General features: G+C 42.7%; 1 protein-coding gene across 2 annotated transcripts; it reads right to left on the bottom strand.

The window, feature by feature from the left end:
* Nucleotides 1-5,956: 5,956 nt before the first annotated feature.
* Nucleotides 5,957-43,447, bottom strand: GLRA1 (glycine receptor alpha 1). 2 transcript variants are annotated; one of them, XM_069869063.1, is made up of 9 exons: nt 43,392-43,447; nt 28,045-28,175; nt 24,142-24,209; nt 17,055-17,278; nt 13,194-13,276; nt 12,388-12,525; nt 11,820-12,034; nt 11,002-11,148; nt 5,957-6,325 (listed from the first exon to the last, which is right to left on the bottom strand). In XM_069869063.1, exons 1-9 carry the CDS (start codon nt 43,445-43,447, stop codon nt 6,035-6,037), a joined length of 1,353 nt encoding a protein of 450 aa, XP_069725164.1. In that variant the 3' UTR covers nt 5,957-6,034. The 2 variants fall into 2 exon arrangements, with proteins under 2 accessions (XP_069725164.1, XP_069725163.1); XM_069869062.1 differs by having other exon boundaries at nt 5,957-6,349.
* Between the last annotated feature and the right edge of the window lie 28,161 nt (nt 43,448-71,608).

The raw sequence follows: 71,608 nt of genomic DNA on the forward strand, positions 1-71,608 counted from the left end.
CCAGATTTGCTAGACTTTATGCTCGTGATTACTTAATTCAGTCTCGTAATTCCTGCTGCCAGCTTTGACTCTTGCATCATACCTGTTAGTGTCTGCCTTGAATGCCAGAAGAAGACAGTGATGTGGCATGCAAACAAATCTTTGCAATTGTTTTTCCTTCTCCTTCACCTTCTCTTTAAGCTTTGGTTCTTTGCTAGCAGCATGGTAGTGGGACAACGTGATAGTTTGAGTGAGGATAGAGATGAACCAGGAGAGTTGTAGATCTGACAAATGAGAACCTCAGCCTTCCTGTGCATGGGATGCCTGCTGCAAGGGAGATCACAAGTTGGGATACCCACCTGGCTCAGTCTGTGCTTTGTATTTCCAAGCTAATCCCAGCCCTGGCTGTGCACTTCAATGTTTGCTCAGTGTGGGATTGTCTGAGGGCACCCAAGGGCATCATCCCAGCAGTTCTCAGAGGAGAATGACTCACCATGCGCAAGCACCAGGGTCTCAACATGGGCTGCAGGCAGAGCCTGGAGGAGCTTAGAGTAGATGCCCTGTGCAAAACAAGAACCTGATTTCCAATAAACAGTTGTTAAATAGGTGGATCACTGAAAAACACGGAGCCCTACAGGGATAATAGTCTCTCTGACCCAAACTGTTTTGCTCTTGCACAGAGCATGATCTAAAAAAGACCAGATTAGCCACTCCTGTGTTCCCCAGGAGTCCTCTTCATGCATGCTTTACTACGGGAGCCCTTCCCTGGCAACTCTCTTACCCTGCCTGCTTAGGAGGAATGGTTTTATTCACATATTCTGCCTTTTCCCGAGGCACCTTTCTGTGCCAGGCTGTTTGAATGTTGCAGACCTGAAGAACTTATCTCCATAGAAATGAAAGTGGAGGAAGAAAAGGGAGATGAACATAGAAAAATGCAAGATATTTGAAAAAGGCAACAAACTTATTGTGGATTGATTTGAGCAAGAGAGGTGCAACTGCTGTTAAGAAATAATGGCTAAGGAGATGAGGGGATGGGAAGATCTAAAGGACCTGAAGTAATTTTGAAGATGCTAAAACTAATGAGTGTTAGCTTCTGCTTTGGTGCTTATCCTAGCACTCTGAAGAACTAAGTAAGATCTAAATTTTCAGCTGTAATATTATGCTCTCTCCATGGAAATGATGGAAACCTATTGTGAAGCAGGAGCAGCACAAGATATCCCTTACATCTCCCTTCGAGAAGAAGACAGGAGAGTGTCAGGTGGTTTCTGGCAGGTGAGGTATCTAATTATCTAATATCACATTAACTCTGTAGGATGCTCCAGCAGGGCAGGGACCTGCCTCCTGCAGTTAATGGACAGGAGATGCGTGATGTCCAGCTGGCAGGTGGTGAGTCCAACCCTGCAGCTGTGCTGGAAGGGTTGAGGTTTGAGGCAGAGAGGGTCAGTATTGCAATATCGACTGCTGCCAGTAGCAAGGTTTTGGAGTAAGGAACTGGGGATTGAAAGAGTTTGTCTGTCTTTGGCACAGGGATAAGAACTATGTATAAAAATATGATTGTATAAAACTTGTGAAAAATATGGCACCATTTAAAATACACTTTTTCCTTTCATAGGTTCCTTTCTCTTTAAAAATATATGTAGTTTAAATACTGTTAATCTTTTTTCCACTAGCATTACGAAACCAAGCAAGGTCTTTTAAATTACAGTCGATATTAAGGACAATCAATAGGGTAATTTGAGTCATCTTGGATCTGCTGTAAAGGTAAAGAACTTTCAAAAAGGCAGAAGAAAAAAAAAAAAAAAAACAACACAACAACCTTCCAGAAAAGTCTAGAACAAACAAAAGCAAATTATTTCTGCTCAGAGGAAGTGAGAGTACTATTCAACATTTGAAATTGTTTGATGTTTCTAGGAACAAAGTCCTCCAGCCCTGATCAGTTAAGGCTTTTTGGACAGGAGGAATGAGGGTTTTACCAGACCCATGAAGCGAATGGCCCTGCCTGTGTGTTGCTGGTGCTTGGCCAGGGTCACGGCTGAGCCTTGCACTCTGGAGCAGACCACGTGCCTACTGGTTTGTCCTGGACCCTCTTCAGCACCTCTCAGATTTCCATGGTACTGAGATTGGCCAAAGAGCTGCTTTAATGAGGAATTGAAGTGGGAAAAACTCATTAACCTGATCCAAAAAATAGCAAATTTATCCTACCTTTTCTTTTTGCCTTCTTAAAGTTATATTAAGAAAAATAATTCCTGCTCGTGAAGTGATAAATTTCCAGCAACATCTGGAAATACTATTGTTTGGGGAAAACTATGCTTTTCAGAAAAGTCCAAGTGAACTGGAACCCTATTTTCTCTCTCTACTGCCAGACTGACCACTGTTTATTTTATTCAGATGTTTTGCTTCTGAGCCTTGTTCTTAACAAGAGCTAACAATTACTGTGTTAGCTTCCAGGCATATTGATTGAATTTAAAATGTTATATCAAATCCTGTGCATTCTTACCAGTAAATACGATTTCTCATACTACCAAAGCAACCTGCTTTGAAGGTGAGATAGGTTATCACAGCAAGTTCTGTTGCAATACAGAAACTAAACACAGCCTGGTACAAATGGAGAAAAATGTTTGATTTTGGAAATTGCATAGACTTGCCAGGGACTCTGAGGATGGACTGAGGCCTCATCTACGTGGTGGAACTGGCAGGACATCTGTGGGACAGTTATCTCGGCACCATCAGACCTCTGCCAAGACCCCAGCATGTTTCATACTCGGATGTGAGCGCTTCTTGCTGTCGCCGTGCAGGCAGCCCTGGGGCTGGGAAATGGCCTGAATGGAGACTGGCTGCTTAATGAAGAGAAAGTAATAGTGCTTGTGGTGAGCATCAAACGCGTGTGGTGGTTGGCAGAGTTGAACTGGATGGAAAGGCAGTCTAGTAAGCATGTAATTCTTCTTTCAGGTCCTGAACTCCTGTGGGCTCCACTGGCAGCTGAAGTGCTTCTGCAGGAAATGTGAGCATCTTTCTGATAATTTCTAGACCCTAATTTGCCTTCCTCTGGCCTTAGTGCCAAGAAGTGACACTAGAGCTCCAGTGAAGCAGTAATCATGAGCTTATCTGCATCTCCAAGCCATAAATCTAGGATAAGCATGGGATTCCCTTTTGGTCTCAAGGCTCTTCTCTAAGCTGGAGCAGAATGAAAGCACGTGGGAACATACGCCTTCTCCTTGCTCTGCTCTTGCCCTTGGGATGTAGGATCAACACTCACTTGGGTGGGAGGGAGGTGCATAGGACTTGTTAAGAACCTACAGGCAGCTCCTTAGAGCAACTCCAGTAGGGAGGAAACCCACAGCTCTGCAGCTGGCAGTGCCCTGGTGTACGATCTCACATAGCCTGGGGAGACAAAGAAGTTGTATGGACCACAACCAAATTGCCTGGCTCCCAAGTACAAGGGTTGAGTGTCAATCCACCTCTTTTTTTTTGCCTAAATGACAACAATTTGTGGTTGTTTCCCTGTGTAAGTGAGGAATTGCAGCGCATGGGCTGCCAAGCCTCTGTCCTGCTGCTGGGCAAGGCAGGGAATTCCCTGGGTTTGCTCTTTCGTCTCAGACAAGGACAAGCCGTTTAAAGCAATCGCATAACCCGCAGTTGGCACAACTTGTCTGTCGTGCACGCAGGGAGAGTTCAATAATTCGGTAAGCAAAACCAGAGCCAACAGCAGACTTGGGCTCCAGCCAAGGCTTGGAAAGTTGTCCTACCATCAAATAATGGCTCTGCTCAACAGCTTGAGCTCTCCCTGCTTGGGAAAGCACTGTCTGCCAGGGGAAGGAGAAACCCTCAGCCCACAGGTTTTCTGCTGCTCCAGTAGAGGGAAGGTGCTGATGTACTGGTTTGTACTGGTATTGCGTGACCTTTCCTTGTCTCAGCAGTGCACAGGGACTCAGAAAGCTAGGTGGCCTTTGCGAAAACATTAGGAAATATTGCCATTTGCCCCAGTCCATGCAATGACTATCATGTTTTTCTTTTATTCTCCCTTTTTTCCTATCCTTGGTTTCTTTCCTTTTTTTTTATTTTTATTTTTTAAATTTTTTTTTTAAATAAAGTGTGTTTAGTGCTGGTGAAAGGTGCTGAATTGGCAGCCTCGGAGATGGGTGTCCCTCTACCCAGCCCAGGAGATCTCTCATGCCTTTCTCTGGGCTTTCTCCTCTTAACACCGAGCCTGTGCTAGCAAAGCTTGCAGGTCCCTGGGCTCCCTTTCTCCCCAGTAGCTGCGCCTCACTGCGCTCACCCATGGCTGAGCATAGGCTCTCACCTCCTCTCCCAGGCTTGGATGTTGCTGACCTGGGTTGGAAGGTGCTTTCCTGTGAGCTGCTCCAGTTGCTATGGGGGACGCAGCTTCTGCAAGCCTGACCGCCTCTATTCCCAGAACAAGCATCAGATCCACAGCCCAGGTCAGTCTCATCCAGTCCTGAGCAGGAGACAGGAGTGAGGGAAGAGGAGGGGAGAGTCGAAGTGCCACTTGTCTCTCTGCATTCATTTAGTGCCTAATCCAGACCTTATCCCAAGTGCTTCAGTGCAGACTGATTGTCTCTCCCTTCATGCCTTTTTACCCGCCTCTATAAAGTGCAAATGAACACGACTGAATCGCCCTGGGTGCTGCAGCCCAGTTCATGCCCCAGCAAGGCAAGTGGGGCATCAAGCCCTTTGACTTGCCCATGCCAGCCCTAAGCTGGGCTTTCAAAAAACACCCTGAAGGCATTTGGTACGTCCCTTCCCACCCCAAATACCTACCTGTGCTACCCCTTGTCCAAAGGGAACCCCCTTTGCTCACCTGTTCCCTCCCCCTTTCCCCATCAAACTGTGCCAGCCTCCCCTCCTGGGGCCAAGCAGCCTGCTCCACCTTCCAGTTCATGTTAAAGCTAAATGCAGCACCAAAATAGATAAAAAAATAGAGTTTCAGAGCTTTGCTATTCATATTACTGCTATGAAATGTCTGAAAATAAAAGCCACTCTCTCTGTACACACCTTTTTCCCCCCCTCCCACCCCTTACTGACAATATTGCCATTTGCCCGTTCCTGTCACAACAAGGCATTAAATATGCCTGATTTCTCTATGTTCTAAATACAATTTCTGCTTTAACTCATCCACTGCTTCCATCCCCCCTCATTGCAAAGAAATATGGCAGGAAGAGGTTTGGAAAAAAAAAAAATAAAGAGCTGTTTTAAAAACTCTTCATAATTTCTAGTTTTCTGAACAGTATTTCTGGCTTCTGGGACTTGAATCGTGCCAGGTCATTTAAAAGGACAGAAGGTACCTGTGATTTCTGATGAAGGCCCTGATGTCCTTTTTGCATTTCCGATTGGATTCTCTGTGGTGGGAATGAGAGAGATAATATATTTGCTTTCCCCTATACAAAAGTCACAAAGTGTTTGATTGGCAAACCAGTGACTAAAAAAGTAAATATATAAAATAAATAGCAGACAACAGCCTCTTTCTTAAGTTTCCTGCCTATCCATTTTTCAAAGTGCAAAACCTAGAGAAGCATAGCATGATTTTCTTGGGTTGGGTTCCCCCCCTACCCTTTTGTTAGGGTTCTTTTTCCCCACGTGCTTGACTGGTATGGCCTTTCTATAGCAAAAGTCAGATAAAGCATAATTGCAGTCATTTCTGCACATGGAATTATGAATCATTCCGGTGACTTGAGAATCTAAGCTGTTAATAGGCTAAAAAAAGGATATTTTTTTTTGTTTTTCTTTTCTTGACTCTTTTCTTTTTCGCATTATAATTAAGCATGAATATATATTAATATATTACACTGCTTGGATTGCAGCTGGAGCAACCCAAACCTTCCTATCCTAAGCCCCACCCTGCAGTCCCTGGATCAAGAGCTTTTGTTCTCTTCCCTGTGCCGGTTAACCTCAGTTGACATGATTAAAATTCCCTCCCAGCCCCCCTCCCCCCTATTTTTTTAGTAGATATTGCCACATTCTTAAATTCATGCATTGCTGCATTGCTATTGCACATATATAAAGGATTGCTCACTCCCTCCCAGCTGCTCCCCTTCCCTCACTGGTTGTGCACATCCTCTCTGCGGACGATCTTGTAGATGATCCAGTAGAAAATGTTGAAGATGAGAAATGCCATAGGGAAGCCGATGCGTGAGATCTTGTCGATCTTCTTGGCTCGCTGAATGAAGAGCTTGCGCATCTCCTCGGGGGAGCGGGACGGTGCGGGGACAGGGTTGGTTGTGTTGTTGTTGTTGGCGCCCTTGACGGAGATGCCATCCTTGGCTTGTAGGCAAGCTGGTCCCATCCCGTAGGCAGTGAAATTGAACCTGCCTTCACCAGTGTCATCCTCCTGAAACAGATTGAGCATGGGGCTCTGCTTAAAATGAGATATAGACAGTGCACCCTTGCTATAAGGCTCTCCACTGACAGCTTCCTGCTCTGCAAGGGAAAGACATCTCTGTCATGCCCTAACTTTAGCTCCCTTGGACAAACCCTCTGCTTTTGGGAGATCAGCCTTATAGAGGGGTGCCAGTTGTGTGATGCACAGATGCAAATCAGGGGATCCAGGCACCCCACGGAGAACAGGACTGACTTCCACCCCGCTGGAGTCTTTGACATACTTGGAGGGATTAGGGTACTGCTTTTGTTTTTCCAGTTGCATCCCCTGTTTTGCTTCTGTCTCTCCCTCCCCCCAGCTCCTACCAGCACCTTCTTTCTTTAGCCTGTGCTGTATCAGCTTGCCCAGAAGGAGTGGGCTCCATGTAACTCAAGTAGTCAAAATTACAGTGCGAGGCTTCCTACGGAGTTACATGGATGCGCGGGAGGCGAGAGCTGTCCAGGAAAAGACCTCTGCAGGCAGCGTGCAACCAGTCCTCCTCCTGTGGAAGAACCTAGAACCCCTCCCCATGGGGCATCTTTTAGGTGAGGAATAGAAGCGTCCTCTGCGGGTCAATGGTAAGACATGGCTGCTTGCACCAATTCCAGTTATTGAGTAAGAAAATTAATTTAGTTTCCAGTCTAAAGGCAGATGGTAATGCTGGTTTTGGTGGAGGTCTTGCAGGCTTTTGAGGATGATTTAGCTCTCTTCTGTGGGACATGGAGATGTAATCACAGGAAAACCAAGTTTGGCGGAAGTAATACAACCAGTGAGCTGCAGAGGCAGGGTCAGAAACCCAAGACTCTTGAGCACAGGTCACTGGGACTAACCGTTAGACAAATGGCACTAATTAACGGTCATGGAGGCTGATTCATGCTGTGTCCCCCAACACCGATATACCCCCTATACCCCCTCTCTCGTAACCCGCCTGCCAAACGTGCCTTGCTATTCCTTCCTATCTTTGCAGAGTGTCTTTTCTGGATGGCCCCTGTACTGAGCGGGCAACTGCGTGGGATGGAGTCACTGTGCCAGGGGGCTGGGGTGAAGGAGCAGAAGGGAGAGTACGCCAGCATATCTGAGCAAAGCAAACCAACCCAAATAAAATCAAGCCTTCTTTATTTTGGGATTTTTTTGGAGGAAGGTGACAAGCTGGTAAGATGTAGGACATACCAGCAGGCTTATTTTTTTTCAGAGTTCTGGCTAAGACATCTTTGCAGGCCTTTGGACCATTCTTCCCTACTCTAGTTGTGTCATCCTTGTGTATCTCTTGTCTTGGGCACCTGAGACTGGAAAATCCTTAGATATAGAATCATAGAATAACCAGGTTGGAAGAGACCCACCGGATCATCGAGTCCAACCATTCCTATCAAACACTAAACCGTGCCTTAAACACCTCCAGGGAATGTGACTCAACCACCTCCCTGGGCAGCCTGTTCCAGTTCCCAATGACCCTTTCTATGAAGAATGTCCTAATGTCCAGCCTAAACCTCCCCTGGTGGAGCTTGAGGCCATATCTTTGCTTCCTAATAATGTCCCTACAAGGGCACAGTGTGCTGGTTGGAGAAAATGAGTCGCCAAAAATTAGGGCCTAGCTGCTCTTGGGGCTGGGTAAGTCCAGGTGTTAAAGATCTAATAGGAGATACTTTGTGAGCTGGCAGTTAGACTCACAGAAACTCTACTCTTGGAGAGCCTTTTTTTTCAGATGAAAGGCTGATTTTCTTATGTTAGGCAATGCAGACGTTGTACTTTTAAGGCAGCCAGAACCTGCACTGCAGATGAGCCTCTGAAGGTGAATGAGGACCTGGAGGGGCAGAGGCTGCAGGGACCATTTCTGACCTTCCTGCTGCCTGGTGATGCTGTAGCACCTGCCGGCAGGTGGCACGAGATGACACCGGAGCCCTGGGCTGTGCCTGGGGGCACCAGGTACTGGCATCCCTCTGCTCTGGGGCATCAGGGACAGTTTTGTAAAGGTTCTTTGCATCCCAAAGATGTCCCTCTCTCCTTAACTGGACTCATTTGTGTATCTAATAATACGTGCAAAAGCCTGGCTTTCTGAGACGCTAGGAGGTTATAGACCTTCTCATCACATTTGTATTATGAGAGGTCAGGTAAAACCACCTCTGCTCTTTTCTGCTTTCCCAAATGTACATACACTGATGCTTATCTACTTTAGCCTAAATCACATAATCCCATAATTTACTGAATTTCTTTTGTCTTCTCATTTTCAAGGGGCTACTGGCTATTTTCTGTGGCTGATTTGTTTTATGAGTGCTGTATCCAGGATAAAGAAGCTCATGGTGACTTTTTGAAGTTATAATATCGAAGGAGAAGGGGAAAGGCACCATTAGCCACACTGGGCTGGTCTTGGGCTGGGTCTGATGATGGCATCATATTAACCAGATGGGTCCATACCGTGAAGGGACAGTAAGTCTCCTTAGACATCACAGTTCCTACATGTCCCCATGCCAGGACCTGTCTGCCCCAGTAAGCGCAGACAGAGTAACGGGTTTGGAGAGAACTCTCTAGTTGATCTTTCTAGTCTAATCCTCTCCTTCCAGAAAGAGAGATGGTAAGAGGTGGCTTAGAAATGGAAAGGGCCAACAGAAACCTGGCAAGAGGTACTTCTTGGTCTGATTTTTATTTTTTTAGAGAGGAAGAAAGATCCTTAATCATGAAAATAATCTAGCACCTTGCATCCAACTCTGAGGAAAGTAAGAAACAGATTTGTCTGGATTCACTTGTATTAATGCCAGACCACAGCGCATTGTCGAGCACGTTGAGCTGTGAAGAATGGCTAGTAGCTTTTGATTTGAGCAGACCTAAGAAATGTAGGCATGGGCTGGTCCTCTTCCCAGCTGCCTCCACTGGCATGGACCACTGCAACATCTCACTTGTTTTTAGCCTGGCGTATCATGATTAAACCAGGCAGAGATACCCAGACAAGTCAGGACGTTGGGAGAGAGCAATTATGTTCATTACAGCTGCATGAACTCATTTGCATATTTGCAGTCAGCTCCTACTTTTCTGATGAGCCTGCAAACCTTGTTCATTTTGCTTTTGGAAGTGTTTTTGTTTATGCTTTGTTCCAATTAAATTGCTGTGAGACTGGGCAGGGATTGTAGTAGCAGCCTTGTGTTCAGTGCAGCACCTCTGGCAAATATCTCTTAAACTTGTCTGTGTATTATTGGCTTTTCCCTCCTTATTGTTTTATCAACAGACTGATCTACATACAACAGCATAGATGAAGAGACAAGATGCTTGAATCTGGATGAAGAGATAAAAGCACTATGAGGCACCTGAGTTGGAAGTTTTTAGCTTTTGCTCTATTAAGCAGGCTACGCCTTCTGAGCAAAACCAGCCCCAGATGATATTGAGATAGCAAGGCTGACAAAATCAATGGGTGCTGATGGTCTCATCTGTTACTTAGTTTCCCCTGCATTTGTCCAACAATCTTCCTCCCTGGTCCTGAATGTGTTGAGAACAAGTGAACAATAATCTCCTGTTTTGCAGATAAGACAACTGAAACAGAGAGGCAAATCCTCAAAGAGACAGAGATTCCTGCTCCTTAGCCCCTGCTGCCTCCTGGAACGGTGGCGGTTCTTTAGGCACACACTGTGAGCAGCTGTAGGACAGTTTAGACCCTGAGAAAGACTTTTAATGGCTGGGACAGTGAAGCAATAGAGTAGGGAGTCCCTGAATGGGATGGATCATGAGGGGCTCTTTAAAACAGAGGGCAGGAAAAACACTTATGAGGAATATTTTTGGCAGACCTTGGTGGTCTCTCAGGGGTTCTCTTGAGATTCTCATCAGCAAAATTTTCTATGTGGTTCTTTTTCTTAGCAAATACGCTGGTTTGTTTCTTTTTTTTTTTTTTTTTTTTAATACTAGCTTGAGGGCAGCCTCTCAAGCCTTGTGCTGAAAATTTAACGCCACATGCCTAATTCTACTAATTTATAAGGGGCAATTTTTTCGTACCTTTGGTCTTCTGATCACGTTTCTCTCTAGGGCATCCTGTGAGGTAAAATCTTGGCTGTGATACCTCAGCCTAAAAGCTAGCAGAGTCTAGGCTGCAGGGGATGCATGTCTGTGTGATGCATGCATGCTCAGGTTGGCGTCAGTCATGGTGAACAAGCATGGAGTGAGGCTAAGGCTGCGAAGAATGCTCTTTCCTTCTGAGAGGAATTGGCAGTCCATCTGAGAAGCAGATGCTTTTGAACATGGAGATGACAAAGACAAAAAAGGTGTCACTTACCTCTGGGCTGATGTTAGCTGTCTTGTTGAGGGATGCTGTCCTCTGATAGACATCCCTCACATCTCCCTGCCTGCCTCCTCTCAGCCCTCACCGTGTCTTCTGAAGAGAACTCAGACCACAACAATGCTTTGTGGAAATTCTTCTGTTCAGAACAACACTTTTGTCTTAGACTGCTTGGCTAGACAACAAAAACCAGCTTGCTAGACCCCTGGGGACTAGAAGACTATTAGAAGAGACAAGATTCATTGAGGTAGCCCTGATTTTTAATGTGTGACCTTCCCTAACATCTGATCATACTGAGGGCTTCCCAGGGAGCTAGCGGCTCAGTTCAATTGACCATGTAGTGATGTTCTGCTGGGACAAATTTCAGCTGTGTCCATCATGCTTTATGTATTACCTTATGATGCCTCCTCTTCCTTCTGAACCTGAGCAGCTCTTTGTGCTGCCGGGACACGAAGTTGACAGCAGCGTATTCCAGGAGTGCGGAGAACACAAACAGCAAGCACACGGCCATCCAGATGTCTATGGCTTTCACATAGGACACCTAAGCATCAGAGAGAGAGAGGGAGACTGAGATGAGGTGATTTCTTTATCCAAATGCCTTTTAGTTACCATTTTCCATATTACTCCCAAGGTCTTTGGAATGAGTTGATCAAGCCATGATACAGTTGACATTTGCTCTTGATTACCAAGATCTTGCTCATTAAACATGAATGTATTATCAGGCCAGGGAAAGGGCTCCTGGAATCTTAAGTAGCAATAATTCCATAGTTTTTAATTTATCCAGGTGTTGATTGTGATGGTTTATATGCAAGGAAAATAGTAACCCAATCTGATCATACCAGAAGCCCTTCATAACAGGGAAATTCAGTATAATTATAAAAATATGATGTTCAAGTGAGTAAAAAGCTTGAATGTAGAGTGCATATTCCTGTGTAGTTGCTGTAGAGGTTTGTAAGGTACAGAGTTCCTTGCTGCAGGCAGCTGGATGTGTGCTGAATCTTAGGGGAAGTTTTGCTGCTAGTCATAGAAACTCTGCTAAATTTTTTGCAGGAGGTGTCTGGAATTTGTTCTGCTTGCTCTTAAGCTGGAATAGTGCAATAGGAGCAGAACGTGGCTTATGTTGAGCAGGAGGAGCTGTGTGGTGGCTTATTCATGTGCGGTCCCCACAGAGCGCGTGTTTTCCTCTTCCGTGAAGATAAGTGTGTACCTTACCTTGGGCAATGATGCTCGGGAACCAGAGCTCTGTGTGGTCATAGTGAGCACTGTGGTGATCCCCAGACCAACACGAGCAGGTGCAGCATCCATATTGATCCAGAAGGAGATCCAGGACAGGATGACAATAAGGAGGCTGGGGATGTACATCTGGATCAGGTAATAGCCCATCTGCCGCTCGAGGTGGAAACGAGCTTCTATACAGGTGAACTTGCCTGAAAATGACAGGAGATACATGAAAGGTTACTGGTAAGACAGGGTGAGCCTGCTCCCTTGTGTCAAAGTAAAAGAAGATCCTGTGAGAGAAGGTCCAGACCAAACACACCTGAACTAATGCAAATATTACTGAGGAATAGGGGGTTCCACACACTTGTGACTATTTGCTTTTTATTTGCTATATATGCATATACACACAACATATAGACAGGTATTTATATAAGTAATCCTTAGCTATGCAGGACAAGGCTTGTGGAACAAGAGTGCCATAAGATGTAGCAGGAGACTCTGGCAAATGCAGTCCTCAATTCCTCTCTAACGAACCCTGCAGCTAAGGGTAAACAGCACTGACCTGTGTTGTAGTGCTTTGTGCAGTATCTCAAGTCTTTCTCTTCTTTGAGGATAAACTGAGGCAACGTCAGCCCTTCCGCAACTTGCACGGCTCCTTTTTCTTGCCACTCAAAGATAAGGTCGTTCATTGTGTAGCCAACTGTTCGGAGGAGGGGACAAACACCATATGAAACACATTAAATACTGATCTGGAAAGGCACAGACTTGTAGAAAAGAGCTGTGCTTGGAAGTAGGGGCTTATTCTGGCCTTCCTTGGCAATGCTATGATGAGTGGGAATTGGGTAATGAGAACTGCTTGTGCATGTGGTAAAAAATAGGATAACGAGCTGCACTGGAGCAGTTTTGGTGTGCAATGAGTAGTATGCAATACATCACGTTTTTTCTTGAATTTGGCTTGTTGACCTGTTTGCTATTTTTTCAAACTTGACCTCTTTCTCTGAATGAAGTTGTTCATCATCTTTCCCCCTCTTTGGGACAAGCAACGTGTACAAGAAGCAAATGTTCATCCAGAGAGAAAAAAAAAATCCCATTTGCAGCTGAAAGCACTTTCACCTTTCTCCTCTGAAGTGAAAGGTCAATGTAAACACAAGCAAGCCAGGGCTCCTCTCATGGGATCTTTCAGGGTTTGGCTTCTCTAGGAAATATCACGTGTTGACTGAGTGGAAAATCCTGAGCAAGTAATTCTTGAGCAACCTCCAGTGAAGGCTGAACTGGGAATGTAGCTGTGTGTGGGGGGAGATGACAGGGGAGAGGAAGAGGAAAAACATGTTGTCTCCTTTCCAAAATGGAGACGTGCACAAGACTCACAGCTTTCTAACTGCATGATGCATGTTTGTACATCCATGGGAAAGTTCTTCAGGTCCATGGGGCAGGCCAGAGTCAGCGTGATCCTGAGGAGAGAAGACAGCACAGGGGTATGCAAAACAGTTTGTGGTACTAATGAGAGGAGTGAACCCTCACAGACATCAATGTTGCAAACAGGCTAGTACCTTGCCTGAGACACACTGGTGTGAATGACTAATTACTCACCTCTTCCCTGGCTCTGTTTTCACGTGTGATGTTGGAAAACATCAGAAATGATGAGCATTTGGGTCTGTGATACGTTTCCTGTCAAAGTTGCCTGCTGCAGAGGGTGTTTCATTGCAATGTGGTTATGGACTGGGCAGGACAGAGTTTTCACATCAAACAGGTTTGCTGTTTCTATATTTTTTACTTGCCTCAGGTTCACAACAATCTGGATTAGCAGCAACCCAAACTCATCCTCTGGACCCACAAGATGCATCTCTAGAGACTGAGACTGTTTGGAAATTTTTGAACAGAACATTGCTGTGCTAAAATAACCCCTGAGGTTTGGTCAAGATCACACGTTGCTGTGGAGGGAAAGAGAGACTCTGGTGGGATATTCAGCAGGGACAATGGCCTGTGGCAAGTCAGTATGAACCTTGGTATCTCCCTGAATTCCTGTGGTACCTCTTGACACCCCTAGTTTTGTTTCTCAAGCTCCATTTTCCACTAGGGGCAAGCTGCATCTTCTGTGGTTCATTGCTGTGCTGCCCTATACCATCATCTAGGCTCAAAATGTTTGTATGGTTCAACAAGCTGATATTAAATTATTTGATTCAGATAGCTAGACTTGTATTATTTGGTTTGATAATGCTGAAAACGGGGTTCCCTGAAGTGTTTAGATTTTTCAGCTTTGTGCCTTGATGTAAAAATAGCAGAGTTTCCTGGGGGACAGGAACTGAATTTTTCTATCATCAGACCTACAGGGAACTTAGCAGGAGGGAAAGATGTTTTAACTTAAATCCTTACGTTGGAAGAAATTCTCTGCTTGAGCTTAGAGTTATGTTGTGACAGCAGAAACAATCAACCTGCTTATGTTTCCTTTTTATGAAAACAACTGCATTTTCTGTATTTAAACAAACACCTGGGTAGAAGAGAGTTGCCACTGGCCTTTTTCCCACTTTGCTTTTCTCATTGCGTCTCTAGCAGAGAGCTCCAGCTCTGATCAGTCAGAGAGATAAGCCTTCAATTATGTCTCCAGACAAGCCCCTTGAGAAGAATTCACTGTAAATATCTTCTAGATGTGAATAACTGCCAGAGGTGACTGTAGCTGTGACGAGGTCATGAGATTCCGAGCGCATGCTGGACAAGCGTGTGCTGAGGAGGGGTCAGAGAGTCAAATCCTCAAGGGTGATTTTGGGTGAGACCAGTCCTGAGTGTGCTGAGCTTTGGGTGCATGGGACAAATTCCACCTTTTTGTGAGTGTCTTGGCTAGGGTTTGACTATTGCAAATAGTAGTAGCGAAGAGCCGGGTAGAAAATGGCAGAACACTTTAGACAGAAACCTTTTTTTTAAAAAGGGAAAGACTATTTCTCCTTTTGGAAACTCTTGGCATTTACGTTGTGTTCTTCCATCAGGACTGTGGTGTTTCTTTTGGGTTTTCACGGGAAGAGGTACTTAACAAGAATCCTGCATTTTCACTTGGAGATGAAGGAGATAGTAAAATTCTTCTCTGAAACCAAGAACAGAAGTGTTTTCAAGTTGAAAACAGTGATCAGTTTAGCCTCAGTGCTCCATGTTTCCTGCTGAGTCATTGCTCTGTTTTGCAGAGCGACCCCAGTGCTGGGGTTACCCATTATTCCCCCTCTGTGCTCCTGAAAACTCACCTGGAACAGGACTCTGTGCCACACTCACTGCCAAGTTGCTGGTGGCAGATTTACTACCTGCCTGTTTCTAGAAAAGTAAGAAATGTGAAGTTTCCACATTCATCTAGTGTTTGTAGCAATTGTCTTACTGTTTTGGCCATCGGAAAGTTGGTTTTTGGACTGGAACCACCCTGATGTTTGAGGAAGACTATCTAAGTTGCAGAATTAAGCTGTTTATTTTCCATTTTACAGTTCCATGCTGGTTTTTATTCCCCATGGCTGTCACTGGGAGCTGCTGTGTGAGATGAGGCGTGTGTACCATAGGCAAATTTCCATTACGCATGAGGTGAGGAAGTCTTCAAGACAGAGTTAAACTTTCCCTCTTAAAGCTCATGAAGTTTAGTGTTAACTTCTTTGGTTTAAAATAAAGAGCAGATGGGGTTGGAAGTGAAGTGAATGTGGGGGGCTGGTTTGATTTCCTGTGGGAAATTCAGTGCAATTATTTCAGCTTCACTGATGGATTCTTGCATCGAGTGGCAAAGGGGTAAATGGGAAGAGTCATGCTGAGACAAAGCCATGAAACTCTTCTGGACAGTTTCCCTAAATTTTTTGTCAGGAAATGCTGCAGCATTCAGAACATAGTTTTCATGGGCTTCTACGCCTCTATGTGTAAGACAGCTGGTTTTAGGCTTGTGCTAGTATAATATCTCAAGTAATTTTACATCAGGGATGCTAAGGAATCTACTAGTGAGGGTCAGAAGTCCCCAGACTGAGATATATAGAGACGAGCTAAATTCCTTCCCAGACCAACATTTGATCTTAATATGCTTTGGCTAACACCTTCCTAGTTATTACTTTTCTGCCTGTTGTAAAAGCAGCAGCAAGTGGTGACCATCTGGCTGAAGTACCGTATCCTTCTGCCCCAACATGGATTTCACAACTGATGTAAGGAGACATTTCCCATTCTCCCCTTTTTTCACTTGTTTCTTTCCCTTCTTTAAAGAAAACTGTTTCTGAAAATAAATTTCCCAGGCACCGTTGCGTATCAGCAGATCTTGATGACAGAGCTGCCTGGGGGTGTGCAAATACCCCCAGCAATGCAGCGGCTTCTGTCATCCCAGAGTTAGCCTTGCTCACAGTGTGTAGTCTCCATGCCTTTGGAAAGCACCACCCTTCTCCAAGATCCTGACTTCTGGAAGGAGGTGTGAGGCATAGGAAAACTTGTCTCTGTCTGAATCTTTTCACTGATGTGCGATAGAGCACTGCCAGGCTGCCCAATCCTTTTGAATGGCCACCTCAACCATGAAGAAAAATAACAGCGTTTCTCATGCTTTCTTTTAAAGGGAAGCTACTAATGCAGAATTAGGACTTGAAGCTCAGGTAGCTGGTGGCACTTTACCAGAAAGATTCCACACTTTTGCCAACATCTTCTGCTTGGGGTGGCTGGAGAAAGACCTCTTCACATTACTCTGCTCCCACAGTTCCCACATGAAAACAGAGAGCTGTAGACCTCACAGCTTATAAGCACAGGTTAATGCTGGATATAAATAACCTTTTTTATTTCTTTTAGCTCATGTAGCTGTATTTAACTGAAAAAAGCCCCCCAGCCCTGAAACATTATTAGTTGAGGAAATAAGTATGCGTTTCACTTTTCAGTGATATTTAAGTGAGGGAATCTGCCCCTGAAGGAGGATGCAACGGTGGCACAGGCTGCCCACAGAGGTCATGGGATCTCCATCCATGGGGCATTTCAATTGGACCAGGCAGAGCCACAGACAACCTGAACTATTGTTGTCAATCATCAGAAGGAGGTTGTGTGGGAGACCTCTAGAGGTCCCTTCCCATCACATTGCTATAACACCGTTAATTGGATACTTTGCCACTTAAAACCCCCTCAATTTCTATTATCCAACTGCATGCCCAAAGTCTCCACTTCCTCATTTTAGGCTTGAACAGGGGGTGGGAGTTTAGCTCTGCCCTCCTCTACCTTGGTGGAACTCTCCCCATTGAGGCACCTCACCTGATGCTGTAGAGGACGTTGCCATTTCTGGAGATCCTCAGAAGCTTGTTGTCTGTGGTAATCTCATGGAAATGGGCCCCTTTTTCATTAGCGAAGAACAAATCAGGCTTCCAGATGGAGTCCAGCATAGAGGGGTCCAGGTCCAGAGAGTCATCAGGGTATTCATTATATGCCAGCCGTGGGTCATTCCACTTCTGTCGCAGGAAGATATTCACCCTGTAATCCTGCAGAGTGTTAGCAGGGAGCAAAGAAATGCAATTAGTGATCAGGGCAGGCTGAAGACCCTGAGACCTTGGGAGCATGTACTAAAATAATTCTCAAAAATAAACCATGTCTAGACCTACATTCCCAAGCTCCAGCAAGTCATCTTGGTGTTATTTTTCAAGGAGCTGTTGTTATTTTTAGCTCTGTGGCTTACAGCTATCTCATAACATGAGCAGCTGCCTATCCTTGCATCCCTCCATCACAGTAATCATCAGCTGTGTGTGAAGAGTCAAGACCTCTAGACTGACCGCCGGGGCTGGAGAAGTGATGTTCAGTTGCAGGGGTTGTAAGGGCCGGTGTCAGCAAGACGACTGTTGCAGAGGATTAAGGGGGAAAAGACATTGAAGCCAACTTCTTTTTAGGGCTGAACCATCCCACATTGTGACTATTTATGGTTCCTTCAGACTTGTGAAAAGAAAAGGCACCGTGAGCTAGGCAGTTCATGGAAGGGATATTCCCCGTGTCTCCTGTAAGTGCAACTCAGATGAACTGATGGGAGCAGCTGCCCTTGGTGAGAGTATGTGAACGTGGGAAGGATGTGCCTGAAGTCTGCTCTCCTAATCCAAAGTGAGTGTTCTGGGTTGCCCTCGCTAATGCCAATGTGCCATAAATGCTACAGATTTTATATGATTGCCATCTTCTTTAATTGAAGCTACTCCCCAGCACTATGCAAAATCATATCCACCATGTAACAGTGTGTCTTACAGGTCCCCTGAGCTCCCCAGGCCAAGGCTGGCTGCTGAGGTCGAGCTCAGATGTTCTCCTGGACAATTAAAGGCAGTTTTTGTTCTCCCTGTCTGACCGATACCTTCCCAGGGTGATCTTCTGCTGAATTTCATATAAGAAAGTGAGCCAACAAATTGAAATGAAAAGAGGACATGCCAGCTATCAAGAGAGGGATAAAAGCTCCATGTCCACAAATTAATTGACATTTTCTAAGGACAGAGGCCAACTGCAGCTGAAGAGCAGCATACAATAAACCAATTTCTCTGCACTGGCCCAAACTAATAGTTGCTCTGATGATTGAAAATTTTCTTTGGTGCCTTTCTAATACCAATGCACTTCATAGACTTCTATTAAGACACAGTTAATGGAAGGTGTCTGACCGTGTCTAGGACCTGCTGTAGGCACTAGGACCTTTCGTTCAGTGAGGCTATTTCACATCTCTGAGGAAATCTTCCTGACTCTTTGCCATCAGGTCTATTCTTTCCACATGGAGAACACAAAGCTCTGGGGTTGAAGGGTGCATGTGGAGAGCAGGCTTTCTGATGTTGCTGTCTCAAGTGCTTGCTTGACTATGAATCTACAGCCTCTTGTCCAGGAGGATGACTCTTAAGGAGTCCAGTCACATAGCAGAATTGGGAGAGTACTGTGTCTTGGGTGCCTTGTGCTTTGGATGGGGTAGTTTATAGCCAAGCCCGAGGTTGAAAATCTGTTTCAGGCCACTTAGTGCCATCTGCATCCTCAGAGCACGGAAGCTGCTAATGACATTAATGGTTGTGACAATAGCAAATGGGCTAAGGACTTGATGCTAAAAGAAGCAGACCTATGAACATGAAAGGGTTGCAACACTCCTTCTGCTGATATCCTAAATGTCACCTTCACAAGTCCTAGTGCATCCCTCTGACTTAATTATTCATCTCTGTCCATCCTGGATACCGTGTCTTGAGAAAATGTGAATAGCTGTGGACAGCAAGGAATCAGGGTCTTAGCAAAGCACCAGCCAATCGTGCAAACCTGGAAAATGAAAGTAACCCTGAATCACCACTTCCCATGGCACGCAACAACTCCCCAGACAACTTGTATACTTTCAATTCTCCCTATTCTGTGTGTAAATATCTGCAGCCATTGCAGTCAGGGGAAATTAATGTCACTGACCTAATAGGTAGAAAGCAAAAGGTTGTTTTGCTTATTCAGCTACAAATAAGCTGGATGCTAGCAGGTCAGCTCCAGTTGGGGGCTTATGTCATGTATAACACAAATTAAACTCATGTTTGGAAGAAACTTCACTGGTAGCTGCCCAGAATTGTTCTCAGCCTGATGGAATGTTGGAAGGAGGGGTGAGATGGAGCCAATCTCTCTACAACAGCCTGTGTTGCTGCAGATAAGCTTTGCTGCTGGAGTAAATTCACCACTTCAGCTCCAAAATTTGCCAAAAGAAAAAAGGAAAGGGTGAGAAGTGTAGAGAGATTTTCATTGCCACCACAACAGGCATAAGAGGCCATAGACAGAAAGACTGCAATTGTGGATGTATGAATAACTCTGGTGCGGTCTATTCTTTGTGATCCTCCTTTGAAGACAAGTGTTTGCAATGGATATTTCTTTGTTTGGAATGTAGACACCTGAGCGTTTATGTTGTGATACAAAAAAGGTAAAGCCAAGGAAATACAATACATGCACTGAATACAATTTTATGGCTTTACCATTTTAATCATAGAATCATAGAATAACCAGGTTGGAAGAGACCCACCGGATCATCGAGTCCAACCATTTTAGGATGTTAGTATTTTACCTCTATGTGTGCGTGTGTTTATGAAGACCTTCTTTCTCAGTTGGCTTATCCCACTGGCCTGGCCTGGCAACTAAGGATGGCTATTCCCTCCTGGATGCCTTTTCCCTCATGATAGACAGCTGCATCGCACTGCAGTATTGAAGGTGCTGAGCAGCCTTTTACATTTCTTGTGTTCAGGCTTATTTGAACATAGACGTAAAAACAAGCACTGTGATTGCAAAGTGGATATGACACTCCCCGAAGAGCCAGCAGAAGGAGAGCAAACGGTGGTGTACGTTTGTGGCTGTGACATAGCCTAAGGTAAAGGTTTACAGTATTCTGTACCAGCTAAAGGATGTGTGTTGAAAGATTCATGTCTAGGCATTGCAGTCAAGATGAGAGGTGATAAGCCAAACAATTCATTGGCTACCTGGACATACATAGTGTTCCTCCTGGATGCTGTTGCATGAGGTCTTAATTAGCATCACCAAGAAGTCCATATCTATCCTATGTGATGGACAGAATGGACCAATTTCTGATGTGAACTTTCAAGCGATAAAAAGATTCTACTGAGGCTGCAAATTCAGCAAAAGAAATTTCTTTCTTTACATCCTTCTTATCACTGGAGCTCCTCATTTGCGTGCCAATCACATCCAGGCATTGATTACCTTGTGCAGCCTATTCTGGAGTGAAGAGCAGCAACTCTGTGTTGTGAAGGCATTCAGGAGCTTTGCAATTTTCCACAAAGGCATTTTATTCCCAAGGGGGAAATGATACAGGGCAGGAAGAAAATGACTGAAGTGAACAAAGTAGTTCAATTTGATTATGCTGAAATGAAATTCTGCTTAGTGGCCTCTCAAGGAGCCAAGGAAATGGAAGATCATTTCAGACCTTTCCTTCCCAAGACACCACAGTCTTGGCATCTGACGATGAGTGAGCTGCTGAATGCAGTGGCAGGCTGGAGGTAGTGCAGTGAAGAAGGGATGGAGGCTGTCAGGAAGCTCAATAGCTTTCAGCCCCTGACTCAGGGGTTCTGTCAGACCAGCCTCAGTGCTAGAAAGTTTTGATGAGAGGCTTCACTTTGATAGCTTTAAATTTTGCTGATGGAAAAAAAACAAGGTAGAGACCAAACTCCCTCAGGAGGGGAGACTGTTACCCTGCCTGGACAGCAGAGCACAAGGGGCTTCGTTGACGTTCTCTAGAAAGGGAATGAACAAATATTTTCAAGGCTACTCGCCCTGCAACTGAGCACTATAACAGACTAATTGCAAAAAGAGAAAAAAAAAACCAAACAGCCGGAGCAGCTGTTGGACGAGTTAGTAACAGACCTAATTACCTTGCCAGCTGTAGCCAAGTAGCCAATTTGAAGCCTGTGTTAAAGCCACAGCTGGGCCAAAGGAAGGAAGATGTGGTGGTGGTGGCGATGGTGAGAAGGAGAACTACTGCTTGAGGAAGGTAGGCATGTGATGAGGGGTTGGTGAGTGGTGTCTTGGTACTTAATACATGTGAGTTTTTTTGTGCTGGAACCTAAAACAGAACTTTTTTTTTTTTCCCTCTGAGCTTTCCTACAAAATGAGGGGAAACCACGTTCCTAAGGATAGAGTTACTTGGAGGGGTGGGATATAGCTACAATCCTGAATTTCATCCTTAGGAATTTAGTAGCAAGGTCTTTTGTTTTCTTTAGTTTGTGTTTTTTTTTTGGTTTTGTTTTTTAATTTCCTCCCCTGTTCAGTGCAAAGACAAACTCTAAGCACAGAGATGACCAAAGCACTGAAGGTCTAACACTGATAGAGTAGCAGGCTGTGAGACGTTGTGGAAACCTTTTCGTTTTGTTTTGCGTGACTTCTTACATGCTTATCATCTCTGTGGGAATGATGGCTGGTTTTAAGAGTGACTGACTGTAGAAAATTGAGCTTAAAACCTAGGTTTTGCTACGGGCTTTGTGTGTTGATACTTATGTATTTTGCTGACCTTAGGTTGAGCCCATCATCAAGTGTGACCTACACACTTCATCAGTCATCTTTGCTATCTGCTGCACTGTGGCTTGCAAGTGATTTGCTTAGTCTGTTTTGCAGGTTGGATTGTTATTTCATTGGAAAGATTGTGTACAGATGTCTCTGAACAAGTACTTAACATTTGGACAGTTGCAGCCTCTAGCTCCTCCTGTCCTTAGGAGACGCTGGGAGACCAATTGTGGCTGTGTTGCAGCTGGCTGGAAGGTTGCTCTTGGTTTGCTCTTTTCAGATGGCAAAACTATGGCATGAAATGAGCAGAAAGAAATTTGCATATTCACACTATGTCTAGGGGAGCCTGTTTTATGTCTTTTATAGTCGTTTGCTACATTTGGGTCCTCTTTAAAAGATGGTACTGAGAGGTGCGTTATCTTGAGCACTGCGTCCAGCTCCTGGCAGCTTCAGGTGGTGATGCAAAAAAGAAATGTTCCTCTTCTCCATGTGCATTCACTGTATATATAATGCTCCCAACTGCTTTCTTTATGGTAAAACATAGAATTGCCTCCTCTGCCCCACAGCCTTTTTCCCACCACAGATATTGGATCACTTGTTTGAATTCAAAGTCGTCATGTCTGTCTCAAAATCCCTTCATGACAGGACCTTCTGCCCTTTCCAGAAACTACGGTGGAGTGGTGGTACTGTTTCTAAATTCTAGGTTAGCAAATCCCAAAGACTGCTCTAACTTGCTGGGCTCTCATTTCTGGATATTTTAGTACCTGTGTTGCTTGTGTTCCTCGTCAGTGTTTACAAGCAGAATTGCTGTTCCCGAAGAAGTGCTTTATGCTAGGTTGTGCGCAATGCTGCGTCAGCCTGACATCTGGACTAGCTTGTCAGAGCTGCCTTGTGTATTTCTAGACAAAGCAATGTACCCAGAGGGTGTTCTTGGGTTCCCATGGGAACTTTTTCTATGGAAGACAGACTATGAAATGAATGGCATCTGGAGAGCATAGCAAGTCCCTGCAGCATGTCTTGGAGGTGCGCTGCAGTTCTCTCTCATGCTAGCCTATGCTAATTTTAGGAAGCAGCCTCCTTACAGGGATCCTGTGGCATCTTGGCATGACTGCTCTGATCCTGCTTGCAATGTAGGACAGATGTACTGAAAAACATGTCATTGTGATGTGATCTGTACATTGCACAGGGATCCCTTCTGGGTCCTGCCCCTCTCCTTTGTGCTCTCTGGATTGCGTTTGCTGGATTGTATAGGAACACAATATTTATTGCCTGTAGCACTGAAGGAGATATCCAATAAAATAGTACATTAATGACAGATGTGTATTTCAGTTCTAGCTTTTACTTTTTTTGCTTTATATACAGATGAATCCATATCTAATCTATGAATTCTGCAATCCAGCTGTTAAATATATTTCTGTGTGCTTGGACAGTGTTTCTTTGTGCTTGGATAGTGTCAAAAGAGACTTCTAACCCCAGGTGTACAGATGTTGATTTCCTCCAACAGTGGTATGCATTATAAATAACTTGTTAAAGTCAGTGGGTGTGATCTATATGTAAAGCCTAACATCCTGCTTGAATGTACAAAATGCCTGAAGCTGGAGTCTTATGGTCTTCATTCAGTATCTTTCTAGAAAAAGAATTACCAGAGAGTAATTAAACAGCATATTTCTGGATTAGCTTTAATTAGCACAGAGGTAAGGCACTGTACCTCCAGAGTTTTCCTTTGCTGTTCACTGATTATGTCACAACCAATCTTTAATGGTTTTCAGATGGAGCAATTATCTCCTGTTCTAGTGATCCTCTGCTCCCAGTGCCTTGCCAATTAGATACAGCCTTTAGCCATGCTCACTGATTCTGTCTGAAGACAGCCTTAACTTGCAAATATTGGTTTTGATTTTTTTTTTATTAAGAATCATAGTCTAACAAAAATATGTGTCTAAAAAAATGTCATCCAGTGATTCTCTTAATCTTTGGGAATCTGAAATCTGTTACAGACTGAACGTGAGTTAAGCTGATTTCTCTTCACCTGAAGTGGTGATCCAAGCTTCTGGATTCATATGCATTTAAACACAGTATCTGCAACCATCTCTGAGCTTGCAGCCTTAGACAAGCCTTCAGAAAAGACTATTTTTTTTTTTCTGACTTTGCCTTTACACTGTTTTGCAGATAGAGACAGGACGATCTTCAACAACATTCACTGGGGGTCTTGTGCATTGGCTGTTAATTTACTCAGACCTTAGGTACATTTGGGAAGACGGAGGCAATATTTTTCTCTAGTCACAGTAAAGAGGAGGGTGATGCTGCATTTACTGAGAGTGCAATGAGACTGAGCCAGTAGCTGAGCAGCTGTGCTGTGATTTTTACTTACCATAGTTGTTTCTGCAATCGAACCAAAGCTGTTGATGAAAATGTTGCAGGTGACATTCACTGGTGGGCCTGCATGACAAATACAGATTGGAACAGCAGTTCACCGTGTGCTTAGAAGACAAAGTATTTCCACACTGCAATATTAAAACCTACTGTGGGAACAAGGTGACTGAGAAGTGAGCATGGGAACAAGGTCCAGATGGACCCAGCTTGACATCAGACAATGCTCTCATTTCACCTGTTCCTCTGTGGGAGAGTGTTTATACCTCTATTCTATGCATTGTTTTGATGAAAAGAAGTAGATTGCAGTCAGGCAGGACAGCTTTCTAGATATCACAACATTACTATATGGGTGCCAAGCTCACCTTGAACACGAAAGCAATGTATCCATAAAAAGAGTTGAGAGGCTCTCTTGTGTAGAGATTTATGTTTCTTAAAATGCTTATTTAAGGTGTTTCTGAACTAGGACTACAGGCTCCCTACAGAGTCAGTACAGTAAGGATGAGGCTGGATGAAGGAACAAGTGCTACGTGTGATGATGGTGGCACCTGCTAAGGCTCAGAGCTGGGCAGGAGATTTCAGGGCTCTGCTAATGTAAAATTCTGCCTGTTCTGTTTTGGGAGAGGATAATCCCAGACCTTGGGCTGTGCCTGTCCTGGGCTTTATTTGCTTTCAGATCAAAACTTTGCTTAACCTGCTTGAAAAGTTAAGGGGGCACCAAAGAAGAGAAATGGGAATTAAGGGATGAAAAGATTATGATTACAAAGGGTATGGAGGTGTGTGCACCAATCTATTCTGTGGCACTAGTGCCCAGTGGTATCTGCATGATTGAATGTGGATCACAATGTTGCCTGGTGAAATCTGTAGTGGAAAAGCTGCATTTGCATTGAGGAAGGTGCCAAGAGCTGCAGGTCAGCATGATGTAAAAAACTGGAGAATCTTGGAACCAGAGCCATATCTGGTGCCTGGCAATCCAGTGGTTTGCCAGCATATAATGAGAGGATTTGCATAGAGCCTTAACGGGAGGAAGGGAGAAGCAGAAAGGGGGCTCCCAAAGGACATACTACTAGTGCTGTCCAGTGTGTGGTAGGAAAAGGCAGCCCAGGCAGAGAGCAGAGGATGCTACCCCAGGAATGAAGGTCCCCCTTTAAAACTGGGAGAAATAATTATCCCTGCAACAGATGTTTCAGGGAAGAAAAGCTCTGTGGAAGTGTTGAGTGTGGCTTTTTAGATTATTCCCCCATCCTTTACGGAGACAAGGACGGTGTCTGCATTTCAAACACTCCCTGTGAGCTGAGCCATCAGGCAGAGTGATGCTTGCCCTGTTAAGGCCACATCTGCAGTCTGGCAGTTGCTGCAAGATGAAATACTAGGGGGGAGGAATGGCTTTAACGAGAGGCTTGTGCCTCTAATCAGTGCAAACTTCCTCCTGTGTGGAAATTAATGGAATTTCCTGATTACTAAGTAACATTTGGAGCTGGGTTTGCTCTTCTTTATTTCCCTTTCCTCCTCTTGTACTTTGGCCTCTCTGAAACTTTGTGCCTGTCATCTGCAGGAGTCGGACTGCAGCCATATAACAGTAATACTCTATGGCTCTATAGTTTTCTTGGTATGAGTCCCAGGCAATTCAAACAGGCTTCTGTCTAACCAGCTCCCAGACAGCCATTTGCCAGCTCAGCAGCAGCTCGTGTACTGTGCAATCTGTGCAGCTCTTCCTTCAGACTGGTAAACACTGGCATGGGCTAAAATATCAAGTACAAAATGGTGTCCTTTATTTTTTTCTGTTTTTTTTTTCCCCACCCCTTTCATCAACCTGTTTATCCAAAAGGCTTGTGAAATTTATCCAGCAGCTGAAAGCACATAACTGATCAGGCTTTAAAACTTGTTTTACCCCTTCTGCAGTGCTCCTATTGAGCCTCAGGAGTCGTGGTTTTCCTGTCTGGATACATTTCACAAACCATATAGAAGGTCTGTGTGTGTGTGATTTCCTCTCCCAGAGGCTGTAGAGTAAGAAAACTACAGAGCTGACCTCCCAGCTGAGTGCACGTGCTTATGACTGATGTGCATGGAAGGTTTTGGCCCTCTGCTTCCTGATCCTGTATTGATGTGAAGCTGAGTGTGGGATGAGCTTGGCCCCGTGCATGTGAAGAAGACTCTCTCCTTGGATCATCTTGGCTCATGTTGAGGCACTGCACTCTTCCTACTACATCCAAGGGGAGCTTTGGGCACTCTGCAGGGTTTGGAATTCTTTTAGCTTCTGTGAGGCTCTGGAAACTTCCCTTCCTACCACTGAAATGTGCCACCTCTGTAGTGGGATGCAAGACTATAGTTTACCAGGTTGAGTGTATGACCTTAGAGGTTCCTCGCACGGGATTCAGCTCTGTCCTTGCCTGAGTTGGACTTCAAACCAAACGTAAACCAAAGCCCAGAGGCCTCTCGTTCTCAGTATGTGAATCCCCAGCTCAGTCCAGACTTTACAGCATTTATGGAAAAACTGTGATCTTCTTTTTGTTAATCTTCCCCTCCCCAAAAATCAATCTGATGCGGATCTTTGGTATTATTTTCATTTAGATCTAAGCCATTAAGATGCCCTTATGAGTTACTGCAGTTAATTTAAATTACATGCTTTGAGAGCTACAACCCCAAGCTCTGTAAAACACCTCCTATGCCTCCCATATAAATTGGAGCCTGATTTATGTGTGGGAGGCTAAGCCAGCAAAATTGCCCTGTGGGGAAGGTGTAGTTCATTGAAATAAAACTGAAATTAAATTATCTTAAATAAAAATGCAATACAGCTGCCTTCAGCAGGAAGATAATGTATACATTTCATTAAATATTAAAGTTTAATTTCTTTTGTGTGTGTGCATAACTTAGTGGTAGACAGGTTTACAGGGTGGTTTTTAACTCTTTGTGGTTAGGATAGAAACAAGAACGTTTTCTATTGCCTAGTTTGATAACTAGGACAAACTTCCCCCTGTGTTTGGGTTGAGAAGCCCAGGATAAGTCTTATTGCTTGAAGCTGGATGGCAAGTGCTGTCACTGTGATTAATGGATCCTGGGAGCCCAATATTAGCATTGCCAGTGAATCCTGTGGTGAGGAGGAACTGGTGGTAGGAAACAAAAGTAGTGAATGAAATGAGCATTGAAAGGGGCTGGACAGTGGCTGAGAGGGGGCAGGTCCCACTTTATCTCTGGGTGCAATCAAGGGCAAATAGCTCTGGCAAAGTGAGCTTGATTAAAAAGGTAACAGAACAAGTCCCACAAACTTCACTGTAGCTAGAACAGTTGTTTTGAGGAGCAGAGGAAGATATTCTATTCCTTCTTTCAAGGCCTGCTTCAATGCTTCTTGGCCACCAGTGAGTATAGGGTGAGTTGAGGAAACTGCATGTGAAATGAAGCTGTGTGGGGCAATAGTTTAAGAGCCCGTCTACTATGGGGGACAGTGATGGGTAAGAGCTGCCCCCTGCATCTTGCTGAATTCCTCTGGAGCTAACAAGAGAGGCTCCCCTTGGCTCCAGTGGGTGCAAGGGAGGAGCTTTGACCACTATTAGAAGGTGCTGTGGGCAGTGGGGTAGGGGGAAAGGAAAGTTTAATGTTTTTCTCCTAATTTGTAACGTGTTCAGTTACTGCTTGGTTTGGCAGGATCCCCGATCCCTCAGTGTGTTGATATTTAAGTGCTTCCTGCTTATAAAGTTATTACGAGGTTGTTTCCATTCCTAGTAGAAATCAGATACCTTTCTGGATATCTACAAGGGATTGCGTGACAAACGTCTCATCATACATATATCGTATGAACATAAAGAGTTTTCATGTGCTGTGTACAGTTAGGGATGCATTAATATAATTGCATGCAGTTTTCAGTCCCCAAATGAAACAATGCCTAAAAAGCAAATTTTTTTCATACCTTTAAAATTAGGCCTGATCCTGGCATCGTATCCTGACGTTCGCCCCATCAACTTATCCAAGAAATCGGAAGGAGACATGGGTTTGGGGGCAGATCGTGCTGCTGCTTCAGCTTCTTTGGAGGCTGCCAGGCTGTGTGAGTAGAAAGAGTAGATTTTAGTGTGCATCCTATACTGGGAAATGTTTGGGGTCCAGAAACTGAGCAGTCAGCATCTCGTTCCCTCTGTGAGGCAGGATGGGTGCCCATGTGAATTCCTAATGAAGCTGGTCTCTGCTAATTTGTTTGCCCAGCCCAAACATCTCCGAATACAGAATCCCAGCTGCCACCAAAGCAGAAGAGAGGGATGATGAGTAGAGAAAATCCTTTTGTGAGTTTAGGTATAGCTTCTTGGCATGCCACTAAATTACAAATGTGAACTCTGGCACTGAGCTCCACAGGAAAAATACGCTCAGAGATTAGCCTTGGGCAGCAATTACTGCTTAATTACATGGCAAATAGCAAGGAGTGTATCTGGTACTCTGGCAGTCTAATTTTCCAAAAGGCAGGTAGAATCAGAGCAATCTGGAGTTTGAGGCTTAAATGACTGCCATATGAGTGCCATGTGATTCCATAGCTCCTGCAGAGCCTTTGGCATTGTAGGAGGTAGATGTATTTTTGCTTCCTGCTCGCTGGTCAGTCCGGCACTTGCTATTGGTACCTGCAATGCAGGAGTCCGAGTTCAATACTGCAACGTGGTCTCTGGACTGGGAAGTGTCTGGGCTGTGATCCTGAAGTGTTACTCATGTTGGGTCGTGGATGAAAGGAAATTAAGCCTTTTAGGGATCTGTACGGCCTTTGTGGCAGAAATAATTAAGTTACCAATTGATCTGTAGAAGATGAAAATCTAAGGTGGGCAATGTGCCCTCTGACTGTGTGGGAGTCCACAAGATCCACAGGGTGATGATTTGGGCTTAGGAAGTCTCTGTTGCTGCCATCTATGCACAAACAAGTGACCCCTGGTGCTAGGTACATGTTCTTAACTTTGTAGAAAGGCTTGATTTTGAAGACAAGCATAGGCATTACTCAGTTCCTTCCTTATGATTATATGGCTTTTACTCAAACACAGATCTGTTCCCAGGCTAAAAGTGTGATATAAAATTGTCTAGATTAGCAAAAAAAAAATAAATTCCCAAGCACAATAGGTGATGTGCAATATGTTTAAAGCAAAAACTGTCTCAGCCTGTGGGTTCAGATGCCTGAGACTGGTTGAAGGCAGTATTGCAATGTATAATAAGCTAAAGCAAGCAGATTGGGAGGAGTTGAGGTTCATTACTTCATCCTTTGCAAAACTTTTGGATTTTTTGAAGTACAGGGGCTATGTGAGAAGCCGCTATGCCACAGCAGCTGAGAAATCTAAGCATGTTTATAATGGGTACAAGACGTTTTAGGCCCTCACAAATTACTCTGCAGAGTCCTCTTACAGCATGAGAACCTCACCCTGGGAAGTCTGGCATTTCATCTCGAGGCTCTGTGGTAGTTAAACCTGCTCTCCTTCAGAAGAGTAATGCTAAGTACCCACACAAGGTCTATTGGGAAGAATTTAAGGACAGTTACTATGAATGGCATTAATATGACCCAGCCTATAAAGATCTGTTCATACAATGAAAATTTGAGCTGAGACTCAAAAGATATAAAGGACATCTAGAAAAGGCCATGACAAGAGCATTTTGAATGTTAGAGTTCCATAAGACTTTATAAATGGATGCAATTCGAAAGGGTTTCAATGTCATAATTTCAAAGTTGCGAGTCTGTAGTGACCTGTATTGCATTGACTCTCGGTTCTAGCATTAACAGCGACAGCTTGGCAAGCCTTGGTTTTCAATCCTGCGAACTCACAACTGCAGTCGGGCTGCTTCTGCAAGCTGCAATTTTATTAGGGTTCTGCAATTCCTGGTTTAACTGTTCAAAATTGTTTAGTTTCTGCAATAGAGAAAGGAGATAAATTCCAGATCACTTCCAGTGAGAGTCTCAAACTAGGATTTAATTCATCCTTTATGTATTCACAATCCATTCCCAGGCGGGACCTTATCCGAACTGGTTGATGCACACTCATGCTTAGAGATGACTTGACAAAGTGTGAATCTGGCTTTTACTACAGCCACCTGCCTTTTCTTGTCTTGCCCCCGTCTCTACTCTATGTGAAGACAAACCAGTGTGTTCCAGAGGTAAACAGGGCTGTGGAATGGGTGATGGTTTTTAATGTTACTGATTTTAAGAAGGAAAAAAACAGGGTGCAATTGATTTGCAAACTCGGAGGAAGAAAGCTGGGAGTGGGAGGACAATCAATACTGGGCTCTACTACTGCATTCCAATAGTGTCTGCATGGCAATGAGTCTAGAGAAAAGATTTCAATTAAGCAGCAAATGACTTGGTAACCAAAGACTCCTGCCACTTCAGCAGCAAGATGCCAGATAGTGCAATACACTGATTTCTTCTCATTAACTGTAGACTGGAGGAAGTGGAAAAGTGGGGGGCTGGGAAGGAGGGAAGAGGCAATACAAATCTAATAAGCTTTAAGTGCAAAAAGATAATTAGAAACTGCAGTTCCCCTGGCATTCATTTTAAAAAATGAGGTGGAAAAGCACAGAAATCACTGTTCAGCTTCCCTGTAAATTCAGTGTGAGAGCCCATGCTAAATGTGATCGCTCCACTTCTAATAAGTGAGTCTACTGGTATTTCTTGGGTGCCATTTTCTGATACTTTTGGCTTCAAAGTTGCACATAAATGAGTTTCATGGGCTTTGTTTCTACATGGAAGGATATATCTAGCACAAATGATTTCTGCTAGTATCTGGGAGAGGGCCATCCTCTCACAGCCCTACTGCTTTCTTCAGCTTCATATCCATCCCTGTGGACAGTTTCTGTGAGCACCTTTGGGAATGTGCTGAAAACTATCAAATATGGTTTTGTGCCTCCTGGTGTGTGTTGTAGAAGCTTTGTTAAGCTTCAGACTGTTGTTGTCCAGATGATGACTTGGGAAGTAAGAGTTCTGAATTTCTTCCAGTTTGTATTTGATTACTAAATGTTTTCCTAAAACTAACTAGTAAGAACTTCCCCCTTAGATTTAACAGGAAAAGGCAAGAAAAGAGGAAATGAGGGAATGTCAAAGCCTTTCCAGAAGTGGGCAGACATGCCTACTTTCTGGCTCAAATGTAGTAATAGAAAACTCTATACTTTTGAGGGATGGTTTGCATCTAACCCAACTCTAAAGTGTCCACTCTAGGTGTGACATTTGAGCTTTGCTATGGCAGTTCAGCTCAGTGCCCAAAAAAGTTCTCAACTTCTGTTGTCTTCTAGGTCTATCTTGGACAGTGCTGTGTTTGCCCCCTTGGGAGTTTTTGGGATTTCCTCCATCCCTTAGTTCTTACAGAAGCACCCTTGAAAGTCTCCTGGGACTGTTCGTCTACTGGCCCAGCAGAGACAAGGAAATGGAGATTGCAGAGTGATTTGAAAATTATTAGCAATAGAGAATTGGAAAATTAGGGTGGATTATTGTGTTGCTCAGAGAGAAAAATTATTCTCCAAATAAACAAAGAGAGGCAAAATGTGACAAAGCCATGGAAGATGCAGTTCACATTGACACGAGAGTGTTGTTTGAGCCAAGAGTGTCCTGGTGCATTTTAATAGCAGCTAGACAGCAGCTTATCTTATTTACCCTGCTGTAATCCCTAGTGGATCTGGCTGAGAAAGTGCCATAAGGGAATCATCACAGCAACAACAATGGAAAGGATCTCTTCAACGGGTCGATGAACCAGCATAAGCTTTTGTGATATTAATGCTGGCTTGTAAGAAGATACCACCAAGCCCATAGGAGGTCCGGCCCACCAGCAGGCATGGGAAGGTGAAAGCTGGTGAGGTGAACAACCTAGCTATTCACGATACCCAAGAAATGCATTCGTTATAACAGAGCAGCCAGGCTTTGCAGAACATTTATTACTGGTTTCTCCCAGTCTATGCAGGCACAGTTTCTCTGTTGGCATTTTTTAATTTCAGCTGAAAAAGATGGTATATGCTTATGAATAGTTATTTGGTTTAGAAAGTGGCTTTTCTGCAGTCTGGATGTGTCAGTTTGCTTGGTTCCCAGCTCCCCAGTTGGCTGTTTCCTCTTCAGCCTCCTCATTTGTATGACCCTTGTGCAAGATTTTCATGCTTATTTTTTGGCTGTGCCCATGGTTGTCCATCTAATTAAGTCCAACATCACAAACTACTCTGTTCTGGTTGAATGCTGATACTGAGAAATATCAATTTCTTTTCTTTGCGGAGAAGAGAGATGAGGGAATTTAATTAGTGTGGGGCCTCTGTTCTCCTGTCAAATAGTTTAATTGTTAATTATTAATTCTGAAGGTAAAAAAAAAAATGTCTGGCAGTAGAAACACAAACTATTGCAAAACAAGTGTTTGCAGAGGAATATACCTCTGCACAGTGTGGAAGGCTCAGGTCCCTGTGAAGGTTAACTAGTGCAACATCAGTGGCTCAAACAGTGGGTTTATTACTCTGGTTGGGCTCTCTGCAGGTAGGGGAAATAGAAGATACCTGACTGCTTACCCTGGTTCAGTGCTGCTCGGCAAAGATTCCTGAAGTGGTTTGTTTAGTTTTGAAACACAATGCAAGCCAGGAACCTTGGCAGGGATCTGTTTGGAGTAGTGTTCAGGTGAACTGGCTCACATATTTGTCCTTCAAACGTGTTGTTTTCTCTAAGTAGAGGTACAAGGAAAGAGGAATATCTATCAGTGTAACTGTTTCCCCATTGCCTTCAAAGCCAGTGGGGGGTCTAGGGGATGGAAGAATTCATCAGCTTAGTTTTATTGACTCCAGCGGGCTCTGAGGGGTGTAATCACAAAGAGAACATCAGATGGTTGGGAGCAGAAATATCTTGTGTTGTCCTTGATTAACTAGTGTTAACCATGGTAACTATTCTTCTGCTCTGTTCACCTGGGTTTCCCGAACCATCTCCCTAGTCCTTCAGATTGTGTCTTTTGTGCACGGAGGCCCCTGAGAAAAGACTGAAGCTCAGCAAGGCCAGCCTGTATTCAGCCTCTGCTCATGCTGGGGCTGCCTGTCTCTATCTTATCCTCAGCAGCCAGAGGGAGGAAGGACAATGAGAGATTTTTCCTGGTGAAAAGGAAAAGGGGCAGCCCCGACCTCTGTACCCAGACTGTTATTTCTGACTGCACATCGACATGTTATCTTGAGGGAAATGCTGCCAGGCCCTGGTCTGGGAAGGCTTGGCAGAGACTGCAAGCAGACTTTTTTTAATGATTAGATTTACTATAAAATGAATAGCACAATCAATATTGATATGCAATTCAATTAAGAAGGATGAAACTTGTTGTCTGCAAGTTTTTCTCTGTCATGTTGTCTGAATTCCTAGCCTACAACAGCAGAGGTGGATGAGATAGAAGAAGAATAAGGTGTGTGGGGAGAAGAGCACCCTGATATTATATTTTTTGGCCCGGCATGGTACAGAGTAGAAGGAGCACTGAGTGTTACAGACACTCTGGTTGCACAGAGGTGATTGCAACCTGCGTGGTCATGATCAACTGCTGGTGATTGTAGTCCAAGCAGTATGGATATGGGGTGTGCTACTGGGGTGAATATGCAAAACCAATTCACAGAAGAAATTTGGACTTGGTTGTTTTCTTAGTTCAGCTGAGAGCTTATGCAACAGAAGCATAGAGCAGATCTGGATGTTGGATAGGAAAAGAATCCTGTACAGCAAGACTGGAATTTGAGAACCCATGAAAAGGAGATTTCACTCTAAGAAATTGGCAATAAGCTATTACTTTACCTATTTGTGGTGGGATATAGGGGACAGGAGAGGAAAAGTACGCTTGTGGAATGTTGCCGTCTCTGCTCTGGACATTTGTGCTCTGTTGCTGTGAGCTGTTTAAAACAATTCTAGCTTTTGCACCAGAAGTAACTGCATTGCAGTAGTTACAGGATGTAATCAGTTAAAATTTTAACCCAAAGGTTCACTAAATGCTTTTGAAGGTCCTGCACAACATCTTGCCAGTAGGCCTTGTGGCTGTACAGGAGGAGAGGAGCTGGGAGACACTTTTCCATGGGCCTTGGGGAATTAACCCTCTGTGATCATTCCCATCTAGGAAAAGCTGCAACAACTTTACAGAAGTGGGAGAAAAAAAAAAAATCTCCTCTTCAGACTGCAGCATTCAGATGTCTGTGTTTCACTGCCGTGTTGGTGCAGCCCATGGCTCCTACCCTATACGGCAAAACACCCTGTCTCAAACTATAAAACACTGCAATTACACTGATTAACTCTGTGGAAAGACACCAGCACTTGGAACAATTGCTGATGCTGCCTGGACAGAGCAATAAGAAAATAATAAATGACTAGACAATCGGATGGGGGGAGAAATCTGCAATTTTGTATATAGTTGAGATGGGAAGAACACAGGGAGACCAAAAAATTGCATGAGAATAGTGCTCAGTTGCATGCAAGATCCCTGTGCTTACAGGTAGTGCTGCTTAAACTCATATGTTGTGTGGTCAATCTTGCATATCACGTATTACAAAAATGTGCATGTTAAATTAAGTTTTAAAGCCACAGGTATTCTCTTTAGTGGCATTCTTGGCTAATTTTTCTTCCTGAAAGGTCTACAGCTCTTGCAGCCCAAGTAGTGACATTCTGGAGATGTATGATCCTAAGCCACTGCGACTGGCTGGAAAACAAAACTCAAAAAATGGAGAAGCACAAGTCAATGCTCAGGTTTTAATCACTTGTGAAATAAATCCAGCAAACACCAGCAGTGACTCTTACAGGTGCATATACTGAAGAGTTTTTAAAACAAATGTAATTGCATTTTTTGTGGAAAAAATATGTCTGCAAAGACAAAAGCATGTGTCTAGCTTCACACACACTGAATATTCCCTTTAAAGTCAGAGGGGGCTAGTCAGGTATTTAAAGGTATGCATAAACAACCTTCCTGAATGCAGTAAATAAAGGAGGAAAATGTCTTTACAAGACAAGGCTTCGTAGTCTCGGTAATGATATTCTCTTCACTGATACGCTCTTGATACAGTGTTTGGGTGGAGAACTGCGGTGGGAACCTCAATTGACGTCAGAAGGTTTTAGATCACAGACCAGATAAGTGTCAGAGAATTACAAGAAATGGCGGGTGCTCTTCTATCTATAGCTCTGCATCGCGTTATCAGTCACATTTTCATCAGTTCAAATAGCTTGCTAGGGCAGCCTCTTAAAAATTAGTTTTAGTTTAAGGTTTTACGCTGCTTAAGATGCATAAGAATATTTTGACTGCTTTTTTCTTTTTTGATAATAGTGGTATGAATAGAATTATTTTTTAAAAGAGATATAATGTGCGGTGCAGAGTGGCAGTGGGTTTTATCGTGTAAAACCTTTTGCTACAGATCCTTTGAAAAGGACTCTTGACCTAATGCACATAACCTACCCACCAAGTTGTGGGTCTTATAGTAAAACTGGGGCATACTGTGCGTAGTAAGAGAACTCATTTTGATATTTTCTGATAGAAAAGGTTGTCACTGCAATGCAAATACCCTGCTGGAGATCAATGTTCCTTCTGTGCTGTCTGTGATTCCTGGTGTAATTTGTCAGTTTATTAATTTATTAGAATGAAACAGCCATTCGTTCCAGGAGTTAAGCTCTAGGTAACTTGCCCAGGAAGAGCTCTTCTCCCCCCACCCCAGCTGCTCTCTGACTTTGGTCTTTTCAGCTCCCTGGGATAAAAATCCCATCATTTTGACCCTGTCACTGCTGCAGGGCCTGCATTGGTGCAGCAGAGCATGTTGTGTTTGAGGCTTGTACTTTGTCAGCCGCGCTGCTGGGAGATGATTTCTAAGCCCATAGCTCCGTGACAGCCTGTGATGGATAGGGTTGGAAGCTGGAGGATGCATGTGATTTCCAGGGCATGGGGTGACAGGAAAGGTGGAAGGCACACATTTTGGTTTGTATTTCAGTTCTTTAGAATTCTATTGCAGGAAAAAGATCTGTGTTTACATGGATACGCTAGGAACCGTTGCCCTTCACAGCAGTGCTTCCGGAGGGTAAAAGCAGTGGGAGTGAACAAAGAGACAAGATTGCACACATACCCCACAAAAAGTGATATTTCTGTCCACAGACTGTCTTTGCAGTTCTTGCAAGATAAGAAAAGGCTGCCTCACCTAGGAATCCATAGAATCTCTCTTCCCTACTCCCGGCTATGGCGATACATATGGTGTGTAGATCCTGTTGTAGTGGGGAAGTCAACCCATTGTGTGCAGGGGCTCTTGGCACCAAAGACATTTGGAGCTAAGGATTATTTATTTTAAAGGCTGCTGATAACAGCTAAACTTTGTATGCTTTCAGTTTTTTTACCTCCTCCATAAGACAGGGGAGGAGGGTTATTTGCTTGGGGCCTTGTACCAAATATCTTTTTACTTGCATCATCTGAAATAAAAGAAGAAAGAAAATTCAAAAGAAATCAGGTGAAGGTGAGAAACGGTGAATTTTGTTGGATTTTCTGCACAATTCCTGGCTCAGCTGCATTTTGCTGTTGAACCAGATTCATGCGACAGTGGTCTGATGCACCATTGATCCCACTTCTGTCGCTATTTATTGACTTATGTGTCTGCTCCAGCCCTGCTGGGGCACAAGATCCGTATTCTTGGTGAGTGGTTGTAGGGCCAGGCATTGCTCACAGGGCAGGCGCGTGGGGGGAGCTACTGTCAGCAGCTTTCGTCTGAAGGCTGCGTGTTGGATGATTGATTGCACTGCAAGCCCTGCTGTTCCATGCATGCGACACTCTTTGCCTTGGCAACCTCTTGGCAATTTTTTTACCCCTCTTCACCTACTCCACAATGAGGCACTGATAAGAACAAGAGTTCCCTGGTTGTCTGCTAAGGTATTTAGGGTTTTTTGGTTTAGGTTTTTTTTCTTTCTTCTTAGCGAGCTGGGAGCCACAGTGGAAAAATGAAGAGGGAGAAATCAAAAGGAAAGCAGGTGAAAAGGTGTGTTCTTCTGTTTACCCGTCCATCTCAAAATCCAGTTTTTGTGGGGTTTGGTAAATTAAGATTTTTCCTACTTTTCCCAGCTGGCACTTGGATCCAGCAGAGATGTATTTACAGGATGCCAACTGTGTCTGTGTACCAGCCAGATGTGGTGCAGTCCCCAAATCAGCAGCTTACCATAGTTCATTATAGGGATGAAATAATTGCCTGTATAATGGGGAGTGCTCAGCATGTGTAAATGGTGGGTTCATCTGTCTCTATTTCTGTTTGCTACAGACCCTCTCTGTGCTTCAGCCTTCCTGAGGGAACAAAAGCTGTATTTCTGGGATTTTTTGTTTATATATTTTTTAAGTTTCTGTACATCAGTCTCTTGAAATATCAGCAGTGATTTAGGAGCAGCTTGGAGGGGTCTGATATATAGCGCTGGTGTGATCGGAGCTTGCAGACCTCCAGTACCTCATTGGCCAGAGCACGTCAGCAGTTTCCCAAGAGGTTAAAGGGGCTGCCTCATTTTGCACCAGTCAATATCCTATGAGAGATATCAGTGTAAACCGTGTCTGAAATTACCTCTGTCTGTCTCTGTAAATGCAAATGTAAATAGTTTGGATAATTTGAGTGAAGGGTGAGAGAAACAAAGAAGAGGTGATTTTTTTCATTATTATTGCTTAAGAGGAACTGACCTGCTGAATTAGCAATATTTTATTGTGCTGAATGCAAAGCGAAAGTTGCTCTTTTCTGGGCTGTGCAAGTAGGTCTAAAAGTCAGTGGGCAGACAGCCTGATATTGAGTTGTCTTATGGCTGCAACGGATCCTTCCAGTACCTTGCACAGGAGCAGCAGGAGGAATTCCTGCTTCTCTCACTCCTTCCGTTTTACTTCATGCATCCCAAGGTTGTGTTTTGTTGTTTTTTTTCCTGAATTGAAAATTCAGGAAAATTTTCATCAAAAATGCTTGGAGTGGGTCTATTTGTCAGTCAAAATCTTGAATCAAACCATTGTAAAGGAGGTATGCTAGAATGACGTTTCTTTTAGAACATGAAAGAACACGATAAGACATTTTTCTTGAAAGGTGTGAGGTGCACAAGTGTAACCACACTTCATAAAATCATTGTGCTCTTTTTGATAGACAAAGGTCAACAAAAAGTGTGCAAGGTACGGAGAGCATATCAAAAGGGTAATTTACTGGAAATGGTGAAACTCTCATCTAATGTGCCACAACACTGAGAACTGATAGACGCAAACAAAACAGAAGTACAAAAGCATTATCAGACTATCTCCTGTCCTAATACAAGGCACTTTGGGCTTCTTAGAAAAGCTCCAGGTTACAGAAATTCAGCAAGTGAAAGTGAATAGATTTAGATGATTTGACATATTTAAATAAGTTGTGATTTTAATTAGGATGTTGTGATTTTACAGCGCTTTTTTTTTTAAAAAGCACTTGTATTTCCTCAGTAGTGAAATAGCAATGATATTCATTTTCTGCTGGTTTTCTATCACAGATGAATGATCACAGGTTGGTGCTGGAATAATAAAGTAATTTAATTTTAAACATTGATTAGCTTTATTATTCAGATGCTGGGATCCTTTTCTATCCATGTCAGCTCATAAGGATTTGGTGAGAAAGATTTCGTAAGACAACAAGGAAAGTGTTTGCCCAAGAAATGGAAATTGCAGTGTGCTGATGCTTACAAATGCTTTCCTTTTCGACTTGAATCGCTTGGTTAGTAGCAGAACTACCTTCTTAGTGTTTAGTCTGTGCTATTACATCTGAGATGCTTAGAGGCAGAGGGCCCTTTGCTGACTTGCTTCATACATAAGGGTCCCCAACAGCTCCATCATGGGAGAAGAGGAATAAGAGGGACCAAATTTCCATGCCTACATACTTGTTCTTGAAGGAATTCTGTGTAGACAATTCATATGATGTCATGCTCTCGTATGCAAGAGCAGGACCCTCCTATTCCCTCCACATATAGATCTCGTTCCAGAAGCAGCTCCCTTCAGGTATTTGAACAATAAATGTGTTCTGCTGTTTGCTGCAGTATAGGGTAATGTACAGTGGGAGTCAAGATGGACAGTCAGTCTGTATAGACTGACTATATAAAATCTGCACTGTACTGGTGCCTCAGAGGCAGAGGATATTTTGTGATGTTTTATGCGTGTGTGTGAGAAATAGCAATATTTTAATAATGTTTTTGTTAAGCAACATGATAGAATATGGTTTTCCTGCTACTTGTACCCATCATGAGCACGGGGAGAAGCAACGGGTTTTCCCCAGACCTTTGTGGAACCTTTCTTTTTGTTCTAACCTATCCAGACAGCAGGTCTGGCGTTAAGGCAGCTGTTTAGAGAGGAAGGTTAAGATTAGTCTACGTTAGAAAATGTTTTGTGTATTTTACATTGATTTATTTTAATTCCCTAAAATGCAATTGGATTGTTATGGATGGAGGGAAGTATACTTCAAGTCCCTGCAGAAGGCAGGATCCCAAACATTTTGTGCTTCTACTGGAATGGCACCAAATTAATCATTCTTTGTGGACTGATTTATAAGAGTTTTCTAGGTAGATTTGTCTACCTCACTACATTTTCAAACCTGGAATACATAACCCTATAATGGGGTCTCTAATGGGGCTACTACAGGTTGCAGACCAAAGAAGCTGGAGAGTGTCCTTAGAGGTATCTTGTCCAAGCCTTTGCTAAATCATTTTTATTTTGTGGAGGAGCTGACAGACTCAGTAGAAACACAACAGGTCGTAAGGTACAACTTGCAGCAGATTTTAGTTAGCGTGAGGAAAATACTCTAACTACTGAGAATGTCTCCTATGCTATGTTGCTTAGCTTGGAAGTCTCTGGTTTGTGCTTCATTCTCGGGTGTCTCTGTAATGCTATATAGCGCTGCAGAGCTACAGTAAAAGGTTTGGAGATAGAATGCACATTACTTTCCTTTTCCTTCCCTTGTCTTTTCTTTTGTTGTATTTGCAAGGGTCTGCAGTCAGCAGCTCTCCAAACAATTTACTGTCAATTCTGTTCTATGCAAAAGAGCCTGTCTTTCCACAAAGTTAAGAGGAATCATATTCACAGTGGTGTCTGGAATCCAAGAGCTGTTTCTGACAAGAGGGAATACAAAAACCCCAGTTAGAGCAATCCAATAGGTTCTGAGGCTGGCAGCAAATTTCAGCCTGTGAATCACTTCAAGCAGGAGCCTTGAATCACTCCTGCTAGAGCTGACAGATTGCTATTCAGAAGGGGCCAACTCTGATCTTGATTCACTGAAGGTCAGACTGTTGATTCGTGATGCACAAGAGCCCAACTAGGACAAGAACTAGGCCCACACAATTTCGAAGACTCATGGGACAGTGTCCAGTTGGGCATAGTGCCAGTTCTAGGCTATCTTTTCTCTCCTGATGTGTACCAGGTGCATTCCTTCCTCAGGCTTATGCAGTGGTGTGTCTGGACCGCTACAGACAAAGAAGTTCTATAGCACAACAGAAAGTCCAGACAGGGCATGGGTAGTTTTGTGCTGGATGAAGGAATTCACAACTGAAGCAGAATATGAACATGCAGTGCGTGTAGTTAGACTGTGGGAGAATATTTGTCTTTGTCACTACACATATAAGCAGGGCATCTGACAGTCCCTGTGTAAATGTCCAATACACTTTTACTTTCAAGAAATAGCATTTTTGCCTTAGAGATTGTGTCTAAGGAAAGCTTGATCTAGCAGCCTTTCTATCAGAAGACCCTCTTAATCTCCCATCCCCAACTTGGTTTCCATCCCTGATTCTACCCAGGTTCTCAGTAAATGTCTTAGTCACAGCTAAATGCCTGCAGTCTGCGAAAGAAGGGAACAAAATGGGAAATGCTTTTCCATAAAGGCAGGCATGCCAGAATAAGCCGCTTATTGCAAATTCCTTCTAAAACATCCCAACTGTAACAGAAACAAATATTATATTGGCAATCCTGTAATGTTTGCATTCACACACCAGCTGTTACTTTTTCCCCGACAGGGTCTTATTTTTTAAAAGGCTGTCGAAGGACATTTTTTTTTGTTAGGCAATAAAATAGTTGTACCTACTTTTGCTTTGGGATTTTGGATTTTTTCTTGGTACACGTGCGTTCTTTTTCCAGAATATTTTTGACGTGCTGGCAATAGTGTGGTACACCCTGTAATTTAAAGCGATGCATGCTTCTATTACAGATTATTGGATTATCAGCTTGTGGGTTTTTTAAATATTGTGTACGACTGAGTGCTGGAGTAATTGGCACATTAGATTTATGAATGACTGTTAATGAATAAACTTTGCTTACTGAAACTGAAATAGCAAAGCTATTCCTGGACCAGGAAAGGCTGGTAGATTTTTGGCCTGCAATAAATCGAACACATAGCACAAAGTGGGAGGGGAAAAAGGAAAACCTTGCTTAGAGTCACTTTAGACTGATTTAGATTTAGTCACTGCTGATTTTTTTTTCTTTCTTTTGAAAACAATTGCAGTACCGAAAATAATTTGGGTTCAACCTCTCCCTGTAACTGAATAAAAGCAACTTTTGAATTTTCTTAGATGTTAATTTCAGGAAAAAAGTACTTTCAGAGACACCTTTTGTATGCACTATTGTATAATCATATACAGCACATGTGTGCATATGTATACAATTTATAATAGTATAAGCATTTACAGTAGAACCTGAAGGAACTGGTTTATAAAGGTTTTGACTTCCCAGGACTTTAATTGTTGTGCTGAGAGTCTAGAAGTGCTTACATGTGTTGTGTGATGCATAAGTAAGTGTGCATCATAGAACAGGTTAACATGGTAAGCATGTATCAATTCCCCTCATTCAGGCAGTTCAGAGGAGATATGATCAGATGCTTTAATGCCAGGGCCATAGAAAACACAAGCATAGTAATGCTAGTTTTAAATTTTTGCATTTGTCTTCTAGCTTATTTATTTTTTTTAACCTCTGTTCTTAAACATTGTGCAATAAACTCTTCAGCTGAACATACACATGCGTACTTTTAGTCTACCCCATTATATTGTGCAATGCTGCTTTGCACTTGTGGCTAAATAAGATGAAAAAGGATGGCTCTGAAGTACTGGGTGTTGTGCTTTGCTTTTTAGATGTTGGTGATTTTAGTTATTTCTAGACCTTCTTTCTTGGTTTACCTAGCAGATAAACATTGAATGTTTCATGTTCATGTTACAATCTTGCTGTTGTTGATTTTCTGCAGTTTTAGAGAAAATTTGGGCTATCCCTATTTTTATGCCTAGAAAGACTTCAGTGTTCAAAAGCAAAGAGTCTGCTAGCTAGAAAAGTCTGTCCAGTATCTGGCCAGGTCTGCTACTGTGATTCATAAAATAATAAGTATTACATCAGTGATGTATATGTAAATAACATCTTTCATGTTACACTATAAGATCAGACTTGGGTAAAATACAGAAATGAAGAAGTAAGAGATATGCAACTGAAATGAAGTCTAAGACTGATGAGCAAGCTCAGATCATGAAGGAAGGTTTTTTACAATTGCATGTATCTGGCATCTATCACTTGCTACAGCAGGGTGTGTTATTTGGGCATGTACAGAAGATCTACCTTCCCATATTTTGTTTTTATCCATTTGATAAAAGCAAGGAGAGATGGACCAGAAACAATTCTTCAGGACAAACTGTTCCTTCTTCTACCCTAGCCTTAATGAGAAACTGAACACATCTAAACCAGAGTCAAAATATATCTAGCATATAATAGATACGATAGGAAAAATCTCTCCACATCCCTTTTGGCTATTATTTAGATTCTGCAAGGGAATTATGTTGAAAACAACATGAAAGAAAAATAAAGTTGGGAAGGAAGGTGACAGAGAAAGCTGAAGAGATAGGGTGAGCCCTCCCACAAAAGGAGTCTCACGAGTTCTCAAGATAACATAGCTAAGCAGTGAAAGCATCTTACGGAACTCACCTTAACCTGCAATCTGAGGGTGGGGAGGGGGCGAGGTGGGAATATTTCCCCGGGCAAATTCAAGTGCAGCATTCCCAGCTGCCACTAGTTGTCACTTTGCAACCAGCCGGGGTCGGTGTTTTCAGCACTGCGGTTAGCGAGATTGCGGTGCTAATTAAACGGAGAAACTCCCAAAGCCACGGAAAGTCCCGAGCCCGGGGCTGCGCGAAAGCCGGTCTCGGGAAACCGAGAGAAAGGTGAAAAGGCAGCTCGAAAAAGGTGGAACGCGGCTGTCCTAAGACTGTGGCTGCGCTTCGGGGCTGTGTCCCGCGGTTGGGGCGGGCTCAGCAGCCCAGCCTGGCAGTGCCCGGTGCGCACAAACTCCTCCCGTAAACCCGAGACTTACCTGAAGAAAACGATCGTTTCCCACACGTAGACTCCAAGTGCGTTGACGTTGCACATTTTTCCCAGCTCTTGCTGTTTTGTTGGGTGGGTTTTTTTTGTATTCCGTGAGGGGTGGGCCGGTGGTGTTGGCCAATAAAGTAACCCAGTGCTTGGGGCGAATCGGTGGGGTTATCGAGCCACCCCTCCCGAACTGGCTGGGCAGGGAGGGGGCGGCGTGGGGGGAGGTCTCCGTTCAGCACCCTGGACAGTAGCAGGGAGTGCGGCTCCGATCAGCACCCTGGACAGCGTCTGGCGGGCGCCCCGATCAGCACCCTGGACAGCGGCGGCGCGCAAAGCTCCGCGGGCGCCTGCGGAGCGGCCGGCGGCTCCGCTCCGGCGCTGCCTTGGCTGGTCCCTCCTCTCCGCCGGTGCCCCCGCCACTGCAGTGGTGCTCGGGGCTGGAGGACCGGAATCTCCCTTCAGCAGGATCTCGCTCTGGACATCAGGCTGACGAGAGAGGGAGACGCAGGGGGTGTCGGTTGGCCATCGAGGTGCTGGGGGTAGGATGGGAGGGGGGACACCTTCAACAACCCAGGGCTTTAATTTCCGCTGCTAGCCGGGGTGTCTTCCTAATTACATCCACAGGAATTTGTCAGCGTGGAGTCGCGCTGCAGTCCTGGTTGTGTTGCTTTCCTGCCCGCTGTTTGGCTGCTGTTGATTCCTGCTTCTTGGGCTATTTTCCTCCTGAATAAGTTATTGCTGCTGTAGGGAAGGTGTCCCATTGCCCAGGGCTAGAGCAGAGGGGAGCGAAGGGGAAGTTTCTTGGGAAGCACTCCCATTGTGCTCAGAAAGAAAGTGGCTCAGTGTCCTCCTGATGCATCTCATTTCCCCTCTGCCCTCTCTCCCCTGCTAGGAGTCGCCAGATCTTGGGAGTTTCTTGCTGCATTAATTTACTAAACTAAAAAAAAAAAAAAAAGAAAAAAAAAAAAAGGAGGAGGGAGGTGGGGAAGAGGGAAGGCAGAGGGGAGGGGGTAACTCAGCCTTTCCACCATCCCAAGGCCCTCCTCTTAGCTGTGCTCATTGGTCTTGGAGCTGAAAAAACTACTCTAGGATGTGGTTGGATAAAGGCATGTTGTTCAGCAGAAGCTGTTAACCTCTAAAGCGCTGATATGTTTTGCTTTATTTCATTTTTTAAAACCTGAATTGCTGTCTTTTTAAGAAGTCTCTGAAATTGTCTCCCTTGACAGGGCAAGCGTTATGTGCCTTAAGTCTCCATCTCGTGGAAGATCTGCTTGACTATCAGTTGCTATGTGTTGCTTTTGGCTTTTAAGGAACATCTCTGTGTTGTTTTTTTTTTATGTTTGTTTTCCCTTTTCTCTCTCTTTTTTTTTTTTTTTTTAATTTGATTATTTTTTTCCTTTTGCATTTGGTTTGGCAAACACCAGAGCCATCAAGGCCAGGGCAGGTAAGGAGCATTTAGTAGTTTCTTGTCACAGCTCCAATACCCTGGGCTCCATTTGTGCTTGCAGGGGGCTGAGCGTGGGTGGTCGGGGTGGGGAGGAATGGGGTCCTTACTCACTTCATCAGTATGTCACTCTGCTTGGCTTCTCCTCAGCTTCTAAGAACTGGAATTAAAACTTACCTCTCCTAAATAATCTAGGTTTTCTTTCTTCTCTCTTGTTCCAGTGCAACAGGATTATTTTTCTTTAAGTTTCAATTTGTTTACTTGTCTTGTGCTTTGCAAAACTCCCCATGGCAAAGAAAGAGTTGCTTTTAACCTCTTTTCAGCTGCTTTTATCTGTTCAAAAACTCATCATGTTAGGAGAGTGGAGGTGAAGTGGACTGCTTGCTCCATCACTATCCTAGCCCCACCCCAGGCTAGGAAATAACCAAGTTTTTCTTCTCACTTTAAGTTCTATTTCAAATGACCTTTCTGCCATACTAAAATTCTCCTGATGTTTTTGATTTCCTGTTTATATTTGTTTTAAAGCAATATGCGTACTTATTTAAGCAGACAGAAATGTCCTTAGGGTTATTGTTCAAAAGAAAAGGGAAGAAAGACCTGCTTGGCTTCTAGCCATTGATACAGAAGGAGTTTAATCTGATTTACTCCACCTACTGCATCTTAATGTCTAGCTAGATTAATAACAGGCTCTGATTTCAATTCATGGAGATTCCTGGGGATGTGATTCCATGCAATGTTTCCTGCCTGCTGCTTGCTGGCTCTTTGCTGCACTTTCTCTCCTGATGTTTATCCCCACGTGGATGAGCTGTGCTTTTCCAGTCTCTGGTGTGCTGATAGACCTGAGGAAGTGCTTCAAACTGAGAATGTTAACAGGACCCACACAGCAGGAGGGAAATGGTGTTTCCCCATGTTTCTACTGGGAACTAGGACAAAGAGTAGGAGACGGAATCATCTCTTAGCTTTTGTGGATTAAATATAGAGACTAAGCCTTCTGGTTCCCTTAGAAATGGACTCAGTAAGAGACTGTAATATCTCATGTGTTTTCTCCCTTGGTTCTAAGTTCCATCCTCTTTATACTAAAGGAATCTGGACTTGTCTTCTTTTGCCCCCATTTGCTCTCTTTGAGCAGGGGAGAAGGGTGGTTGCTTGTCACATTAAGAAAGCAGATGAATCTGTGGGTATATAACACAAAATCTTCACAGCTATTCCTGTCAAAGGGTCTCTTTTCCCAGTGGAGGAACTTCTCTGATTTGCAATCATCTCTCCTTGTGATGATGGTGATTTGTGTGGGCCTGAGAACTCTTTGGCTGGTCTTCAAATGTTTCTTTTAATGGGAAAAAAATAGGAGCGTTGTTTGCTTTGGTGCTTGGGGAAACAGAGGCAAACACAGGTTGCAACAGATGTTCAGAGCAGATCTAGGTGTCGCAATAATTTAGACCAGGGAGTAAAATCAAAAGAAATATGAATGTAAGGGATGTGAGTTTTTCATGCCTTATTGGGAGGGCCCCAAAGATACCTTGACCTTCTACATTATGTGTTTTGTTGTGATTGGAAAAGGAAAAAATAGATAAAGCTTCCTTGTCTTGTCTATTCCATTTATTTGTTTATTTTTGGTTGAGGATGTCTGCCTTTAGACCAAATACTCTTGTATCTTCTGGTTGTTGCTTGCTTGCCTTGGTAACAGTGCTTGGTAAAGCACATGCTGCTTGTATGTGTCAGACCTTGGTTGGGAGGCTCCAAGTCCCTGGATTTCTTGTCCTCCGATTGAACCATGGCAATTCAGGAAATGGCCAGCCAGCTCCCACCCAAACCCATTTATAGGGGTATCCATTGTGAAGTTACCCACAGTGGTTCTATACATGCTTGATTTTTAGTTTCCTTTTGCTCTCTAAGATGCTAAACCTATGTAAACTGGAGATCTAATAATATCTGGATGTCAATTTTATCACCATTTGTGTAAGTAACCCTTGTCATCAGGTGCCTGGCTGGCAGGACTCCTCTCCTGGATCTGCCCTGTCTTGCTTTTAGTTTGGGCTTTAGCTCTCTGCTTGGTTTTGCTGCAGTGTTTCGAGATGTTTTTGGGGGGGAGGCTTGATTTGCCAAATCTCTTATTTTTAAAGCAGAAACCAAATGGTTTTGCAAAACATTTGTCTTTCTCTGGTGGCATTTGTACAAGTGACAAGTTTGAAGATAACTTATCATGATGTTAAATGAGGCTCTTGGAATTAGCTGCTGTGTTTTCATCTTGTTCTTATTGGTTTGTTTCTAAGTGGATGAGTCTTGTAAAACTCGCTGTGGGTGAGGTTGTCTGGGAAGTCTCTTCTGAGCTGTGAGTGATGGCTTCTGTTCAACATAAACCACTACAAAGGTGATTATTGCAGGGTAACTGCTGGAGTAGAATAAAAATGCCCTCTTGTTTAAGAGGTCAGTATTTACATATAAACTTTCAGGAGCACTTCAATATCAAAGGCTGAATCTGATTCAGAATAGAGGTATTGAAGTACATCTATAACCACAAACCTCTGTTTCAATGTCTTCTCTTGATACTTCATACAGTAGGTGCAGATCAAGCCTTTTGCTAGGAAGGATAAAATTGGATATCTTGGGGAATGCAACAGGAGCCATGAGAAGTATAATGGCTAAAAAAGCATAACACTCTTTAACACTCAATTAAAATTTGGAGACACCTGCAGAAAGGGGTGTACATGAAAATTTATATATGCTCTGATATGCCTATTAGTAGGCACAAGTCTTTTGTGGCTGAAAAAAAAATATGCTTTCCAATTATGTCCTCTTCTTCATTCTTTTTCTACCTATGAGAATAAGGGAATATCTGCTCCCCTAGTTCCTCCCTGATCCTTTTCCTTTGAAGAATGCAAGTGAGTTTCTTCTCTTCGAAGAAAATGAATCTTTCAATGTTTCTAGTAGCCTGTGAGTTCATTTTCTTTTGATAGTTGATAGTATTTCTTAAAGACAAGAGGAACCCAGAAGGCCATGGAAATTGCTCTGTAACTAGATGAACATGCACCCTGTGCTGGGAATTAACCTAAAGCCTCATTCACAACTGCAAGTTGATTTCATTCTTGATCTGCTTTTTCATCACTGGATTTTGATAGCGAGTAGAGCCATTTTTAGTTTCTCTTGGTTGCCTTTTTAAAGTTAAAATTCCAATAATAAATTCATATACAGGGTAAACTCCTTCATGCTGAACATACATGCATGCTGCCTTCCTGCCCAAGACAAAGTACAGGATTTTCAGTGAAGAAGTGGCTAGCAGAGCAGTAAAGGACACTCAGTATATTTTGGGAATACTAAATCCACTGTTGTCAGTTTGTTCTTCAAAGAATGGCTAATGAGGAAATGGTGCCCCAAGAACTTGGATTGTGTTTCCCAAGACAGATATTCAAATTGTTACAGCAGCACTACTTGCCTTTGCACACTGAACAAATGAAAAATAAATTAAGTTTGGGGAATTTTACAAAGGATTCTATAAAGTAAATTCCTATTAAGTTAATTTCCATGTGCAGTAAGCTACTTCTGTGCAAGATGGTTCAACTAAATACAATTTTCTTAGAAATTTAAAAACCTTGGACACTTGGGACGTTTCTTTATTTATTTTAATTACTAGTAAAATAACATCATAGAGCATTCCTGCAATGTTTTTTAAAGTTAAGTCTTTAGTCAAAATTTTTTGCTGAAAGATATACGGATGAAAGAATTCATTGAAACTGATGTAAAAGTTCATCTAATCCATATTTCAAAGAAGGTGTTTAAAATTGAACGCTGGTGAAATGTTTGATATATTCTATTTCAATATGCAGTAGATCTGTGGAGAACAATCACTGGAGAATTTTGCATAGGAAATTCAGCAGAACTTGCAGACTAAGGTTAGAAGGCCACTAGGGATGGAGCTGAGGGATTTGTGGTGTAAGTGATTGATGGTTTTGGCTGAAATTCAGACCAAATATCACTGTTGACAGTCTTTTGCTCCACTTGTTTAAAAAATGATAGGTCTAACCATAATAACAGAGCTGGTTGTATGTGCTCTACTTGATCATAGCACTTTATGAGGCTCCTTCTCTAAATGACTGCTGCCGTTAATGAATGGAATGTCTTGACTTTCCTAACATACTAATGATTAATGACCTTTCTCTTGTACAGTAACTCTGAATCTCCTCGATCACAACTTTATATGCTTTAACTGCAAGGTTGCTTTTTCTATCAGAATCAAAATTCCATTCCCTCTTAAAAATATTTAGATGATGGTGAGTTCTAATGACTCTTGAGGCTGATGGCTTCGGCTAATGCAAAGGCACTACCGTGCTACTGGTTACTAGTCTTGCACTATTGTTCTGTTGCTGACTTTACCTGCTGCGTGCCTGGTGATGACAAAAGTTGCAAAGCCTTTGTAAATTCCTGCTAAGCATCAGTAGTCTCTATTTATTAAAAGGAATATTAGCAGAAAACCTGGGATGTAAACAGAATGGATTTTTTTTAGTAAAAATATGCTAGCTCTGTTTTTTTATTATTTCTTTTTTTTCAAGCATCAATACAGTTCTTTATGGTAAAAAATCGGAGTATTATCACGCGTTTCTTCTGGACAAGTTGGAGAAAAGAAGCTGCAGCTCATTCAGGATGTTGTACCATGCCAGCACTTCTCTTTTGTATAGCTTTGCCTCCCCATGAAAATAGTTCTCTGTCGAGGTGATTGAATTGGACAGAAGTGATTTATGTAGGCTGTGCAGAGAGAAAAAGCTTTGTTAAATTTTAGGGAAGACCTAGAAAACTGAGGGTGAGAAACAGCTTGGCTGAGATATGGGGAATGGCAATCTTCTCATTAAATCTCCATGCTTGTGACCAGACGTGGCCTCACTTTGCATTTGCTGCTTGATTACCGAATCTATGAAGCTGTCATCTGGAAACAAAAAGGCAATAAATCAAATCAATGGGCATCTTTCAATAGGAACCCGAGAAGCTTATGATGTTGTATTTGCCTTCAGCTCATTGTCTGAATGTAGCAGGTGCTAAAACATGTCCATGCGCGTTTCTGCTTGCACATGGAAGTGCAAATATAACATAATTTTTAATTCTTCATGTAATGTGTCATGGTCTAGGAGACAGATCTTCTCCATGAAAAGAAATCTCCTCTCCTCCCAGACAACTAATCCATGGGAAAATCAACTCCTTCAGAGTTCAGAATTTTCAGAGAGAATTTTATTTGACTTAAACCATCTTGGGCTGTGATAAGGAGAGTAAAGGGAGTAGTGCTGGTCTGAAGCACTGTCACTGTTAGGGAGAAACAGAACTGTGACTGTTACCCAACTTCTGTGTGGAAAAAGAGCATTGGAGATATTTCTGATATTTCACTTTTTGTATTCGTATTATCTGAAGTGGGAGAACTCTGCCAAAGACACAGAGCTCAGGCATCGAGTTAAATTTTTTTAGAGCTTTAGTGTATAGACACCAGCCACTGTAATGCACTTTTTTTGGTATTTGAGAGTTGGCAGAATTGTCTGTGAAGGAAAAACCAAAATATTGAATAACCATATATAATGTGTATATGCACACACAACCATGTAAATAGCATAATATATTAGAGAGTGTGTATATATAATAACCAATAGCACCTGCATAGCTTTTCTGAATGGGAAAGATAAGCTGAAATCATAACATCTTTTGTCTTCCTAACATATTGTTGGAACCTGGTAAGACTTCATAGTTCCCAAATGCTTGGTAGCATAGTATGTAATCTGTATATATCATCACCTGCACATAGTGTGATGTGTAGCCAGAAAGCAGTTCTGTACATAGAAACATTCCTGCAGTTTGGTAGAAGATTCCCCTTTTTAACCCTCCACCAAAAATGGGCAGATGTATACAGAAGCATAGATTCTGCCCCTGGAACTGGGCAATATAATGTATTGTCTTGTAAATTCTAGTTAACGTTACATGTATAGAGGGTGTGTCTATGCTCCTGTATAAAACTTGAGGCATCTGGGACCTTGTCTGTTAAATGGTTTGTTGACCCAATAAAATAACTCACGTGACAGCGCTGTATATTAGAAATCAATACAGCTGCACTTTCTATGTCTTAGCAGAAGAAGAGAAAGCTCAAGGGACTGATTAAGTTCTCTTTGCTGAAAAAGCTGCTGCATCCTGAAACATTTTAAATAAATGCTATGTCTACAGGTAGCTCTGTATTTAATTCGTATCTTACGAGAGACTTGCTGTAGTCTAAATAAATACATCTTGATTATAAATAGCTTATTCAATGTAAACATGCATCTCATTTCATAGATTTTAAATCTCATGAATATACTGGTTTTAATTAGTATGATAAGCTGTCATAGTGAATTGTCATTGGCCAGGCTTTCTTGGTGATGTTGTGAGTGTCTAAATTTGATTATCCATTTACCATCACAGCCCCATAAATAATCATTTACTGATGGAACATTTTAATAAACCAGATAATATACATGCTCCTTTTCACTTGACTTGACAAGCTTGAAATTGTTTTGCTTTCTGTCCAAAGCCCTCAATGACACCAGCTGATCAGCCTCTCCCCTAGGGATGGTGCTTTTAAGAAGGAGAATCTCAACTGTCTCAAAGTTGTCTCTGGGAAAACACAAGTGATGTGGAATGTTTTTGAGAGACTAGCAAATTTGTAGATGGCCAGAGATTTTGGTGATGAATAGGGACCCACACTTTTCACTCTTTTGGACATGTGGTACCTCCGGATGCTACTGTTAATGAGGAATCAGGTCTTGGAGAAGTTTGGCTGGTGGTGTATGGTTTTTTGTGGTGGAATGTGTGATGGTAGTACAGGTACTTTCTGCCAGCACTTGTGATGCTGAATGCAGGTGACGTGTCTGATGAATCAGGTCTGTCCTTAAACGCCCGTTAGGAATTCAGGGATAAAATATCACAGTAGACCTGGCTGGGGAGAAAACTAGAGCTGCCCCAGAGCTAATGTGTGTTTCTTTCCTGTTCCAAGAACCAAAATGGAAGGTTCATATAAAAAGGAATGCATGTGCACTGCCACACTTGCATGCCTTTATGCTCTAGTATTTTGTGTGTGTGCGTGTCTCACTGAGCAACATTTCTCCCCCACCTAAGAAACAGAAAGTCTGTTGATTTATGCTGCCCAATAAATAACTTTTGCATGTGTGACTTGTGTGATTCCCAATTACCGTTTCCGTAGAAGGAGGGAGAAAAGGGGAACCTGACTTGTTGGTAAGATGGGAGTTAATAATCAGTTTAATTTGCAGTCTCCAGCTCTTCAAAGGAGCTGCTAATAAGTGTTTGTCTTCTCTTTGCCTCCCACTCCTTTTCCCTAGGAGCTAGTGAGAGAGACAGACAGCACTGATCACAGAACCAAAATTGTGAAGAAGAGAGGAAATCCCCAGTGGAAACTCTTTAATCTGCCTCTGGAAAGAGCAATTTGTGTTAATAGGACAAAACTGTAACATTTAATATCAATTATAGTGATTTGGGGAGGAGCGTGTTAAGGATGGAGGCAGAGAATAAACTGCAGGGAGGGAGAGATGTGGTTGCAACAGTTTCCTGCTGCAGCAGGAAAAAAACAGAGCAGCCAGATAAGCCCAATTTCTTCAATCAGCAAGGGGAGATTTATCTGGACCTCATACCAGTTTGAATACTGGTAACAGAGAGGCTTCATGTGTTGCAGATGGACCTGGATTCTCTGTGTTCCTGTTGGGGATCTCAGAGACTACCGAGTTCAGTCAGCAAATAGGGTGCATAGAAGATGAGGAAAAGAATGTGGATTATATTTCATGGCATAGCAGTCCCTGTTTACTCTCCAGAGTATCTCAGTGTACGTGTCTTTCACTTCTGATCTGAAAATGGGGCACAGAGTGGGGCAAAAACTCTGGTCCAGCACATTCAGTATCCTGGAGTTTCCTTCTTAAGTGTGGATCCCTTGGTGGCATCAGCTCATGCCTACCATGAAAAGTTTGTTTCTGCCTGCAGTGCGATCATGTGTTGATATAGCTCATCCCATTGTGAAAAGGGAGATGTAAAAGAGATGTAATATTTGGTTCCAGGGTTACTCAGTGTGGCTTGTGGGCCTGGTGTCAAGGGTGTAGGCAGCTGAGCTAAGCTGGGAAAGAACATCGCAGACACAGAGCAAGGAGGGAGGAACGTGTCTGAATGTAACAGTAACTTGTCTCATGCTCATCTCTTGCATGCTTGAATTAATGCAGCCCTATCAGTTTCAGCTCTTGCTTCTGCTGCTCACATGAATTCTACATTTGGATCCCATTTCTTTTCCCCAAAGTGTGATAAAAGATGAAAGGAGATTTAATTTTTGGAAAGGGACACCCAGGCAGACAGCAAGATACCAGCTGTTGGGTAGATTAATGTGAGAAGGTTTCCTGTCAGATGTTTACAGTTTTCTTTAAAAAAAAAAAAATAAAAACACATATAAATGCCCCTTTACCAAGGAACCATCTTGGTGATGTTCCATTATCAGCAGGATGAGCATGAGCTGGATTTCATCTGACCTTTAAATTACCTCCATTTTATCAGTTCCATTTCATCAGCAGCTCTTTGGAGAATGAGCCCTTACTTGGAATTAATAGATTCCTTCATTGCAGGAACCCGACACAGGCCTGTGAATAGCCCAAGCAGAGAGCATTTTTCCAGAAGGGAACACAGCTGGAGCAGAGGAGTACACTGATGTCTAGGAAGTGTGCTTAGTAGGGTCGATTTTGCCCTGATTTTTCTTGTGTTCCTTACAGAAGAAATTTCATCTTAGGCAAACAGTGACAGAGGCATAAAATCCTAATTCTTTCTTCTCTCTGTACTGATGGACTGTCTCCTCAGCGTCCAAGAATGAAAGAAAATAACTTCGTAAATTCTGGAGGTAGAAATTAAATAATTAGGTGTATGTAGAGACTGGATCTGTGGATTGGTAGGGAGTGATACCAGAGATATTGTTTTCTGTGGTGTCGAGTGCTGGCTGACTTCTGCAGTGAAGGTGGTTGGGTGTAGGAGCAAAAGCAAGCAGCCAAGGGTAGCCTTTGCAGGGAAGTGATTTCCTGGAGAGAGTATGAAGGGTGGACAGGCTCTTTCCCTCTCAAGCTTTTATCTGCCTCTTGTTGGCATCATTCCTGGGCCATAAACAGCTCCCAGGTAACTCTGAGGCTTTACCATTGCTCTCATACAGAAGTTCAAATCCAAGCCATGGTAGTAAAAGCAGTTTTAACTTCACAGAGAAATTGCATCCAGATAATGAAATGATGGAGAGGAGCTTGCAAGGACCAAACCTGCTTTCCTGATGGGCCTGAAGATACATTCTGTGCCTGTGCTGATGTTACATTTCAGTGGTCTCATAGGAGACAGTGTTTGGGACTTGTAAAATACAGAAAGGATATAAGAGGCTGCCATGGGTTTCCAGCAGGAAGCGGCTTCATATTTAATTGAATGCTTTCCTGACTGACCTTTTGTTGTGTGATTAATCACTGGTGTATGTGCGGAGAGATGTTTTTTTGTTATCTAGGCTGTGATTTATCATATATTGGTTCCTGACAGACTCATCTGTGTAAAAGTTAAACTTTTTTTCAATTATACTATTAGAAAACTCTAGAGTGAATTGTAGTCATAAACTTCTGTGAAAGAAAGCATAATGTTTTAGATCAATCCAGTTATTTATATAGCAGGATGTCAACTCTCTGGTTGTCCTTCCCAACTGGGTTTACCTTAGAGCTGGTTTAAACAGTGTTACTCTTGCATTTTGGTGAGGAAGATGGAGTTTCATAATGGATAAATATCCTGTTGATAGTAGTTATTCTCCTTGTTAAAAAAAAAATAGACCCATTTCATCTTCTAATTTAATGATAAATTGCAGTGATTCATCAGGGAAGGAGAGTTTATTAATAGAGAGGATAATAAATGGGCTGCAGAGAGATATGAGAAAATAGTTTTGTCAAATAAGGGGCATAGGGGAAAGAGCGTGAAGTCGGAACTGAAATAGTCGGAACCACTGTTATCTCTCTATACCCCACACATCACCACAAGGACTTCTTCTCCTTGTCTCAAACTTTCTACTTTAAGTCAGATTTATTCTGTAAATAATCCAGGAAGAGAAATACCTAGAAATCTCTTGTATATTCTTTAGGTCAGTGGCTATGTCTCAAGATCCAGAACAGGCATGAAAGTATTCTTAGAATATTCTGAGTGAGGGAAACTGAAACCGTCTATGAATTTGGGTTGAATTTATGGAACTGCTTCTAACTAAACTTCCAACTATAAGTTGAAAAATGCAAACCGCTTATTTTTTCATATGGGAAATGGAATCTAGAATTCCAGGGTCTGGTATCCACTTTGTAGAGACAATGTAGGCAAAGTCACCTCAGTGATTTCCCTCTAGTGCCCTGAAGTGGGAATTTTCTTAGTTTCAAGTTGAGAGTAACCATCTTGACTCGGGATTTTCATGTTTGTACCTACAAATGGTGATTAAATTTGCTGAGGCCAAAACATGGGGGTGAGATTTTTTGCCAAGTCCTTGGTTTTTAGGCAATTTTACTTAGGTCTGAGGTATACAGTTCTTGTTTCTCCACACAAAGGGGAAAAAATGAATCTATATTACCCTTTTTCTGGCAGGGATTTTATTGAAGAACAAACAGGCAGAGGCTGTTAATCTTTTGAGAACATCTACCCCTTCAAGTCCTTTACTTCTCTCAGGAGAGACCAAGGTGGAACGTAAGCCACTTGAAAGATTTCATCTGGCAGATAAGTGAGATGTTTCGAAGTTTTGTTTTGGTGAACAAAAAAAAGCTAAGTTTTGATAACATTTGTATGCTTTTTCCTGTTTGGACCAGCAACTAAACCAGTTCCCCAGCCGCTTTCCAAGCCCCGGTTGGTTCTGACCACGTAGGCAGGTAGTAGCCTGTTTTTTCTGTCTGCTGCACTTGTGAACTGATGAGTGATCCTCCTGGTAGTAGTTAACAAACAGTTATTAATCATGCTTGCTTTCCATCTCCTTTGATGGAAGGAAAAGGTTGGCAGGCACAGTACTCTGCCTCTAGGAAGGAAGATGGGTCAGGGAGAGGCATCACCTGCTCTGCAGCATAGGAAAGCTACTGATGTGTGTAATGCTATTTAAGGAAACACAGATTAGAAGAGGGGAGGGAGAGGGAAAATCCCTCTATTAACGAACTCATTAGTGCCTGGAAAAGTCAAAGCAAATTGCTCTTCAGAAAAGCACTGTCTAGCTGGATATATTATTCTCTGTAATTAGGGACAGAGTAGGATGGAGTGTGGTACGAGCAGGGGTTGAGAGAGAAAAAGTGGTCTATTCAAAGCCTAATTACTCAAGTGAAGAAGTGGCATTTGCAACAAAGAGGGAATAATGCTACAATGCTGCTACATCACCTAAAGAGCCCGTGCTTTGCTTGCAGGCTGCCTGTAGATCAGAAACGTTGGGAGGGAGAAGGTTTAAAGAGAGTTGAGCACAAGAGATGAGAGGTAGGACACCTGAGGGCATTTGTACACTGACACTTAGGCTGCACCTGGATGTACACTGGCCAGGTGCATATACATCACCATTGAGTAACCTCAACCTAGCAGCAGCACTAGCTGGTAGAGGTCAGAGTTGGAGTTCTTCAGCCTTGTGTGGGAGTGATCCCAAGCCAGAACTGCACCAACTGCTTGATATCATGTTGCTTTCAAGGGAGGTTCTTCCCTGGCGGAATTCACTTGAGTACTTAGTGCTCTGCAGCCGTTCCCTGGTATGGAGCAGCGAGGAGGGGAGTAGAACCCAAGGAGCATCGCTTGCTCGAGCTGAGGAGTCCTGGCTGAGCTGCCAACAAAGCCACCTTTGGCAGAAATTGATGCGGAAGGAAGGAAAAATGGGTTCCCCAGGGAAAACTGCCGTTTAGTCGTGTGCCCAGGAGAGCCTCTGAAGACTGCACTAGTTGCAAAAGCTTTTGTCTCTTCCTCTTCAAACACAGCCGCCTGGAGGGTTTTCTTTGAAAGAGGCTTTTTTTGGAGCGTTTTTCTTTCAAGTGGCAGGAGTTGTGTGTTTGAGCCGCAGGTGGCCCGCTTGGAGTCTGAGAGGAGCTTGTTTGTAGGGGCTGGGCAATCTGAAACTCCCTGTGTAGAGGAGAAACATCAGAGACGTTTAAGGCTTATCTGTGCCACGATGTGGATGTGGCCGCGACTTTGAAACCACAGTGCAAATGTAAACTGCTTTCATCAAAGAAGTAGAAGCCTCTCTGTGAAGAGTCACAGCTGGCTTTAAAAGTGACTTTTTTTAATGTAAGTTATTGATCACAGTATAATCGGCTTAGTTTAGTTTAAGTTTTCTTGGTTTTAGCAGTGTCTGTTTAAAATGAATTTAAAGCAAATAAGGTACTAAAACAAGCTGGTATCATTCCTCTTCTGCACCTCCCATCACTACACTATTGTTCTTTTCATCTTGCAACTCTAGCTCATGCTGTCCTTACATAGAAATTTCTAACCATCCCTTACTTCTAACATGTTTAATTCTTCATGGAGCTTCAACCCAATGGTCATCAATGGGTATTGCAATTTGAAAACCCTGCAAGCTCTCCTGGCCTGTTTGGACAGGGGTAGTTGTCATGAGACAGGTTTGAAATCTCCTGCAGTGCTCTGGTGCTTTCTACTCCTTGGCTGGTACAATGCTGTGTAGGCTGGCTGGGTGTTCTATTCCCCTAGATTTCCTTCACTTCTTGGAGCCCCTCACCAGGAAGCAGCTGCTGTCTGAGGTGCAGGGAGCATGTATGGCAATAGCTGGCCCTGATGCAATAGCCTGAAGGAATAGGGATAACTTCTATCCAGATGTTGCATTGATCTTCATAGATGGGAGGGAAGGCAATATCTCCATTCAGCAAGATGAGCAGAGTGCTCTCCCAAATCATTAATGCTTTTTTTTTTTTCCCCTGTGAAGTGCCAGATGCACATACACCCTTGTTAACTCACTCAGTTGTATTAGACACCTGGAAAGGAGTGAAGTCCTCATGCTGCTTTCCATGGCACTGTGACCTGATCTGACACCATCACAAAGGCTTGTGAGCCTTTACAGGTAACATAAATATCCATAAAACTACTCAGTTAGCTCTGTCTTCTCCACTCATCCAGCTCTCATTGCTGTCATGTCTGAATATATTCTACAGCACCTGACACAGGCCCTCTCCTTACTCATGTAATTCACAGGAGCCCCCCAGGGGCCTGAAGCCAGTGGCTATGAGAGTGGCTGCTATGACAAGAGGTGCGGCAGAGTTTGGCAGAAGTTATCTTATTCACAAAATATTTTTCCATGGTGGGGAGCGTGTGCTTGTGGTGTGGAAGCTACACTGTCATCTACCTCACTTCTTTGGGAGCATTAAGCTTCCCAAAGCCCAGCCTTCGACAGCTCCACATGATGGATGTGCTCCTCATAGAGGTAAAGAAACATTATGGTTGCAGGTAGTCCCTCAGTGCTACTGAAATACCAGATTCCTTAGTTGATAAATGCTGGAATTTGTAGCAAAATTCTCCTGGAGAGAGAGTTGCACTGCTTCAAACTAATTGACAAAACCTATGCATAACAAAGCAATATATTTAAAAGGGAAAAAAAAGAGCTCATAAACTTATTGCTCCTTCTAGTGAAGTTAGCTTCCTGGTCTCATATCTGCTGAACCTGACTGTATGAAGCAGCACATACGGCTTGGTGCTTCTTCTGTTGCGTATTGTGCTTGGAGATAGTGGCCTGTCTGTGGAATTGAATTTGGAGGAGGTTGTTCTGTCAGTTCAACCTCAAGTGTAAATTCAAACTGCTGTAGATGTGGACTCAGCAGGACTGGTAAGAAGTGTGTTATTTACAGAAGATTTTCTTCTATGCCTCAGTCTTCTCATGAGCTTATGGCTCTGAGGTGTTTCGGAGAAAAATAGGGTTGTGCATATGGAAGAGAGGTTCAGTGAACTTCCCACAGCAACCTTGCTGAACTCCCATTTTTAAAGGGAGTTTTTCTGCCATGACTGAACATATTTATAGCATCTGAGTACCCAAATGCTATTATAAAGGATTTGGGACGTTGTCTGCTCTGTGTGTTTTCATCATCATCGTAAATTCATAGTGTTTGATTTCACAAACAATAGTGTCTCAGTGAGTGAACAGAGAGAGCTCTTGTTCACTTCTGTTAACCTGCTGGATACCTGTTCTTGGTATAGCTTGGAGGCATACAGCATCCCTCAACTTCAACAGGGGTGTAAAGTACTGACCTGACAGCTTCTTACTGGTATTTTCCTCTTTAGTCCACTACAAAAGAGTTTCCACCAAAGATTTGATGCTGCTTATGACGTGCTGCCAGCATTGGTTTTCCTTGTTGACTTTATTTCTCTGTCTAGTTGCAGATGAAAAACCGGGCTTGGTCACAGATGATTCCTTCTGCTCCTCCCTCCTTCTCAGTTTGGTGGAAAGAGGAGGTTACGTTTGAGCTGGTACCATCTTGTAGGCCAAAAGGGCCCCAGAGATGCTGCTGCTCAGGTGCAGACTGCAGATAAACTAGCAGCAGGCAGTCCCACACTTTGTTACCTTCTTTTCAGTTGTTTGCAGTGTGTGTGTGAACTCTGTGTGTGAGGCTCAGCCCTGCACACAAATGGGACAGGTATTTCATCATCCGTTGTCCTCCCAGATGGTGTCAATGCCAGATATGTTTCCCTATGGTGCTGTTTCTCCGGATATGTCCGTGCTGCAGCATAGACAGGTTTGAATTAACTTGCTTGGATCTTTGTATCTGTCAGACATTTTGCAGCAGTTTAGTGCTGGTCTCCATGCTGCTGCATTAACAGGGCTGCTGCTTGCCAGCTTGGGTGTTTTTGTGCCTTTCTAAGCACCTCTGCCCTATGGACAAGGGGACTGCAGCACAGATTCACTGGATGCCAGACCACAAGCTTTGTGGCAGGCAGAACCGTGTAACAAAGCTGTGCAGGCGTTACCTGAGGTCTTGTGGGTCTGCATAGACAGAACGAGTAATGATAGCAATCGAGATCTTTCAGGCAGCATGAATAAGTCCTTTCAGGGTTGCCGTACACATGCTTAAAACTGTCCCTTTGCTATCTTCAGGTGGGTTTAATGCTCCAGTGTATAGGACAGAAAAGGTTCTACTGCAGCCTGGCAGTTGCTAATGATGAAGTACATCACACTCAAGCACTTCTGTGGAACAATTTTCATGCTAACCGGGTAGTACTGGGGTTGGGAAGGTCTCCGACTCTGTGTCTCCCCGATAATTGGAAGCTTGACAGATGGGAACCCTTTAGTGTGTTGGTTAACACTAGTATTAGTCCAGCATCTTGAGCCTGCAGCTCGATCTTCCTCTTCTCAGGGTGTCTTGTAGCTCAGTGAATGTATAAACAAGGAAAAGCATCTATCTGTACCTCGCAGCCATTTAATGTTAAGATGACATGGTGAAATCTAATTTGCGTGGTGGTGGATGCATCTTTCTCTTCACGGACGTGTCTGTGCTGCAGGAGGTTTGGCAGGGTGGATTGCTGCATTGTGGAGTTTGCCTGGCACTTTGCAGAGGCACCATTGCAGGGACTGGGTGCAGCACTAGCCCAGATGTCCACCTTTGTGGTCCCAGGAGAATTTTGCAGGTGCCTCCAGCCTTTCTCTGTCTTTCTCTCCATCCTTGATTTAACACAAAACTCCTACTTCTAATTAATTTTGCTTTCTGAAGTAATGTCTTTCTGCGGCACTGAGCTGTTTCCAGGGATGATGTGAAAGTACAATGAGGGGGAAGGGAGACAAGTTTCTTATTGATAATAGCTGTCTTTAACTCTACAAATATCCCAGCCTCTGGGGATGTGCCTGAGCTGATGGAAGGATGATTTATGTTGGTCCAGTTCCTGTGCAACGTTTAAAAATTGACAGGAGAGAAATGTAGAAAATGTCTTTCTTTGCTAGGAAAGGAGAGCATGACTTTCTGCTTTCTTACGTTTCCTTCAGGGAAAACGGGGTTAAGACCTGATTTATACAAAAAGAAATAAAAAGGAAGAAGGAAAAGTCCAGTGCAATATGAACAAGGCTAAAGTCCTGACGTTATGAGACTGTTGCATGAACTACTGGGCAGAGGACAAAATAAATTGGGTACTGAACTTCTGTAAAGCTGGATGCCTATCAGGCAACAGTAATTTTTTGCTCTTGTACCTACTGGGCCAAGTATCCAGAGAGGATGTGTCACAGTAGTGAGGGGGCTTGTTCACTCTCTGGAAAGGACAGGTTTTGCCACTCAATGCAGCAAGCCAAAAGCAAGGGAGCATGAACCAAAGCCTGGAAGCTTGCAGTGATACAGGCCAGGTTGCCACGCAGCAACCATGAAGACGAATCATAAGGGACAGGAGGGGACAGCGGGAAATTTATAGCAATAATGGGGTGTTGTAGAGGGAGAGAAGGTGGTTGAGTTCTGAAAGTTTTGGGTTTCTGTAGAATTTAGATTTACCTTATCTTCTTTGGCTCCCAGAGACAGAACTCTGAGTTAGAGACTTCTGCCAGATGCTGCGTGACAGTTATTTTCTAATCAAGCTCCTATTGCAGCCTATTGGGGACTGAGAAACATAGAATCTCTTCAGTCTCCATTTATATATATAACCATAACCTTGTACTTCTGGAAACGCAATGATTATATAAGAGCTTTTTGGGGGAAGGGGACACTTGTGTACGCAATATAAATAAAATGAGTGCATAGAGTTAAATCATGACCACCTAAAGAATTAAGAATTTTTAGACGTAAGCACTCTTTCATTTATCTTTCTAAATTTTGGTGAAATTGTTCCAATACGCCCTTAAATTCAACACAGGTTGTTAGCAAACTGTTACCATTGACCAGGTCTCCTATCTGTTATTCTTGGTGTTTGATTTAAAGTCCACGGTATTATTATTGAACCTGGATTGGAATAAATCCAGACTAAATTATATCTGAACTTCTATGAAGGTGGTGAAAAAAACCAGACATTTTGGATGACCTCATGCTAGCAATGCTTCTGAAACTATCTTTTTGTTTGTGCATTTGTGAGCTCTTTGCTGTCTGTCACTGGCTCTATGGAGGAAAAAAAAAAGGCATTTCTGTGTATGTTTATGGATTCTGTTCAATGGCACAATATATTTAGACATGTGTCTGCTCTTATTAGGTTTTGTGAATATTCCTTTTTTTTTTTTAATAGATCTTGAACCTTTGATTCTATGGGTTTCTTGCAACATGTATACTAAAATATTCTTCCCCACTTTTTTGCAGTGGTAACAGACTCATGATGGACTTTTTAATAATCTCTAGCTGGACACTAACCAGGGAGATCGTTAACATGTCTGTGGCTACCTCTGCTAAGTGGACATCTATTATTTTCTCACCTCAGCCACAGAAATGGCTCCCCTGATGAAGGCATTTGCTATACCACAATACCCAGAGATTGCTGAATATTCATTATACCTCACTACTGAAAGTGCTTTGCCAGCATATGATATTAGAGCCAAGATGTTTTATTACCTCTTGCCTTTTGCTTTCCTCAGGGAAAGCTTCTGTCGACAGTTCAGTTACCTTTCTCATCTGAGCTCCTTCACTTGTGCTTTGCTCTTCGGGGGAAGAGAGGGAAAAACTCTAATTTAGCCCTAGTTATCTGGTTCCATGAAAGTGAGATTTACAGCCCCGTTAGTCTACTGGAAGATTGATTAAAGAAGACAAGCCTTCGAACTTTGTTTTAAACAAGAGGTGGTTGTAATAACTGTGACGTTCTGCTTTATATTTCCCAATGTGAGGGAGGAACTCTATTTGCCTTTCTGTCACAGGCAAAATGAGGGGTGTAGGTGGCCTGCATTCAAACAGCTGCAGCCACAGAATCCTCTTTGTACCTACTGAAACTGCAGATGGCCATTTTGTGTTGCGTACTGAGACTTAAAACTGGCCCACGTTGCTTCATGGGCTTCCAGACTAATTAAGGGTAAGAAGTAGAAATGATCGTTTAAGTATGCTGCAGGATCACAGCCTATGAATTCCATTTTCCAGGTGAAGTGAATATTAATTCCCTAGTATTTCTCTCTCCATGGCATTTGCTGCTGATGTAAGAACATTGAAGTGGCTATAGAGAAACATTCTGCAGGCCTATCCAAGCAAGGCATTGTTTGTGGTCAACAGCCAAAAATAAATAAATAAAACATATATTTATGAAACTAGACGTACATAGCACCAAATCCTTTTGGTCAAACTGTTGTGTATTCTTACAGGCTTATGCAGATTTACAAAATTCTGCTTTTGGCAAGATCCTTTTATTCACTGTCATTGTGAGAAAAGAAAAGAAAAAGGGAAAAAATTGAAATCCATCTTTGATCATTATGAATTACTTGAGAATTTATCTTCACAGTTGTGGAAGATTACTCTAAAATGCAGTTTACTTGTTTGAGAAATTTAGGGTCAATGCTTTCCTCTGGCTGAATTTGCTTTAATGGCTTCACAGAATACTTCCCTACCAATGAGTTTGTAAGCAGGGTGTTTGTGTGAATGAAGGCAAGAACTCCTGCTTCAGTAGTTGTTCTTCATGAACAATGTTTAAACATTCAGCAAAGGAAAGAACGTGCCTCTACCCTGTGTAGGGCAGTCTGTGTCCTGGGCAGCCCAAATCCACATCTGGTGAGTAAGAGCCCTGGGGAATTTGTGGTTTGATTGGAGTTTTGACACATTCTTGAGAAATGTGAATTCAAATACCATTAGACAGAGGAGGCAACTGAATCCCAGTCCTTTGCCTGCAGTTTAGGGCATGAAACAAAACAATGTTGTTAACTTATTGTCTGATGTACGCAGTCTTCAATCCATACCCAAAACACATGCCTCCATTCACTGATAATGTGATATGCTGAGTCCCCTGTTGTGCTAGTTCTTGTCTTTGATGTTTTTTTTTAGATTCAAAGGTGCAGACGATGAATTTAGTATTTGCACTTGCTGAGAAGTATTTAACTCTATGCAATTGTTAATGCCCTGTTGCATTGACCAAGGCATTTTTCTCTGATTGCATAATGAGATTTGATTTTCTACTTTTCCTTGGTCTGCAATTGATATTTTTTCCTCTTCAAAAGAAATTTAGATTAACAGTAAACATGGGAATGGAATGACAAGTATGTCTTATTTCTCTGATACTCCACAGAGATCCATTGACGCAAGATTTTATGTGCAAGCAATACAGGCAGGAATATTTTCATAGAAAACAGCACTGGCAGTGGTAGTTATGTGGAGCTGCTCTGTTTTACACACGTTTAGGTTGGGGGTCTCTGTTCAAACTGTCTTGACATCACTGTTGTAAAAAGCTAATTCAGAACAATTATGACATATTTTGCTCTTTGTAGGTCCTAGAGTCAAACATCTTCCACAAAACCAATCATGTCTCCTAGGTCTCAGCTCAATAGAGAGGCCTTCATAGTTGGAAATGAAATAATCTAGTTTTTTTTAAATACATTTTCCCCACGCTTAAACTGCCTAACAGGTTATTTATGGGAAATCTGTTCCAGCTATAGAAGCAGAACAGAGTAAACTGTCTGTGTGTCTGGCTACAGGCATTGGAGAATCCAGTTAAAGAGCTGGATTTTCTAGTAATTTATTCAATGTTTGCCTTAGCTATATTTAACCACGCTTTGCAAAATAATAGCCTCATGTACTCTCTCTGCCAACAATATTAATATTTCAACACTACATAGCTGAAATAGACTTCTTTATTTGTTTCAGTATTAATTCTTTCTGTGGAGGTAAATACTGTTTATGGTACTTTGTGGGTTGCCTGTATTTTGGCTTTGTTCGAATTTCATCTCAGCTGAGTTGGTCAGTGGAGGGGATTTATGGTTTTAGTTTTCAATAATAGACACATCACAAACACACCTTGGGTTACAAGCGAACCAAGTTTTGTCAAGTAGAGAGCATAATGGTTCTCCTAAACTCGGATGGAGGAATTATAACTGGAATAGACAATGTCCAAGTCTTCATTTAAATTTGCAAGGTACTTACACGCTAGTGATGATAAATAAAATATACCAAGATTTCTTTCCTTGCCTGTAGTTCAGCTAGGCCTTTTGCTGTGCAATCCTGTGATGTGTGGCTGTTCTGAGCAGTTATTTTAATGACTTCTGGTAGCATGAAACCTTCCCAGGAAATCCCAAAGCTCTTCTTAAAACAGTTAAATGCAAGTTCTAAATCCCACAGATATGCATAAAGCAGGGTTGCGAAAGGGCTTATCCCAGTGCATGATCCGCAAGATAATGGCACTTTCCTTGACTCCTGTGAAACATCAGTTATATCGTTCTCCTTGCTTTTTCCTTATAGACTGTGTTGCCAGCTGCTGAGCTTCTGCACCCAAATTTTCTCAGTTTGGTGGTGCACCATTCTCCACCCAATTAAACCAGCTTGATCTGATTTTGGAGACTTTTCCATGCCAGGTTTCTAAGTATTGTTCAGCGTGTTGAGTCCAGCCCCTGCAATGTGTGCTCTTGAAACTGTGAAAGGCTCAAAGTGATGCAGCAGCCCTGAATAGCAAGCAGAGCTCAGGAAATTGAGGGGAATCCTGTTTCTTATTCAAACTTGGGAGCAAGATTGCATCTGTTAAGTTAGACATGAGGTTTCAAAATGAAACTCTGTTGATCAGTCATTAGTGGCAGCATGGAAGGCAGAGCTTACAGAGCAGCCAGAGGCATTTGCAAATTCATTAGACAGATGACTTTACTTCTACATCAGGAGATGAATGCTAGAGATCTGCATTTATTGCCCTCTTCCACAATGTATTTGGATCCTCTACTCCGTTAATCTTCTTGCTGGGGAAATAAAATCTCCATTCCTTTTGATGCAAGAAGCCACCAGTGAAGAGCTCTCCATGTTTTAAAAGATTACTTCTATTTCCCTGAGCATCCTTCCCATGTTCATATTGTACATCAGTAAAAGCAAGGGCACAGATTCAATGTAATGAAAATAGGAGCAGCTGCATCCCCATATTTAGACAGACTCAGCTACCAGCATCACTGCATGGATCTCCTGCATCAAGCAAGATGCAGGGAAACAGAATAACACTGTGTGAAGGTAGAAACATGTTCTTCATTACTGGACCAGATTGAATGTGGAAATGAGAATAACTGATAGAAGTGGATGAGCCATGCTGTCAAAAAGAAAGACTGTGTCTGGACAGCCTGGGGTCAGGTGATGGGAAATTTAGTCATATTTCAAGTTTCCATTTTAGACTCTTTCCAGCACTGGAAATTTACTGCCATTATGTGACTCTTAAATTCCAAAATAATTTAGAACTACCCTTGGGTTCAAGATGTTCTTAGATTTTTCTTTTTTTTTTTTTTTTTTTCTCCTGGGACAAAAATACTTAACTTTCAGAGGAGCAATGCCATGCTTGTACCTTCTATGAGTCCATGTATTTTTAGCTAAGTGCTACCTTTTTTTTTGTTTTCTTTCCCCTTATGACAAATACAGGATTTTTTTTTCCTTCAAAAAGAATATTTGAATAAAAGACATTTCCCTTTATCAGTGAGAAATTAAACCCCCATGGGGATGCTTTTGATTTCTTCAGTGAGCTAAAGGTAGGGCACGGGGGATTTTTTATTTCATGGTTTGTTTGGTATTTCAGAGGCAGTGGATGCTGGTGGTTAGATAAGCTGATAGTGAACCAGGAATCATGATGATGTGTAGCTTTTGTCAAGTTCTTTAAGACATTCTTTTGCCTTATTAAGCCCTTCTAATAGGATGCTATTTATGCCTTACATGAAAATAGGGATAAATCCTTACAAATGGCATATTCACTAAGACAAGAAGAGGTCTGTTCTAGGCTGGTAATTTTCTCCTGTCCTAAAAATCACCCAAAAAGCCAACATTTTGTAGTGGTTGGTTCATTTGGGTTCTTTAACCCTTTCACCCAGCCCCTCTTTGTATGGGTAGTAGAATCGGAAAGGAAAGAATTGGTGAATAACCACCAGTGGTTAAAATCCTCTTCTTTCTATATTTCTGCAACCCCCATCCCAGAGGCTCTTGTTATCCGTGACTATGAAGATGCAGGGGAATGTATTTTCATGTCCATGATGCTGTGCACTACTCTTAAAAACAAGCCACTATTCTTCGGGATGATAATTCAAACTCCATCCTGCTACTGGCCTAGAATAGGGGATTTTTAGATGCCATAAAACGTGTAAGTAGCACTAGTCAAAAGAGGGGTGACAATTCCATGTTCTGAATTTGCAGAACCAAATTCTGGTGAAGATTTCTGCAAAATTTGGAGCAAAACAAACACTACTTCAGAGGTTTTTATTTTCAGAAATAAGACGTGCCTAGCATGATATAATGATACTGATTTGAAACCACGACTCTGAAAATGGTTTTGGCAAAAGGAGATAGAAATCCTAATGAAAAGGAAAACCAGAAAGTTACCCAGAAGAAAATTGCTAGCTTTTGAGAAAAAGTACTTTACCCTTTCTGATGCATGCACTTATGTTTATAATTCAGAAGTTATTTAGGCTTCTATTGTACTCCATATTTTAATGAACAGCTGACATTTAACTACCTTGTGATTACTAATGCATTTAATTGAGCTTTTTATTCCTTCTGTACTTGAACAAAGGCATCCTGGATACAATAGCAAAGACATTTAATCTCCTTGTAGCAGTTCTGGGTCTTGCTGCTTAGTATTGAAACCCAAATTTATTTAGTGTTCCTATGTGAAATGAAATACAGAATAAATATTTACTAGGTTTTTTTAAAAGTAATTTAGAAACTTCTACTGCATCCACCAGCACTCAAGGGGTCTGATTTGTTTCTCTTGCTGAATTCATGCCACTGATTTCAGAGGAATTGCTTCTCTTTCTGTTTACATGTGAAGAAAATGAAGTTGTTCTTGCTTGTGCTGGAGAAGACATCTTTAGATCTAGACAGTAACTCACCTTGCTTGCTCCCAGCCTGAACAAGGTCATTGAGGTGATGAAAGACACGCTTCTAGCTCGTGGGTGGGGTGTCCTGTGCTGGGTTTCTGGGGTGCTTTGGGTGCATTTTGCTCTGAAGCTACTCAGTGTAGCTGGTTGGGGTTGGGTTATTAGCCAATGCTTTGCCAGCTACTGGAAAGGTTTGGTAACCTTCACACAAGCAGCTTTAGCTCCGGCACAATAGCAATGACACCAATATTGGTCTCAGACTTGAAATACCCCTACTGAAAAAAAAGACCTTCAAGCTTCAGGGCCTCCTGTAAATGGAGCTTCAAACCTGGGCTCTCACTTTGCAGTCTAACATCTAGACCATCCCTCTAGCAGTGATTAAAACGTAGCTAATAGAGGATTATGACTTCAAAATGAGACTAAGCAGTGGGAGCGGATGAGTGTTTAAATAACAAAGAGTTTCTTTTTATGCAAATGTCCCAAGCAACAAAGAACAAAGAGAGGATCTCGCCCTCTCTCCTACTGAGAGTCAGGGAAGTGTAAGCGAATTATTCATAATTGAAGGGGAGGGTTTTGCTCTCTTTCCTACCAGCTGTTGTGGGGAGATGATGAACATAAGCCTCCCACGAGGTCTGGCTTGGAGGGATGAGAAGGAGGGTGGGAGACAATCTAGTTCCTTCCAGCCTTCTCCCTCTGCCCGTTTTTCATCAAAGCAGTACTTTATTTGGTCACTTGTTATCCTGGAGAAGGTTTGCTTGCCTTCAGAATCAGAGGACTCTGTAACTGCAGTAAGAAGCTTCCAAAATCCATAGCAGTAACTGAAAGCATAGGAAACAGAAAAATTGGATTCAAAAGCATCTTACATTGTGGGAGAGCCCTTTTGCTCTCCATTAGACTGAACTAGCCACAGTATAAAAGGAGAGTGAAAGCATATGAGTGTCAGAGCACAAAACTCTGTTTGCCTTCGTGTCTTTGATAAAGGCTTTCATGAACAGCGTGACTGGTTTGTGCTCATGCTCAGGGCACAGGGTTAATTGCATCTGATGTAGCATTCGGGTCATCTTGAGTAGGAGGGTCTATGATGGAAGAGCAACGACAACTGTCTGCACACAAATTGGTTTATAAACCTGCAGCCATCTCATTCTCGGAGGGGCACTGGTTCTCTCAATTCTTTTAGGACTGGTAGGAAATGAGTCTCTAAGGTAGCTAAAGCCTGGTTTGTTGCTGAAGATTTGAGCCGGCGTCCACACATGTGAAAAAATCTGTGCTATTGGCCCCTCTCTCCCTCTCAGCATCCCTCCCTTCACCTCCAATGGGAGGAATTTTCTTTTAGACTCTGGTCTGTCTATAGCCACTGGCTAAAGGGTCAGAATAAAAACACAAAGCAACAGCAAAACTTTCTCCACCTGACCTCTGGGCATCACTAGTTTGACACAACTATTCCTCAAAGAAGCTTTAATTCTAGCAAAGGACAGCTCTGTTTGTTACGGTCCCTCCCACACTGCTGCTCTTCCTTGGGAAACTCTCCATACCTCTACCTGATAGACAATATTATCTGGTTTGACAATAGCTAATTTATTTACCAGCTACAAACCCAACATCGACAGTTCTGTTTGGGGGTGAGGGGGAGATAAGATAACACGCTAGCAAGGTGATAATCTAGAAAGGGGGTTTTCTGCACAGAGAATTTTGATTGCAACTTGATTTTTGGAAAGGAGCCGCAACTCATAGTTGCTGAAGAAGATCCTGTCAATAGGCTGTTGGAATTCATGTGACTCTTCAGGTGCTTCCAAACTGCAATTTTTCTGCATAGTGGTGGTGGGGAATTGTCCGTCTTTAAAAGTGTGTACCAGAACTGCAGTAATATGGGGTTTTTTTTTGGACTGGGCACTCTTATTTACTGTTTGCTTGTGAAGTCTGTAGCACAATGGGATTCTTTGCCTCACTGACGTGAAGAAGCTATCTCTGTGAATATTCCTGCCGTTTGGCATGCCTGCACTTGAGAAGTTGCTGGAGTGGAGGGAGAAATCCATCAGCCAGAATATCAGTAAAAACCATAGGCGGAGAACTTCAGTGCTGCCTGATCCCTTGGGCATCCAAATCCCCCAGGCATGTTTGATAATCTCAGCTTGTAATTATTATCAGTAAACATTTTGCTGTTGGGAGGAGGTGAGTGCAGCTAGAAGGAACTGGCATGTACCCAAAGAATTTATATGTCACCTTATTATCATAGTAACTGTATCAGGGAATAGATGGAATGTTTTCTTATTATGTTTCACAACATCAGTGAATGAGAAACAGAAAAACCCATCGTCTAACCAGAAGTCTCTGTCCATTTGGGGATTTGAATCGAGAAGTCCCACATTCCAGACCACTACTCCAAGATACAACTTTCTACTCTGTTGCCTTGTATCAAGGGAGAGGTGGATGATTTCAGTATCTTTTTCAGGGGGAGTGTTGATATTTCATTATTATCTCTAAATTCCTATAAAGTAATTTTTGAAAATTAGGCATTTCAAAGTTTGGTTTTTTTATTTAACGGTCAAGTTTTCTTTACCCTTTTATATTTATCCATGGTATTTCCAAATGTGAATTTGTTTCATTATAATTTCGATATACAATAAAACAGTATTTTAATCCAACCTTTTGCTTTGTTCCAAATTATGCTATTCAACAAAAGATTCATTTATAATTGATCTCACAATATATCCCTGTGAAAATAGAAAAGAAAAAGCAATAAAATGAGTGAAATGTCAACATTCCAAAATGAAATAAATAAATCATAAAGCACAAATTTCAAAAAGATTCAGTGGCTTTTTAGGTTGGAACTGATATAATGTCATTGAAACATCAAAATGAGATTTGTGTAAATAGCTTTCCCAAAGAGAACCTGTTAAGACAAAAAGGTTGTAGTCAGTGGTGTCTGAGAGAGCAGCTAAAACTAATCTCCCGCGATATAAAATGTAGCAGTGGTGTTTTATAGCAATAATAGGAATCCTTACACAAAGCCATTGGTTTGCAAAAGTTTTTAAACAGAGCAAAGATGAATTTAAACAAAATAATTCTGGTACTAGTACTCTTTTTTTACCTTGTTTGGCCATCCTCTCACCCTGTAAAGCACTTCCATGAAACCTCATCCCTTCTGTTTTTGCAATGAACCTCATAAGGAAACAGAATAAAAATTAATTTATTATAACATGGGTAATTGTGTCCCATCTTGATTCCCCCACTGTTCTCAACAACACAATGTCTGACTGCCTTCCAGGAGTGCAGTGAACAGTGTGACTCGCATCTGGCACGTGTTTGTTTTCTTGTTCCCTCCTCAGGGGAAATAATTTTCAGTTGAGCGATTTGCTAGGAATATTTTAAAAACATGTGCACATAGGATGCTAAATATTTGCTAGGAAAAGGCCAGGCCAAATAAATTCCTCCTAGAATGGAGGAAAATCATGTTTGTGAGGATTATTAACTCTCATGAGAGTTAATACCATAGTGATTGGAGCAGAGGAATGTTGTTACCTACACGGGCGAGAGTCATCATGACAACCAAGAGCAATCCCCCTGGTCCCTTGCTGTCTCTGGAGACCTTTAAGCCTCTTGCTGCCCATCTCAAGTCCTGGTGTCCCCTATTCTTGGCTCTGCTACATAATTACTTCCCAATGGCATTGGGCCATTATAGTAAAAGGTCAGCAACTTCTGTGTTAAAATCTTTTGACTCTGCTTTTAGCTCCACTGTTATTTCAGGTCTTCCATGAACTATTTCCACTCTGGGTCATGGCAATGCAGTGCCAGTAGATGCAGGTGGCTTATTTAGAGTAATCCAAATGCTGGAATTAATGAGGTGTTGATATTAGGATCTACTAAT

Source organism: Phaenicophaeus curvirostris, chromosome 15 (genome assembly GCF_032191515.1).
Source record: "Phaenicophaeus curvirostris isolate KB17595 chromosome 15, BPBGC_Pcur_1.0, whole genome shotgun sequence".
Lineage (NCBI taxonomy): Eukaryota > Metazoa > Chordata > Aves > Cuculiformes > Cuculidae > Phaenicophaeus > Phaenicophaeus curvirostris.

What these genes read in the sequence shown, in the direction of transcription:
- GLRA1 (XM_069869062.1), bottom strand. Translation starts at nt 43,447, where the DNA reads ATGTGCAACGTCAACGCACTTGGAGTCTACGTGTGGGAAACGATCGTT. An exon ending in CGATTGCAGAAACAACTATG is followed by an intron (nt 17,279 to 24,141) that starts GTAAGTAAAAAT and finishes AACACTCTGCAG; the next exon opens with GATTACAGGGTGAATATCTT. An exon ending in CACAAAGCACTACAACACAG is followed by an intron (nt 12,035 to 12,387) that starts GTCAGTGCTGTT and finishes TGTCATTTTCAG; the next exon opens with GCAAGTTCACCTGTATAGAA.